Raw genomic sequence first — 72,089 nt, 5'->3', positions numbered from 1 at the left:
CCTGGTTGCCACCAGGCGAGCAACTCATAAACTGAGCTGAAACTGAAACTGATGGGATCCCCGCGGACAAGCCGCCTAGCGCGCATAATGCAATGCAATGCTCACATAAATGCTGGCACACGATATGTAGTGCTCCATATAAAGTCATGCTTAATGCTCATACCAAAATGTATGCACATAATCTCACAAAAAATGCTGATCATGTTATAATAATGCTGAACATGATATGATCTTCATCTATATATTAGAATACAAAGATTCAATGAACTATGATTTAGGGTATGGGTATGATTAACTTGTCATGTTCTGGCTTATGAATTCAATGTTGGAAGGTATTGAATACATTAATTGAATTAAACTTGAATTAGGACTCACTGGAAGCTAAATTAGATTTCTGGAAAAGTCATCCAGATATCAGGAAGGATATCCGGATATGATGAAAGACATCTGGATATGAAGAAGGCTCATTCAGATACACTGACATTCAAAGAAGAAGCTATTCGGATATGCTGGGATGTATTTGGATATGAACTAGGACATCCAGATATGATTATGGTCATCCGGATATCTCACTGATGCATTCGGATATAACTGGGGACTATCTGAATGAAAAATTCAACTTTTGAGGGAGGTATCCGGATATCAAGCGAGACATCCGGATATTATCTTGACCTTTCCGGATATATAAACAAACCATCCGGATATCATACTCGAAGAACTTTAGATACATCCGGATACAATACAAGGTATCTGGATATTAGAATTTAGAGTAATAGAACTTGCAATCCAAAATGGATGAGGATTAATAGAACTTGCAATCCAAAATGGATAAGGATTACTGGAACTTGCAATCCAAAATGGATAAGGATTAATAGAACTTGCAATCCAAAATGGATAAGGATTACTGGAACTTGCAATCCAAAATGGATGAGGATTAATAGAACTTGCAATCCAAAATGGATAAGGATTACTGGAACTTGCAATCCAAAATGGATGAGGATTAATAGAACTTGCAATCCAAAATGGATAAGGATTAATAGAACTTGCAATCCAAAATGGATGAGGATTAATAGAACTTGCAATCCAAAATGGATAAAGATTAATAGAACTTGCAATCCAAAATGGATAAGGATTAATAGAACTTGCAATCCAAAATGGATAAGGATTAATAAAACTTGTTCATAACTTCACTATTATACGCATATATATATACGTCTCTGCTTACTGATATAAAATCTGAGAACTCAATGAAGAACTAGAATAATCTGAAAAAAACTGATATGAACCTGTAATAGAAGGGATTACAGGAAGAATACTTGCCTGATAGAACTCTCTGATCGAACTCTGGAGCGATCCTGAAGACTCTAGCAAGCCTCTGCTATCTCTTGGCCTTTCTGTTCTTCACACGGTGTGAAGAAAAGCTAAGCTAATGGGCTCTATATATAGACATAAAGTCCTAAATCTCTTTCCTTTTATAACTTGGAAACCCTCTCCCAATTGAACTTGGAGACTCTCAAAACCTTCTCCTATTGGGATTAGGAGACTCTTAATCCAAATCCATCTCATACATGGATTCTCATTCTTCTTTAAATATATAGTCTCACTTCATTAATAATAATACAAAAATTATTATTAAAACTCTCAAATAATAATAAAACTCTAAAATTACCTTCATGCCCTTGCATTTAATTTCCACAAAATAAATGCCATTTAAATGTTATTTAAATATTATTCTCTCAATTAAAAATCTAAATTGCCACCTTGGCAAATTCCTTTAACTCCAACATTAAAAAGAAATAAATGCTATTCTTTTCCTTCAAAATCTCTAAATTGCCACATTAAATAATTAATTGGCAAAATCTCTTAATCAATACTTTAATAATTAATTAAATGATTCCTGAATAAATACTGGGCCCTCTAATGGGTCGTTACAGTGGTAGCCGCACGTTCCCTTCTTGCCTCTCCGAAAGTACCTGCAATGGAGACGGGGCTTGCTCCCCCGGTCGATCTCCGATGATTAAGTTAGTCCTTGATCCAAGATTAATTGTCCCTTTTAAACTATAGCTCTCAGAAAAAGGATAAGAAGAATCTCCCACCTTTTTCTCTCACCTTTTCTCGGGATAGGGATCATGGAGGGATCTTCGGGATCTCCCTTCCGCCTTCTTCGGAACTTTCCCGATAAAGATTTCGCGATAATATCCGTCTCCGAGGAGTTCGGGATAGCTGTTGCCTCCGTGACCTTCGGTGGGTTAGCCTGTTCCTGAGGTCTCGGAGATTTCTTTACTGAGTGCTTATCCGATTGACGTGGCGATGCTTGTCTGCCATGTATCTTTTGACCGCCACTAGGTATCCGTATCCGTTCTGGCGTAATTATGGGACCGAGGGCGTTCTCCTCATCAATATTGTTCGTCATTTGTTGGAGCAAATAACAGACAATGAATTCCTGACTACCAAAAACGATTACGGCGACACGATGCTTACTCTAGCTGCCTCTACAGGGTCGAGGGCTATCGCCCAATTGTTAGTTGAGAAATGCGAAGACTTGGTGGATATCAAGAACGGTAGAGGACATTTGGCGGTTGTTGTGGCTGCTCTCTGTGGGCACGAGGAAACAGTTCGCTATCTTTGTGATTTCACTTTCTTTGAAAGTCTTTATGTACCCAAGGAAGAGGAAGCAGATCGGTATCTTTATGATATCATTTTTGTTGAAAGTCTTCGCGAAGCCAAGGAAGAGGAAGCAGTTGGCGATTCTGATGCAAATTTTCAAGGATATTATAGCCAGCATAATGGGTTTATGCTTTTCAAAGCATGCATCACAGCTGAAATCTACGATATATGGACGTAATTAAATTACACTCTAGCAGATTATTACGGTGATCGACTTATATATATATATGCTATTTGTAAGTAGTAATCATTTTTCTCCTCATATCATCATATATATAAATACCGTATAGATATTGCTTTGGATGCATTCAAGGGAGGACCAAATCAGTGCATTGAAGAAATACGGAAGGAGAAAGGTGAAACACTGTGTTCACTAGTCCTTGCAGATTTCGGAACACCAAGAATAAATGGATTCCTACCTTGGCTATGTCACAATGTCTCCTCGCGTGAGTACTTTACTATACTTTTCTCATTAAAAAATTGAATTTATTTATGTTTCATCGGTTATTATTCATTGAGGTTGGCCTTTTGTGCAGGACTTCCAAAATGGGTCTTAGCCTACGTAACTATCGACTTCGGTAATTCAACTTATTCCAAATTTCCTTTACTTCCAGGGTTACTAGGCCACAAGCCGATAGGTAGTTAATTAACTGTGTGTTTTAATTTCTAGTTTTTCATAAAAACTATATATATCGTCTTGTATATATTGATTTTCAAACTTAGTTTTAAGAAGGGAATTAAAAAACTAAATATCTTAATCTAATTAGTTCAAGCCAATAAATAAATAAATAAAATGATCCAATTAAACCGAATACCTTCATAAAAGCTTCCGTTCAAATCATGACTTTTTATTGTTCTTCATTTAGCGTGAATTATATGAATATATTATCAAAAGTACTATCTAGCAGTAATTTTTGTATGGTACATTGAAGTTTCAATTTTTAAGACATACTAGACTCATTACCTTAAATTAGTTCATACTTAGCCAAAAAAAAAAAAGGAAAAATGTGCTTGTCACCTTGAGGTTTGACCTAAATGCAATGGTATCTTGAGGTTGTGAAAATAATAGTGACATCTGTTCATTTTAGAAACCTTTGTTGCACTGGACCTTTATCATTAATTAGCCTCAGTTATTATTATTATTTTTTATCAAAAGGTAAATATGTGTATTGATCAAAAGAGACTATACAAATACGTTGAGCATACCCAGAATGGACAATAAAAACAGACTAAAACTAAAGACCTAACAAGAGCCTCAAAATAGGATAAAACATTAGGATACAAAGAGAAAATAACTCTATATATATGTGTTTTAATCCTGTTGACGATACTATCCACCATTGGTCTTTGGCCTTAAAAAATGTGATGATTCCTAGCTGTCCAAATGTAGTAGACAGTACACGCAAGCCTAACTTTCTTCACTTAAGGCTGCCAAGATGTCCCATGAGCCCATTTTTTAAGCCATTTCAAGGCACTAGCAATTGATGACATGGACCTTCGAATACCCAACCAAGCTCTAATCTACCCCCAAATCTAAGAGCTCACTGGACATTGAAAGAAGACGTGCTGATGTGTCTCCTCGTACGTACCACACAAGCCACAACTTCTATTGATATCAAGAAAGTGCAATTTATCCTTCGTTAGCAGATTTGATTTGACACTAAGTGTAATACCCCACGTTTTCATGTAATTTAAGTGAATTTGAAATATCAAAAAATGGGCTAGTAAGGGCAACAAGTGGCCGAATCAACTAAAGGGAGTGCCCTGGAGCTTAGATGCCTAAGGAAAAAGGTTTTTCATTAATGAGCGTCTTGAGGCGAGATTTATAACACCGAAATAAATCAAATCATAGACAATTTTTGGTACAGCCGTGAGTCATCTTGAAAGACTGAATGATCATAAGGAACTTTCGAGAAGTTAACGGAACCCTAAAGAGGCTCCAACTTTGTGAATAGAATAACCCTTAAGTGGTTTCAGGATGAAATGAAAGGTTTTGCGATCAAAACATATAATGGGGCCTAAGTGCAAATTATTAATTTTGGCCGAGGGTGGTCAAAACGATGGTTTTTCTAAATCTTTGGGGAAGAAAAGAAGAGCTTGGAACTTATGGGGCTTAGTGGAATTGTTGGATAACTCAGGGGCTTTAAGGAAATGGCTAAAATGTAAAAGAAAGAAGCTGGGGGCTAAAGTGTAATTTTCAAAAATGCTATACGCACAACATGACCAAATTGTCGCTGCATGTGGAGGCCAAATCCGGTGATGGCACAGCCAGATCTTACCAGGGCATGGCCACCATTGTCCTAGGAAGCTTGTGGGCGACGCAATAGCCTGTGATTGACCGAGGAATGGTTAAATTTTTCCTATAAATAGACGAGGGTTTTTGCTAAAAATGAAAGACAAATTGCTAAAGTTTGAATGTGATTTGAGGGAAACCAATAAGGGGCTTTTGTTCCTTCAGTCAAGAGGGTAAGTTCTGGAAAGTTTGGGACGATTTAGAGTAGAATCAAGTGGGTACTAACCTTCGCCAAAAAATATGAAGGTCGCTATAGTTGGATCTTTAAACACCCGATGAAGGCATCTTCAGCCATTGTTTCGAGCATCCAAGGGTGTATTCGTGATTGGAACAAAGAGTAGGCCGAGGTCGAAGGGAAAAATCGGCCATCGGAGGAGGTTCCAGTTCATCGGGGGTGAGGGAAAGATAGGAGAAGACAAGGTGCGTGCATCACACACGCGGGTTCCGTGCAGCACACGTGACAATGCGTGAGGTCCAAATAATTTCCAAATTTTTTTAAATATTTTTAGAAAAATATTCTATGATTTATGGTGGTGGAAAAGTTGGAAAAATACTTGAGTAAGTATTTATTTTGGAATTTTTTAAGAGAAAATAGGGAGAAAAATTATGAAAAAATTAGAAAAAATAGATATAGATATTCCTTTGAATAAATATGATGACTAGGGATCATAGAGGCTCGAGGTTGAGCAATAGTGCGCCTGGCACGAGAATCGAGTCCGAACACAAATTTGGAGGAATCCCGAATTTAGTTCAAGGTTAGACTTCGACACCTATACTTTTATTTTGTGTGAGGCTCCTAAAGTCCAAAGTATATTTTTCTTCTAAAGACTCCTATTGCATGAAATCATGTTACATATATGAAATGTGTTTTCCTGAAAATATATGTTTTTGGCTTTCAACTGTTGCATTTATAAAATTCGTGTGGCCATATTGTTGTACCTATTTGTTGCTACCTAAAGGCAAAAGTCTGGATATCCCCAAAGAGGCGCTATGCGTGCACCATCTAGAAAGCTCTTGTGGGAAAGACCATGAGTATAAGGGACAACAGATGTGGTGATTGCATGAGTTCTATGAGGTCGAGCTAAGGTGGCATGGTTGGGGACCTCCTGAGAGGCGTTATGCATACATCATTGAGAAAGCTCTAGTTTCAGGAAGCTGACATGTTCATGAGGCATTTCGAAATAGTCCTCGTTGTTTCCTCATATGTCCTGTACATATTCATGCATTTATATAAACTATTTTGTAGTTCTTACTATTTTGGAGTTACAGCCCTAGCAAAGAAAAGTAGATGCTTTAGAAAGGTATCTATAACTAAATCCACCGGTGTTTCGAGGAAGACCGACAGACGACCCTGCTATTAGTGAATACTGGTTGGACCAAACCTAAAAGATACTACAAAGGTTGAGAATGTTGAATGAGGACAAGGTCGAGTGTTCAACCTATATGATGGAAGAAGAAGCGGCCCAGTGGTGGATGATTGTGGAACTGTCGACACCAAACTTAGCAGGATTTCAGGGGTTAACGACAGACAGAGAATTGGGGGAGGTGCCCCAGATGTCATGGGAACGATTTAAGAAACTCTTTAACGGGAAATTTTTTTCCCACTTGCTAGAAATTGGCTAGAGCTTAAGAGTCTACATTAAGGGTTGAATGTTTGTGGCCTAATATGAAGTTGAATTTTTGCGATTAATCAAGTATATGCCACTATATGGAATGGATGATGTGGAGAAATGATGAAAATTCTTGCAAGACTTGTGAATTGAATTCTAGCAGCTGATGAGCCTAGTCCACGTGAAGTCTTATGTGGACATAGTTTTTAAAGCTATGATGGCCAAGGAGAATATGATGCTAATAGCAGAACTGAAAGCCATGATGGCTCAAAGTAGAGGGTAGACAGAGAAATCAAACCTGAACTCGGGACCTTAGGATGGGAGAATTCTAAAAAAGGCAAGGCATGCTTTAGATGAAAAAGAGGCACCCAAGAAAAAAGGTGCGATGGACAAAGCATTGTTTATTACTCTTTTGAACAACCTGAGCATATTTCCAAGAATTGCTCGAATGACGTGGTCCGAGAGGATAAGGCCATAGCAACAGCACCAGGGGGCATGATCTGTTACAACTGCAACCAACAAGGGCACATCTCAAGGAATTACCCAAAGAAGAAAGAGTAATAGTTGAGGATCAAAGAAAGGAAGGGGACTCGGCAGAGGTGGATCTATAATTTGACTAAGGAGGATATAGAGGCGAATCCTGCTGTTATCCAAGGTACTCTCTTCATTTTGGATACTCTTGTGCATGCATTGATAGATCTAGAGTCTACTCATTCTTTTATGTCGCATGCATTAGCTGGGAGTTTGAGAGTAGAAACTGAGTTTATAGGGTGTTTGATGATGATTGCGACACTTATGGGAAGAAGTATGAAGTCCTTAGAAATGGTAAGAGGATGCGAAGTTAGTTTGAGTAATGTTCGGTTTTAGGCTGATTTAATTATGTTAAAAGTATATCACTTTGACATAATCATATGGATGGACTTCCTGTCCAAATATGATGCTAATATAGATTGGAAAAGGAAAATAATGACCATAAGGAAACCTGAATGAGAGTGGGTCAAATTTCTAGGGCAAGGCGACCCCAAGGTTGGAGAAATGATTTTGGCAATGAAGGTGGTGAAGTTGTTGAGTCGAGGAGCTCATGGATATATAGCTTATCCTCAGCTGGAAAAGAAAGAGGTATCGAAACTCAATGAGGTACGAGTGGTATAAGAATATGAGAATGTGTTTCCGAAAGAATTACCAAGACTACCTCCACCTCAGGAGATTGAGTTCTCAATTGAGTTAGTACTAGGAACCCAACCAAAAACAATCCCGCCGTACTGGATGGCTCTGACGGAGATGAAAGAATTCAAGAATTAGCTACTGGAGCTAGCTAATAAGAGGTTCATTAGGCCAAGCATGTCGCTATGGAGCACTCTAGTGCTATTTATAAAGAAGAAAGACTAGAGTCTAAGGATGTGCATTGACTATCGTCAACTGAATAAGGCCACAGTAAAGAATAAGAATCCATTTCCAAGGATAGATGAGCTGTTTGATCAGCTGCAGGGAGCAAATGTGCTCTCGAAGATTGATTTGAGATCTGTATATTATCAGTTGAGAATTAAGCCAGATGATGTTCCAAAGATGGCATTTCGGTCAAGGTATGGCCATTTTGAGTATTTCGTAATGTCGTTCAGATTAACGAACTTTCTAGCAGAATTTATGGATCTTATGAATAGGGTGTTCGGACCTTACTTGGATTGATTTGTGATCGTGTTTATAAATGATACATTGGTGTATTCCTCGAATGAGAATGAGCATGAGGAGCACTTGAGAATAGTGTTAGGAACTCTTAGGAAACATCAATTGTATGCCGAGTTCTCAAAGTGGGAGTTTTGGATATCCCAGGTTTCTTTTCTTGGGCATGTGAGATCTCGGTCGAAGGAATCTCAGTGGGTCCAGCCAAGATTGAGGCTATTCGTGGATGGAAGCAGTCGACGTGCATGACCAAGGTGTGAAGTTTTTTAGGATTAGTAGGGTACTATCGAAGATTCGTGGAGGGATTTTTCGAAGATAGTTACAGCCACGATGAAACTCATATGGAAAGAGGTCAGGTTCAAATGGACTGTCAAGTGCACGGAAAGCTTCTAGGAGCTCAAGGGTAGATTAACCTTGGCACTTGTTTTGGCAATGCCTAGTGGGCCTAGTGGGCCTAGTGGGTATGTTGTATACATCGATGCCTCGAAGGTTGGTTTGGGTTGTGTGTTGATATAGCATGGTCAGGTGATTGTGTATGGATCACGCCAATTAAAGAGGTACGAAGCAAACTACCCAACGCATGACTTGGAGCTGGCAGAGGTAGTATATGCTCTGAAGCTATGGAGGCAGTACCTATACAGAGAGACGTTTGAAGTGTTCACGAACCACAAAAGTCTGAGGTATATGTTCTAACAGAAGGAGCTGAACATTAGGTAACGACGATGGATGGAGCTCCTAAAGGATTACGACTGTACCTTTTTGTATCACTTGGGGTGTGCTAATGTGGTGGTTGACACTTTGAGTAAGACTGTGCTTATTGTTTTGGTCGGGATGATGGCCCATGAGTGGCAATTGTTGGAGGCTTTTAGCCTGATGACGTTGAGTATAATGTCGAAGGGATCGTTTATCCTAGAAGCTGGCCTGATAGTTCGGTTGAATTTGGAGACTGAGATATGAGAGGTTAGTGGGGGTGATTAGCCTATATGTCTATGGGTAGACGAGTATGGCTAGTGAAAGAGTTTGGATTTTGAGATGGGGAATGACATTCTCAGGTTTAGGGGTAGAGTTTATGTGTCGAACCTTCGGGAATTGAGGCAAAAGATTCTGGATGAAGCCCACAAAGCTAAGTATACCGTGCACCCAAGAGACATGAAGATGTATCGAGATCTTCGGGAAATCTATTGGTAGTTGAGGATGAAGTCCAACATGGCTAGGAGGGTAGCACAGTGTGATGTATGCCAAAGAGTAAAAATTGAGCACCAAAAACCCGCAGGGTTGATGAGACCTTTGGAAATTTTCAAGTGGAAATGGGAACATATCATGATGGATTTCGTGATAGGATTTCCAAAGAGTAGAAAGGGCTATGACGCCATTTAGGTGGTGGTAAACAAGTTAGCAAAATCAGCACATTTTTTGCCTACGAGGATGGACCAATCGGTGCAAAAATTTGCAAAGTAGTACGTAAAGGAAATAGTACGACTCCATGGTGCGTCGGTAAGCATAGTCTTAAATTGGGACCCGAGGTTTACCTCGAGATTTTTGGAGAGTTTGCAAGAATGCATGGGGACTCAGTTGAAATTGAGTACGGCTTATCACTCGCAGAATGACAGGCAATCAAAGAGGACTATTCAAACACTTGAAGATATGTTGAGGTCACGTGTCCTTAATTTTGGAGGAAATTGGGAGGAGCATCTGCCATTGGTAGAATTTACGTATAATACTAGTTACCACAACAACATCGAGATGGCTCTCTATGAGCCTCTATATGGAAGAAAGTGTCGGCCGCCTATCTATTAGAATGAAGTAGGGGAACGACAGATGTTAGGACCCAAACTTGTGTAGCAGACTACAGATAAGATTTAAATAATACAAGAGAGGATCCGAGTTATGTAAAGCTGAAAAAAATTGTATGTTGATCAAAGAAAAAGGATCTAGAATTTGAGGTAGGAGATCTGGTGTATCTCAAAGTGTCACCCCAACATTTGGTGACGCATGGAAGCAGTAAAGGAAAGCTGAAGCCAAGGTATATAGGACCATATCCAATTGTGGAAAGAGTCGGACCTTTGGCCTATCAATTGGAGTTTTCACCTAACCTGATCGGGATTCATAATATGTTCCATGTCTCCCAACTTTAAAGGCATGTGCTAGATTCAACCCTTAGAGTTTGGGGGAGACAATTGAGCTAAGGAATGATTTGACTTACTTGGAGTCTCCTGGAGCAATTCTGGATCGTCGAACTCAAGGGTTGCGGAATGAAGAGATCTCGTTAGTGAAGGTTCAGTGGGGAAAACACTTGGATGATGAGGCAACATGAGAACTTGAAGAAATAATTAGGAGGAAATATCCTTATTTGTTCAAGAAAATGGAAATGGGATAGGAAATTTTTACATTTTCTTCTAGAAATTATATTCGAGAGTTATAATAAATGAGTGAAATACTTTATTTTCTTCTAGAAATTTCTTTAGGGGGGTGTAACGCCCCACTTTTCCAAATACACTACAATATGGAATATAAGCAAACATCACCTATGGGTGTTATGGAAACCCTTACCAATGGAAGCATTGGATCGAACCTAAAAGCTTAACCAAATCAGGTGGCGCGTGAGCTGTATGCGCCGCCCTTCCAACTTTGATCCCTTATGGTTTTTCGGCCCGTTCTCCCTCGTCCGGACTCCGATTTGACCTCCGTTTGAAGCCAAGTGCTCCTTATTCAATTATCTATCAAACCATGGAAAGAAATTAAAATTAACTTACTGTTTTGATACTGTTTGGCTCCTTTTACGGTGATAGTCCAAATTTTCCGACGAAGTGGTTCTTCAATTTATTTTTAGGCAGAACGTTTCCTCTCAAACTCACTTCCTTATTGCTCTTGATTAATGGTGATATTGTCCCTTCTAAGGGCTTGGTATTTATATGCATTTATGGCCAATCCAAGAGTGCCATGTGTCACTTAGATAAGGTTGTAATCATTGCTTTCGTAGGATCGCGCCACGTGTCCCTAGAGATTTGTGCCACTTCTCCCCCTTGCGACATGTGTCCTTTGAAACATGTGCCACCACATGTTAATTAGGTTTTTCAAGATTCCTCATAATTACTCATGATTATGTCTCCTAACTAAGTTAGCTTATTTGGTTTATTTAACTAACTAGTCGCAAGATATTCTTAAACTTCTTCCAAATAACTCTTTAGCCCAAAACTTCTTTGCACTTATATCCCTTGAGCCCTAGAACTCCTTAAACTTTTCCAAAATACCTTAGATGATGCCCCCTTGTGATAGTTTCCATGGTTTTTCAGAAAACCCTTCATTCGTTTCTCGGCAATTATCCCAGAACTTCATATTTATCCTTCGATTTCCAAGGAAATGTTTTATTTCTTGAACAACAATGCCTAGGAAAACTTGGGGTATTACATCCTCCCCCCCCCCCTTAAAAAAAAGATTTTGTCCCCGAAATTCCATCTCATTCTTCAAGACTATGGTGTCCCCATAACACCTTCCTCAAGAGATATCATCCCACTCCTGAAGACTCACATTATGATGGATAACGCACTTGGTTGGGCGTGCCTCACCGAGCATTGTTGCCCCAACTTTTGGCCTTAGGCATTTAAATTCGTCTTTGAAATCAAAGTGTCTCATCTGAAAATTGATATCAGGGTTTCGACTCATTCCCAATTGTCAACCCATGACTACACATTCGAGTATCCTAGAATATCTTTCCAGATCTGTTCGTCAGGTGAGAGTGAATCGCCAAGCTAACGACGTAAACAGATATTCCCTTAGGAATTGCTTTTACGAATGAATGGATGATAAGTCTCCACCAGCATAGATCCTTAGGCTACTAGAACAGGCTATCAAAGCAGGCTCGTCCCTACACTAGCCACTACGTTCACCCTCCCGAGGTGGTACTGGATCACACAATCCTTAAAAACTCTATCCATCGTCGCTACCCCGTATTCAAATCCCTCTGAAAGAACAAACACCTTAGGCAATCATGAAGACCTTGACCTTTTCACATAGGGCTTCCAAAGCATGCCCACCATTACATTATATTTGAGTTACAAGGGCAGAATTCAGGATAATCAAACTAGAGCCACTTGCTCACAATTGTTAGGGTGTACAATAATTTGCATACTAAATCTAAGGCTAGGTCAGTAACCAAAATAAAATTTCCCCTCCCCTAAGGCCAAGTATGGGAACCGCAATCCTATTGCTTGTTATTACGAGAAAACACATTTCCTAAGCAAGCTTATAACATGACACATGCCCACATCGGGGGAAAACATTCCATTCACAGTTACAACCTACCTCGACCCATGTATGCAATCTCAATTCCCATCACCCCTTTCCAAAGCCCTAAATTCCCAAGCCCACACAACATATTGCATAATAGTCATACCCCTAATACTGCCACTTCCTCATCCTCGAATCTTTCTAGAAGAACAAGTTAGATATAAGTCCACAAATGCAACCACAACTTTATATTTTGAATCCTCTTATTCGTTAAATTCGTAAGGGTTGGTTAACTCAAACGTCATCACCAGACACAATAATTCATAGCAAGTTCTAAAGCAACCTTGCCACGCCTTCCTTTTGCTCCTCAATTACATTTCTTAAAATCACAATCCATAACCAAAGTTACAATTAACACACATTGACTAACAATATTCCTTAACTCACAACTACCCAAGTTACTATTCGACATCCCTTATTCTGCCAAAATATAGGTTTACACGTCATATCACCATTCCCTAGGTGATGTGCTAATGCATGTGAATGGTTAGACCTGGGTTTGACTAACACTCACACTAATGCATCAAAGAGAAATCGATGTACCTTGAATGACCGTTGGATTGGTATTAGCACCTTCTCCTGTCAAACTGAACACACGACCCCGCTGCGGTTCTCAGCCTCCCTGGTTCGTCCAAGATTGATTGTCTTCTCTTCTTTGTGGGCAGTCCTTAGAGATATGGTCTGTCCGCTGGCAATTAAATCACACGGGTCCTTTGGGGCAATCCCGAGACATGTGGTCCTTTCCTCCACAAGTATAACATTTTTGATTCCCTCGATCACAAGGTTTCCCGGGATGGAACTTTTGACATCTGGGACAGTTCTCTTTGTGTTTGAAATTTTCTCCTCGAACCCCAAGATCATGCTTTTTCCCATGTTTCTTGTCCTTAGGTTCCCGAAATTCTGTTTTCAAGGTGTTCATTCGGTGGAGGTTGCTTTCCACAGTTAGGGCTTGTAGGACCACTTCAACATATGTGCGGGCTCCCAAAGAGCTCAATGCCAGCTGAATTTCCAACTTCAGTCCACTAAGAAATTTCTGGGCCTTTGCCTCATCCAAATTGTAAATGGGCATATACTTGATCAACCGAGTAAAACTATCTTCATACTGGGTGACGGACATGTCCCCAGTCTGTTTTAGGTTCATAAATTCCCGGCCTTTTTCCAACTTCTTACATAAGGGAAAATATTTAGTATTGAAAAGTTCCTTAAATTGCACCCATGTAACACCAGGCGTACCTTTCCCTTCAGGATCTTGCTGGGTCCTTTGCATGGTTTTCCACCATTGATCAACCTCATCCTGAAGCATGAATGTAGCACAACCAACCTTGTTCGCTTCCTCGCATCTAATGAAATCAAGGATCTTTTCAATCTGTTCCAACCAATACTCACTTTCACAGGGGTCGGTTCCTGCCCTTCCTCGAAATATAAGCGGGTTTTACCGCTGGAACTTGTCACTAACATCAGAGTTTCGGGGATTAACCAGACCTGCTAGTCGTGTCCCCTGTATGAGAGTGACCATACTCCCTAGGACTCATTCCATCTGGTCCATACGGTTACTTCCTCTTTGGTTTCCTTCTAGCGGTGGATTCTCTGGGGATGTTTCTATCCTTTCGTAATGGTGGTCCGGCATCTCCTCTTCTTGGGTGTTGTTCCTGTGCCCAAAGTTTCGGGTTCGACGAGTGTTTACCTTCTGCAGATAATCACACTCTAAAATTATGAGTTTAACATGCAAACTTTTATAGTAAAACAATCCTAAAATAGTCATAACCAATTAAGATGAAAACTCAAGGTTAATAAATTCTCAACTTTCCTGACTCACGCGGATCTAGCTGACTACTAATACAACAAATCCCACATACCCACATTTAGAAACCTTCACAAGGATTTCATGAACTAAGTGCCTACTAGACCTTTATCGCGTTCATATCCTTGACTCAGAAAATTTCCAAATTCCAAATCTCTGTGGAACGTTAAATTAGAAAGATAGTCTCTCACCACCTACAACCATTTAATAATTCTAATGAACCTCAATTTAAGTATTTACTTGTACCATTCTCTAACCTACTGATCCCACTCACCCATCAAATCCTCTATGTTCTTCAAACTATCATCTACTTTTTTTTTTTTCTTCACCATAAAGCCTTCATGGTTAGTTCTTCTAATATGGTAACAAATACAACTCGTAGAAAACTTTCACTATTACATATGTACATAGCCACTTCTAGTGCACCACTTAATTTGCACATGCCTAAACACTATCTTGTTTCTTTTGTACATATCCACAAGTCTGCATCCTCAAACAAAATTTGTTCCATAGGATAAAGTTACTCTTCCTTGTTTTCTGATCCTGGGGGTGGCGTAAGATCTCGTTCTTCAGGTTCCTCTTCACAACTCTGGTTTGTCGTTTCCCCCCACAGGGTCTAGGTATGCCTCTACCTCGCGTAGGTGGGTAATAAAAGTTACAAAATCATCATAGGGTCCCAAAATGCGAAGATCATTTCCAGCGTCCTGCCATTCCGGGGTTAGTAGGGAAATCAAATAGAATATTTGTAAGTCCACCATATAGGGATTCATCACATGGGTCGGAAACTGTTGTATAGTAGGGGTAACTAAATTCAGAAAATCTCCTAACTTCTCCCTCGGATGCATATATGGTCCTCCTAGTAACGTGGTCCATCCTCCCATGATGACACGCTGAAATTGGTTTTCTTCTATCTGCAGATCCATTCCTATCACAAACAAAGATATCTTCCAAAATTAGTCATATCATAACCCAAAATAACTCATATCACTATTGCATCTTCAAAGTTAATTAACTCAAACCCAAACCAAACTATTTATTCTAGCTCTGATACCAACTGTAACGCCCCACCTTTCCAAATACACTACAATATGGAATATAAGAAGACATCACCTATGGGCATTACGGAAACCCTTACCAACGGAAGCATTGGATCGAACCTGAAAGCTTAACCAAAGCCAAATAAAAGGGTTTCTACTAGATTTCCTTTACAAGTATAATAAAATCTCACGACATCTAATACTCTAAAAGTGACTCAACACATAAATCATAGGTACAGCTGTAGGACACCCACATACGCACACCTCTTACAATCTTGAGTACCCTAGCTATTATTACAATACATCATTGTGGTACAATTACATGGGTACGTAATAACTAAAAAAAAAAACCTAAAGCTAGCCAAGCATCATCTCCTTGCTCATGCTTGAACTAGAACCTGAAACACCTGGCACTTCCAACATACCTGGAACGACATAAACCAAAGTTAGATATTACATCTAGGTGAGTGAATCAAACAATAAAGTACATGCGTGTAGATGCAATAAGGTTATTATGAAATCCACCCCTGTGGTAGCAATGCCAAGGTGTTGCAATCATCTCCGCGGTCATCATAGTCACTCCTTGGCTCACTGTAAGAGCACGAGATCACCCATGATGTCCCAACAACTAGCCACAATCACCACAACGAACATGATATATGACAAAGTAGAAGGAAATGCATAAACAAGGGAAAATATGACATGTAAGCCACAAAGGCATGATATGCAAGCCAACACCCACACCCAATGAAGCCAAAATGATAGGGATATAGTAAAAGGATGCAAGAAACACTCACCTTGTTGGTTCAGAAGCGTTAAGGTACTGTTCATAGGGTTCAGGAATGCTTTTCTGCAAAAATAACATACTTTCGTAACTCAAACCTAAAATATTTTTACATAGGGTCTTAGGGATAAATTTAAGGGCCAAGACTACAAAATTTGGGGCCAGGGGGGCCTCTCATGCTACCTCACGCACTGGAGGAAGGACCCTAACGCGTTGTACTCGCAGTAGTCAGGTGGCACGTGAGCTGCACGCACCGCCCCTCCAGCTTTGACCTCTTGTGGTTTTTCGGACCGTTCTCCCTCGTCCAAACTCCGATTTGACCTCCGTTTGAAGAAACGCCCTCCTTTTTCAATTCTCTATCGAACTATGGAAAGAAATTAAAATTAACTTACTATTTCAATGCTTTTTGGCTCATTTTACGGTGGCGGTCCAAATTTTTCGACGAAGCGTTTCTTCACTCTATTTTTCGACAGAAATTTTCCTCTCAAACTCACTTCCTTTTTGCGCTTGATTAATGGTGAGATTGTCCCTTCTAAGGGCTTGGTATTTATAGGAATTTATGGCCAATCCAAGAGTGCCATGTGTCACTTAGATAAGGTTGTAATCATTGCTTTCGTAGGATCGCACCACGTGTCCCTAGAGATTTGTGCCACTTCTTTGCCTTACGACATGTGTCCTTTGAAACATGTGCCACCACATGTTAATTAGGTTTTTCAAGATTTCTCATAATTACTCATGATTATGTCTCCTAACTAAGTTAGCTTTTTTGGTTCCTTTAACTAACTAGTCATAAGATATTTTTAAACTTCTTCCAAATAACTCTTTAGACCAAAACTTCTTTGCACTTATATCCCTTGAGCCCTAGAACTTCTTAAACTTCTCCAAAATACCTTAGATGATGCCCCATTGTGATAGTTTCCATGATTTTTCGGAAAACCCTTCATTCGTTCCTCGACGATTATTCCGGAACTTCACATTTATCCTTCGATTTCCAAGGAAATGTTTTATTTCTTGAACAACAATGCCTAGGAAAACTTGGGGTATTATAGGGGGGAATGTAATACCTTATGTTTTCATGAGGTTACCACATAATTTAAGTGAGTTTGAAATACCGAAAAATGGGTTTGTAAGGGCAACAAGTGATCGAATTAGTTACAAAGAGTGCCTTAGAGCTTAGATACCTAAGGAAAAAAGGTATGTTATTGACAAGCATCTCAAGGCGAGATTTATGATGCTGAAAGAAAGCAAATCAGAGACGATTTTTGGTATAGTTGTGAGTCAGCCTAAAAGAATGAATGATCGTAGTCAATGGAACCTTGAGTAGGCTCTAACTTGTGAATAGAACAACTCTTAAGTGGTTTCGGGATGAAACAAAAAGGTTTGTGATCAAAACATATATTCAGGCTTAAGTACAAATTATTAATTTTGGCTAAGGGTGGTCAAAATGATAGTTTTTTTATATCTTCGGGGATGAGAGGAAGAGCTTGGAACTTATGGGGCTTAGTGGAATTGTTGAATAACTCAAGGGATTCAAGGAAAGGGCCAAAATGGAAAAGAAAGAAACTGGGGGCTAAAGTGTAATTTTTGAAAATGTTGTACGCATAGCATGATTGAACTGTCGTTGCATGCGATGGCCAAATCCGATGATGGGACTGCTAGATCTTTCCAGCGCATGGCCACCATCATCCTAGGAAGCTTGTGGGTGACACAATAGCCTGTGATTGGCGGAGGAATGGCCGAATTTCACCTATAAATAAGCGAGGGTTTCGGCTAAAAATGAAGCACAAATTGCTTGAGTTTGAGGGTGATTTGAGAGAAACTAATAAGGGGTTTTTGTTCCTTGAGCCAAGAGGGTAAATTCTGGAAAGTTTGGGATGATTCGGGGTAGAATCAAGTGGGTATTAAGCTTCACTAAGAAACACAAAGGTCGTCGGAGACAGATCTTTAAACGCCCGATCGAGACATCTCCGGCCATTCTTTCGAGCATTCAATGGTGTATTCTTGATCGGAACAAATAGTAGGCCAAGGTTGGAGGAAAAATTGACCATCAGATGAGGTTCTAAGTTGTCGGCGATGAGGGGAAGATTGGAGAAGACAAGGCGCATGCATCACACAAGCGAGTTCCACGAGCAGCACATACGCTAGCTTGTTAGGGCGCGTGAGGTTCAAGTCATTTTTGAAATTTTTTGAATATTTTTAGAAATATATTCTGTGATTTATGGTTGTGAAAAAATTGAAAAAATACTTAAGGAAGTATTCATTTTGTAATTTTTGAGGAGAAAATAAGGAGAAATATTATGAAAAAATTAGGAAAAATAGATATTGATATTCCTTTGAATAAATATAATGGCTAGGGATCATTGAGGCTCAAGGTTGAGTAATAGTATGTTTGTCACGATAATCGAGGTCGAGCATAAATTTCAAGAAATCCCAAATTTAGTTCAAGGTGGGACTCCGACACCCATAGTTCTATTTTGTGTGAGGCTTCTAAACTCCAAAGTATATTTTTCTCTTCAAGAGACTCTTATTGCATGAAATTAAGTTGCATATATGAAATATGTTTTCCTACAAATATATGCTATTGGCTTTCAACTGTTGCATTTATAAAATTCGTGTTGTCATATTGTTATACCTATCTATTTCTCCCCAAAGGCAAAAGTCTGGATATCTCCCGAGAGGTGTTATGTGTGCTCCATCGAGAAAGCTGTCGTGGGGAAGACCGTGAGTCTAAGGGACAACGGATGTAGTGATTACATGAATTCTATGAGGTTGGGCCGAGGTGGCATGGTTAGGGACCTGACAAGAGGCGCTATGCATGCACCATTGAGAAAGCTCTCATTGGAAGAGGCTGACGTGATCATGAGGCACTTTGGAGTAGTCCTCGTTGTTTCTTCATACGTTTTGCACCTATTCATGCATTTATATAAACTGTTTGGAGTTCTCACTAGAAGAATTATCTTCTAATTGGACTATCCCTGGAATATTCAAATGTTCCAGGTTCGACAAGCGATTCTAAGGGAAAAGAGATAGTTGAAGAATAAGCCTTTTTTTTCCGTATGTAGCATGTTTTAGTATGTTCTTAAGTTATATATGAAACCTTCGTATGTATTTGGTTATGTTTAAGACGTTCAATTATCGCTTTCGAGGGACGATATCCATGTAATATGTTTTATAGACGTCTTGAATGGTTTCTCAAATGATAAATAAAGCGTTATGGTTATGTATAATATCACGTTCGATCTAGCTTCTGCATTTGTAATTATAACACCTGTCTTACCTATTTGATCGTTGTGTTTGATAGGCTGAGAAGGTGAAATTGGGAGTTTTAAGAATTGAAAGTTGTATATCAGTGGATGTGGTGTAAAAAAAAAAAAAAAAATCCTAAAATCTGAAGTTATAACATGCTCGAAAAATTTTTGGGTGTTACACTAAGCCATAACACAAAAGCATCCGTAGGCATTATCGCTGAGTTCCAAATGTCCCCTGCCCTTATCATCTTGATCCTAGTTGGCCTAGAAAGGTCATAAGCCTTGGATAAACATAAAGTGTCCTCAAGTTCCCAACTAGAGAGAAGCTGAATAGCAGTTGCCACTAATCTCTCAGAGCTGCAAAGGGAGTCTTTGATAGATAGGATTCTTTTTGCAAAGGGAGTCTTTGATAGATAGGATTCTTTTCATCAGTAGGGAATCATCATTTCTTGATGATCTCTTCCAAATTGACCCTTCACAAAGATAAACGTGATTGACCCAATGAAATCAAAGGGAATCCATTTTTGGTGAAAGTTCCATAAAGTTTTGATAAGGAGGGCAATGTTCCAGCTTTTTAGATCCTTGAACCCAAGGCCTCCTTTTTTCTTAGAAAAATAAACCTCCTTCCACGCCACCAAGGCATATTGAAAATTCCAAAGAAAGGAACGACATAATCTAGTAATCTTATTAATAACAACAGCTGGAACTGATAAGATCAACAGCCAAAAGCATTCTGCCCCTTGTAAGATAGCTCTAACCAATTCCACTCTACCTTTATAGGACATAGGAACACTTTTCCACCAATTAATATACGCTGCGATTTTATCAATAAGAGGAACAAAGTGATTAATTTTAAGGTTCTCGGTAGCAAACGGAATCCTCAAATAGCGAAAAGGCATCTGGCCATGCGAGAAATTGGTTACCCTCAGTTATTTTTGTTATATTTTATTTTGCTACAAAAGTCACCCACTAAGGGGTAAAAGTGTAAGGGTGTGAAATCTCAAGTCAATGAACAAAGTCCATCCTCTACCTATAGTTAAATTGGTTAAAATAACTACTCCTACAAGCTGAACCCAGAAACATATATAGGCCACACAAAACATGAAAAGAGCAATAGTACATAAGAACATGGCCATCTAAGACCAACAAAGGGCAACTTAAAACCCTAAGACCATTTGCAACCCTCGACCAAAATGAATAGCAATTGTCGTTGCCATAATATTCCTTAATAGGTCATTGATGACCGCTTACAAAAAAAATGGCAATTAGATTTTGGGGCTAAAAACTTTGTTGGCTGAAAGAAACATCTGCCTCAACTTGTCAAACTACCATTAAACATAGCAGGCACACTCAGCCCGTCTTTAAACATTTTTACAATATCCATAGAAAGCCAAAACCTTTACACCAGTGGTGGATAACCACCCTTACTTTTGTTTCACAACCAACAAATTCACGTCCCCCTAACAATGAGAGATGCAAAAGGATAATTGGGAATAAGGATGAGACCGATAACAAACAATGGTATAAGGGAGATGTCAAGTTGATGTGGATTACAACCAAAAAATGGAGTAAAAAATACATCTATGCAAAATAAAGCTCGATAAGAAGGAAATGTATATGAAGGAGAAGACTAAATGGGTGGTCAATCACTCATACCATGAGTAATGCCTTAGCTGAATGACCATCCAACAACCAACAAGAAGAAGAGGATTAGATGATGGTGCTGGTGATAAAATGATTAACAACAGTAACAAGGACAAAAGCAAGTGATGTAACACCCCAGATTTCTTGAGCGTGTTATAACTTAGGATTTCGGGAATATAAAAATTTTTCATATCACAATCGCTGTCATACATCACACAATATCCCAAAAACCCTAATTTTCACCTTCTCAACTTAACAAACCCTGTAATCGAATGTCTAAGACAGGTGTTAAAATTTCAAATGCGGAAGCTAGATTGAACCTGATATGGTTCACAACCATAACACTTTATTTATCATAAATAAAATCGTTCAAGACGTCTACAAAATGTATTACATGGAAATCATCTCTCGCAAGGGATAATTGAATGTCTTAAACATATCCAAATCCTACATAGGTTCGCACATGAACATAGATATGATAAACATGCTACAGGCAATAAATTAAGCTTATTGCTCAGCTACCTCCTTTCCCTTAGAGATACTCGTCGAACTTGGAACGTTTGAATATTCCAAGGATATAGTCCAATTAGAAGATGAATCTTCTAGTGAGAAACTCCAAAAAATAGTTTATATCAATGCATGATCAAGTATAAAACGTATGAGGAAAATAACGAGAACTACTCCGACGTATCTCATGAACATGTCAACCTCCTCCAACTAGAGCTTTTCAATGGCGCACGCATAGCGCCTCTCAGGAGGTCCCTAACCATGTCACCTTGGCCCGACCTCATAGAACTCAAGCAAGCACCACATTCGTTGTCCCTTAGGCTCACGGTCTTCCCTACGAGAGCTTTCTCGATGGCACAGGCATAGCGCCTCTCGGGGGATATCCGACTTTTGCCCTCGGCCAACAACAAATAGGTACAACAGTATGGCCACACGAATTTTATAAATGCAGCAGTTAAAAAGCCAATAGCATATATTTTTCAGAAAAATACATTTCATATATGCAACATGATTTCACGAAGAGAATAACAAGAGTTTACGTATAAGAACTTCATGAAACACATCTCATGCAATAGAAGTTTCTCATAAGAGAATAAAAAATAAGATTTGGAGTATAGGAGTCTCACTTTGTTGGTTTATCTCTTGGATTGTATGATTTCACTACAAACGGCCTAGGTTTCTGCAGAAAACACACATCTTAGTAAACCTAACCTCAAATATTTTTATATAGGGTTAAGGGCCATTAAATTAGGGGTAAAACTAGAAAAGTTGAAGAAAAATGTGGCTCTCACTAGCCCTCATGCTCCTTAGAAAGGTGGGCCACACGCCATCACACACAGCCTTTTTCCGGCGCGTGTAACTCACGCGCTGCACAGCAGTTTCGGACAACTTCGCCTCGGCTTGGTTTTTCGGCCATAACTTCCTCATTTTAACTCCGATTCGACTCCCGTTTGAACCTACGCGACCTTCTCTTTCCCCTCTACAAGATTATCAAAAAAGGGACTTACTTGGATTTTTTTATGATTGATTTTGGTAAATTCCAACGAAGACCCGCAACTTCGATGAGGCTCGTTCTCTGCCGCTTTCTTCTCGCCTTCTTGCAGAACTTTCACCCCTCTCTCTAGAGAAAGCTTCTTCACTTAGAGTGCCTCACTCCTTTAAACTCCCTTGAATGATTTGAGAACAACGCATGGTGCCTATTTATAGATTACTTGAACTAATCACCTTATGCCATTTGTCACAATTTAAGACATGGACTCCAAAGACTCAAAGATATAATTGAATGGCTTTTAAAATCCAAAGATAGAATGAATTTAACTTTTGAAATCCAAGCTAATACCCCAAACTTCTCCCAAATGACATTTTGGCCCTTATTTCAAGTCCTCAACTTTAATATTTTACCACATAAGCTCCTAATTTTATCCTTATTTCGTTTGGATAATTCTTTAATTACAATTACCCTCAAACATCAAATTTATCGAGATACTTAAAATCTGAAAATTAATAACTCAAAATTACTGGATATGTACGATTTCCGAGTAGCCCTTACCATCATTCGATCTTTTTAGGTTACAACTTAGCTTTAACTAAAAATCGTCTCTTATTTTATTTCTTTCAGTGTCATAAATCTCACCTTGAGATGCTCGTCAAAGATATACCTTTGTCCTTAAGTATCTGAGCTCTAAGGCACTCCCTACGGCTGATTCGGTCACTTATTTCAAGCATATTTTTTGATATTTTAAACTCACTTAAAATCCGTGGCAACTTCACGAAAATATAGGGTATTACATTTTGCCCCCCTTAAATGAATTTTGTCCCCGAAATTTGAAACGTACTCGAAATTATAATTATCGCATTCTAGAATACAATTTCTAGAAGAAAATATAAAAATTTCCTCCTCTATTTCCATTTCCTAGAACAAATGAGGATATTTCTTCCTAATTGTTTCCTCAAGTTCCCATGTTGCCTCATCATCTGAGTGCTTTCCCCACTGAACCTTCACTAACGGGATCTCTTTATTCTGCAACACTTGAGTTCGGTAATCTAAAATTGCTCCATGTGACTCCGGGTACGTTAAGTCATTCCTTAGATCAATTGTCTCCACTTGAACTCCGAGAGTTGGATCTGGCACATGCCTTCGAAGTTGGGAGACGTGGAACACATTATGAATCTTGGATAAGCTAGGCGGAAGCTCCAATCGATAGGCTAAAGGTTCGACTCTTTCCATAATCGGATATGGTCCTATATATCTTGGCTTCAGCTTTCCTTTACCGCTTCCACGCATCACCAAATGCTGGGGTGACACCTTGAGATACACTAGATCCCCTACCTTGAACTCTAGATCCCTTCTTTTTTGATCAGCATAGGATTTTTGTCGGCTTTGCGTAGCTCGCATCCTCTCTTGGATTATTCATATCTTATCGGTAGTCTGTTGCACAAGCTCGGGCCCCAACATCTGACGTTCCCTTACTTTAGTCCAACAGATAAGCGACTTACACTTTCTTCCATACAAAGCCTCATAAGGAGCCATCCCGATGCTGCCATGGTAACTATTGTACCAATGGCAGATGCTCCTCCCAATTTCCTCCAAAATCAAGGGCATATGATCTTAACATATCTTCAAGCATTTGAATAATCCTCTCCGATTGCCCATCAGTCTGGGGGTGATAGGCGTACTCAATTTCAGCTGGGTCCCTATGCATTCTTGCAAACTCTCCCAAAATCTCGAGGTGAACCTCGGGTCTCGATATGAAACTATACTTATCAGCGCATTATGGAGTCGTACGATTTCCTTAACATATTGCTCTTTGAATTTTCGTACCGGTTGATTCATCCTCATAGGCAGGAAATGCGCTGAATTTGTCAACCTGTCTACCACCACCCAAATGGAATCATAACCCCTTCGACTCTTTGAAAATATTATCACGAAATCCATAGTGATATGTTCCCATTTTTATTCAGGAACTTCCAAAGGTCTCATCAACCCTGTGGGTTTCTGGTGCTCAATCTTTACCCTTTGGCATATATCACATTGTGCCACCCTCCTAGCCACGCTAGCCTTCATCCCAGGCCACCAGTAGATTTCTTAAAGATTTTGATACATCTTCGTGGCTACCGGGTGCACGGTATACTTAGCTCTGTTGCCTTCATCCAAAATTTTTTGCCTTAACTCCCGAAGGTTTGGCACGTACACTCTACCCCGAAACTTGAGAATGCTATTTCGCATTTCAAAATTCGAACTCTTGGGTTGGCCTTGCTCGTCTACCTATAGACGTATACGCTGGTCACTCCCACTAGCCTCCCGTATCTCGGTCTCCAGATCCAGTTGAATCGCCAGGCCAGCTACTAGGACAAAAGATCCCTTCGGCACTACACTCACCATAATCAGGCTAAAAGCCTTAATCAGCAGCCACTCTTGGGCTATCAACCCGGCCATAATAGTAGGCACAGTCCTACTCAAAGCGTCAACCACCACATTGGCACGCCCCGGGTGATACAAGATGGTGCAGTCGTAGTCCTTCAGGAACTCCATCCATTGTCACTCCCTCATGTTCAACTTTTTCTGTGAGAACACATACCTTAGACTTTTGTGGTCCGTGAATACATCAAATGTCTCTCCATATAGGTAGTGCCTCCATAGCTTTAGAGCATATATCACCGCTGCTAACTCCAAGTCATGCATTGGGTAGTTCACTTCGTGCCTTTTCAACTAGCGTGATCCATATGCGATCACTCGACCATGCTGCATCAGTACACAGCCCAAACCAACCTTCGAGGCATCGGTGTATACAACAGATCCATCGGGCTCACTAGGCATTGCCAGCACAGGTGTCGAGGTCAGTTTGTCCTTAAGCTCTTGAAAGCTGTCCTCGCACTTGGCAGTCCATTCAAACTTGACCTCCTTCCGTATGAGCTTTGTTATAGGTGCAGCTATCTTCGAAAACCCTTCCATGAATCTTTGATAGTAGCCTGCCAATCCCAAAAAGCTTCGCCCTTCGGTCACACACGTCAGCTGCTTCCATCCTCGAACAACCTCAATCTTGGTTGGATCCACTGAGATTCCTTTGGCTGAGATCACATGCCCAAGAAACGCCACTTGGGATAGCCAGAACTCGCACTTCAAGAACTTGGCATACAATTGGTGTTTTCTAAGGGTTCCTAGCACTATTCTCAAGTACTCCTCATGGTCACTCTCATTTGAAGAATACACCAATATATCATCTATGAAGACGATCACAAACCGATCCAGGTAGTGTTTGAACACCCTATTCATAAGATCCATAAATGCTGCTAGAGCGTTAGTTAATTCGAATGGCATTACAAAATACTCGAAATGGCCATACCTTGACCGAGATATCGTCTTCGAAACATCATCTGGTTTAAATCTCAGCTGATAATATCCAGATCTCAAATCGATCTTCGAAAACACCTCACTCCCTGCAGTTGATCAAATAATTCGTCTATCCTTGGGAGCGGATACTCGTTCTTTACCGTGGCCTTATTTAGCTGACGGTATTCAATGCACATCCTTAGACTCCTGTCTTTCTTCTTTACAAATAACACTAGTGCGCCCCATGGCAACGTGCTTGGCCTAATGAGCCCCTTATCAGTCAACTCCTGTAGCTGACTCTTCAATTCTTTCATCTCCGTCGAATCCATTTGGTATGGTGGAATTGATATCAGTTGGGTTCTTGGCACTAACTTAATTGAGAACTCGATTTCCCGAGGTGGAGGTAGTCCCGGTAATTCTTCCGAAAACACGTCATCATATTCTCGTACCGCTCACACCTCATTGAGTTTCGGTACCTCTCTTTCTTCTAACTGAGCATAAGCTATGAATCCATGAGCTCCTTGGCTCAACAACTTTGCTGCCTTCATTGCCAAAATCATCTTTACGAGCTCGGGGTCACCTTGTCCCCAAAATTTGACCCACCCTCCCTTGGGTTTTCTTATGGTCATTATCTTCTTAAAACAAGAAGTTCATCCCTAAGATTACGTCGAAGTCATATACTTCTAGCATAATCAGATCATCCTGGAATCGAACATTACTGAGGCTAATTTCGCATCCCCTCACCATTTTTGAGAACTTCATACTTTTTCCCATAGGTGTTGAAATCACCATAAGACACCCCATAGACTCGGTTTCTACTATCAAACTCTTATCTAAAGCATGCGATATAAAAGAATGAGTAGAATCTGGATCTATCAATGCATGCACAGGAGTATCCAAAATGAAGAGAGTACCTTGGATAACTGTAAGATTCGCCTCTACGTCCTCCTTGGTCAAATTATAGACTCGCCCCTGTCTGTTCCCCTTTCCTTCTTCAATCTTTAACTGCTGCTCTTTCTTCTTCAGGTAATTCCTCGAGATGTGCCTATGCTGGTTGCAATTGTAGCAAATCACACTCATTGGTGTTACTGCTATGGCTTTACCTTCTTAGACCATTCCCTTCGAGCAATTTCTGGAAGTATGCCTAGGCTGTCCACAGGTGTAACAAACAATGCTTTGGCTATCGCACCTCTTGCCCGGGTGCCTCTTCTTGCATTTAAAGCATGCCTTGCCCTTTTTCACGATCTTTCCATCTCGAAGTCCCAAAGTCGAGTGGGATTTCTCTGATTGTCCTCCACTTTGAATCTTCATGGCTTTTAATTCTGCCACTCGCGTCATATTCTCCTTGGCCGTCATAGCTTTGAAAACTATATCCGTATAAGACTCCACATGGACCAAGCTCATCAGCTGTTGAAATTTGATTCGCAAGCCTTGTAAGAATTTTCGTCCCTTCTCCACATCGTCCATGCCGTACAGCGGCATATACCTGATTAACCGCAAAAATTCAGCCTCGTATTGGGCTACAGACATATTTGGCCCTTGGCATAAGTTCATAAACTCTCGAGCTCTAGCCAACATCTAGCAAGTGGGAAAGAATTTCCCGTTGAACAGTTCCTTAAACCGTTACCATGACATCTGGGGTGCCTCTCCCAATTCTACGTCTGTCGTTAACCCCTGAGATCCTATCCGGTTAGGTATTGCTTGTTGTATAGACCTCCACCATTGGAACACTTCATCTTCCCGCATATAGGTCGCACACTCGACCTTGTCCTAATTTAAGATTCTCAATCTTTGTAGGATCTTCTCGGTCTAGTCCAACCAGTATTCACTGATTGTAGGTTCATCTGCCGATTTTCCTCGAAACATTGGCGGGTTTTGTCTTTGATACCTCTCCAAGGCATTTACTCTTCTTTGCTCAGGCTGCAACTCCAAAATTCGCCCAGCCATACCTTCTAGGATTCTCTCGATCATATCAATCCAGCCTTCACAGAGGTCAGCTCGTGCATCTCTTTGACCTCTCACACCACCTCCTGGGTGCGGGTTGGTGTTGCTTTCTTCACCATTGTCTCTCTCGCGCCTGTTCCTTCTTGTATTCACCATCTAGCAAAAAGACAGGGCGATCTATTAAATCATCACGACATGGTTCAATTCAAATTGAATAAGCAACAAGACTATGCTACTAAATATTTCAAAAAAATCCTAACCTAATTCCCAAAACTTATTGTGGCTTTACTCATCTAGTCACATGCGAACTTTTTCTTAGGTTCGCTCTGATACCAACTGTAACACTCTAGATTTCTTGAGTGTGTTATAACTTAGAATTTTGAGAATATAAAAATTTTTCATATCACAATCATTGTCATACATTACACAATATCCCAAAAACCCTAATTTTCACCTTATCAGCTTAACAAACCCAATAATCGAATATCTAAGACAGGTGTTAAAATTTCAAATGCGAAAGCTAGATCGAACCTGATATGGTTCACAACCATAATACTTTATTTATCATAAATAAAATCGTTCAAGACGTCTACAAAATGTATTACATGGACATCATCTCTCACAAGTGATAACTGAACATCTTAAACATATCCAAATCCTACATAGGTTCCCACATAAACATAGATATGATAAACATGCTACAGGCAATAAATTAAGTTTATTTCTCAGCTACCTCCTTTCCCTTAGAGCTACTTGTCGAACCTGAAACGTTTGAATATTCTAGGGACATAGTCCAATTAGAAGATGAATCTTCTAGTGAGAAACTAAAAAAAAACAGTTTATATCAATGCATGATCAAGTATAAAACGTATGAGAAAAATAACAAGAACTACTTCGAAGTGCCTCGTGAACATGTCACCTCTTCCAATGAGAGCTTTCTCAATGGCGCACGCATAACGTGTAACGCCCTGCTTTTTCGAGCGTTAAATAACTAATGAATTTCGGAAATAATTTTTTTTCAATATAAACCATTTCCCAACAATCCCGTTTTACCTTCTCAACACACTAAATAAGAATCAATAAGCTAAGATAGGTAAACATCATAATTGCGAAAACTTAAAATCGAAACCTAATATGGTACATACCTGAATTCACCTTATATTATATCATAAAGAATCCGTACCATATATTACATCATCTTCTCAAATATAAAATACATGGAGATTCCATAAACATTCTAACAAGACTAATAATCAATAAAGCATAAGCTAAAATATATCCGAATCAGCTCGCTGAGTCCATTGGCCACGCCATCACGTGCCGTCTCATCTCAACCTGCTCTTTGCTTAAGCTGTAAGTCCAAACTGGAACGTTGAATGTTCTAGGGCATAACCCATTGGAAGATGAAACTTCTAGTGATGGTCCAAAATATATATACGAATGCATGATGCATAACATGATCAACTTATGCCCTTAATATAACTTCCCAGGCTCACCAGCCCGGCACAGAATCCTAGGCAAATCCTGAACCTCTATAGGATAAGGCTAACGTTATTCCATCATTGCCCTAGGGGAATTACTGCTACACTCTTGGGGCGAGATTCTATTCCCACGCACAAATATCAATGTGACAATAATATTGTGCCATGCAATTATCACGACTTTCCATGTAATATGACAAAATGAATATTGCATTCATAAGTAGCATGCATATATAATAATCATATCGTAAATATAAGTTCTTCTGAGAAAATCACTTACAAAACCATGTTTATGATAAAATTACTCACCTTTGCCCAAAGATTTAAGACACCTCAAAAAGCGCGTATCACCTCGATATTCGTGCCCTACCTCAATTTTCGTGTCAACTCTCAAAAGTTGCACCCATCACATCATCTTGATCACCTCAATCATGGAGAACATATTTAATCACTATATATTTCAATATTCCTCTTTTCTCCTATTTTCCTTCATTTTCTTCCATTTTTCCTTCTAAAAATCCCAATAAATACCATCAAGACTATTTTCTCGAATCTAATTCCATAACAATTCATAATAGACTATGAAATTCAAGGGAAAAATACTGAAATTACCCGGATGTTGTGTTTTCACCCAAAACGAGGCTCTTTGGTGCAAAAACCGAGACATCAGGAACCTGAACTTCAAAACTTTTTGCACGGACCCCCATAAAATAATTTTTTGAATTTTTTTGAAATTGTTTTCCAAATTTTTCGAAGGCCCCACGTGCCTGCACGCACCTAGGGCAAGTGGCACGCGTGAAGCACCAGCGCGTGACCAACACACGCTGGTCGTCTTCTCTGGACATCTTTTTTCGGTGACGGCCGATTACTCTACCCCTCGATTTGAAATTCTCCAGAAACGATCCTCAGGCCATGGGTAACAAAAGCCCTATCCTTTGGCGGCTCAATTCGTTCAATACGACCCTTGATTTGAAGCCTCAATTCTTGTCCCCATTCGGCTATTGCGGAACCCCTATTTATAGTGGTTTTTGAGCCTTCAAAAGTTGGAGCTCGATCAACCCAAGTCCCACAAAGTCTCTACCTCCCTTAGATGGCCTTAAGACCCACTGAAAGCACTCCATTTTTGCCGTTTTAGTGGACAAACTTTCGACCACTTTTGGCCTAAAGTTGGCCCGATTTTGACGCCATTTTGGCCACTTCTTGGCTAAAAGACTTGTCTTGCCCTTGCCCCGAGGCCCCAAGCCACTTCCTCGTGTCTCCCATGGCCAATTTCGACGATTGGAAGGTTGGTCGGCCATGGATGCTTTGGAGGTTTTCTTGAATTTGCACTTTGACCCCTCAACTTTGGTTTTCTCACTTTGACCCATTTTCACACAACCCCTCAACTTTACATAATTGCATTTAAGTTTCTCAAGTCTTAAAACATCAATTTGACCCTCGAAGATTCCAATAAATTATTGTTTTGACCTCCCTCTGGTAATTTTAGAGAACTGCACTTAGGCTCGAATATCTGTTTTGGCCTTAAACCCTTTCGTTTCTTCCTGAAACAACTAAAAGGTTGTTCCTTATGAAAAACCGAAGCCCCCTCAAGCTTCCGTTAACTTCCCGGAAATCGTCTATAATAATTCGGTATTGCAGCCTAATTGGTAGTTGTATTTTAGCTGTACCGAAAATCGTTCCCGATCTTATTTCTTTTGGCACCATAAATCCTATCGCGGGGTGCTTGTTAATGCCACATCATTTTCCTTTGGCATCTTGGCTCCAGGAGACTCCTGGTAGTTGATTCGAACATCTATACGGTAATAAATTTCTGTTATACCCTTCATTTATCCTTAAATTCCATTTTTGCCCCCAAGATAATTTACCTTTAAGTCCTTTAGAATTTCTCGGGTATTACATTCACCCCTCCTTAAAGAAATTTTGGCCTCAAAATTTTCATCTAATCATTAAGGTAACTAAGACAATACATAGCTCATTACCTGAATACCTCAAATCAAATGTCCATTTAGTCCTTGACAAATACTTTCGTTTGCATTCCTTACACGTCCGATGCCTACAAGCATGCCCTGTCATTTACATAATTTCCTATTATGTCTCTTTACAGACGACCACACATCTTCCAACATCCTAGGCACGCACATCCTACCCCGAAACTTTTAAGAATGCCATCTTACATCTCAAAAATCATAACCCTTGGGCTGACCACAATCATTAATTATAGACAATAACACCCATCAATCACACATGCTTTTTATATCTCGATCACTAGATCCAGCTAAATTGTTAGGCCAGTGATAAAGATAAACGATCCATTTGGCACTACGCTCATAGTCAGCAAGCCAACAAGCCTCTAACATCTGACACTCATAGCTATCCACCCAGGTCATGCGTTGCCACCTCACGGCCATGCCCTGAGTCTTATTATAGGCACAACTATTCCGAAGTGTCCTATCATGATCTTCTGACAATAGCTTGCCAAAACATCTTATTTTGAAACATCTTAGCATTCTATTTCGAAATCTAATTCCCAAAAGTTTTATTTCAAACCCCACGTTGCTCCATGTTTCAAAATATAGGGTCAGGACTATAAATACCTGAAAAGCCCTGAATTCAAATTTCACGTGTCCGGATAATTTTTTTCTTCTTTCCAAAATCTCCGGAATAATAAAACACTTTTTTCCTCATAAAGAAAATTTATTTTTCTTCTCCTCTTTTTTTTTTTCCTTTTCATTTCTTTTCTTTTCTTTCCTTTTTTCTTTTCCGTTTTTTTTTTTCTTTTTCTTCCTTATTTCTTCTTCTTCTTCTTCCTTCCTTCCTCTGCCGACCCTGCGCGCGAATAGCCACAGGCCACCGCTGCCTTCCAGCGTCACTGCAACCTCTATCAACCGCTGTTGTCCACTTTGCAACCACCTCCAGAGCCTGCTCCGCCATCTGCCGTGAGCCACCATGCGGCTTCTTCGCGCCCTCAGTAGCCGATCGCCATCTCTGACGGCCCAAACGGTCATTTGTCGGCCAGATCCGGCCACCGCCACCACTACTAGCTACCTCGCACAGCCACCAACCACTGTCCAGCTTCCCTCGGCCACCACTGCGATCGTCACTGTCCCTACTATTGCTGCCAGATTTTAGTCGATTTGACCCAACTCAGCCCGACCCGACCCGACTCGATCCGATTCAGGTTTAACCCATACCTGATTTGACCCATACCTGATTCGACCCATTAGATCTGATCCGTATCTGATTTGTTTAGATTTAGCCAGATCCAGATCTATCATGCGAGGCCGATCTCGATGTGGGGCTTGCCTAGTCTTAAATAGAGGATGCACTCCACAATACATCTTTGCCCCTTACTTCCGTCGTGAGGATGGTACTACTCGCTTTGCTGCCATCCGTGATGTTTTTACTGTCAGAAATGCCGTTAACATCCTAGGCTACCCGTCAGTGACCGATTTTGGGCTGTTGATACACTCTTCTTTGAAGCTCAAGCCCAGTTTCAGGACCCCTTCTATGGTTGTGTATCCCACATTCTTACCCTTCAGTAGCAAGTTAGTGATTTTCAAGCTTATCGAGCTTATTTGCAAGATTTACTCTTTGTTACCTATCCTGCATATTCTAAACTTGTCCCAGATTGGTCTCTCCTACAACCCGATCAAAATCCAAACTGGAGCTCTAATCTTCCTACTATCCCAGAGGACGTCTCACTCCCAAGTTTCCTAGATGCTACTCTTCTGTCTTACCCTGCCGAAGCCAACAGTAGCCAGATGCCACCCCCAGATGACATCAATGAGCTGGGACCTGTCGTGTTTGGTAACCATCATCGTCATTGAGCATCGACCACATTATTAGTTTTATGGTTTGCCCTTTTGTTTTTCCTTTGAGTAATTGTATGGCTTGATCTCCTGTAACTATTTTGAACACATGGAATGAATATTATGCTTTTGGGTACTTTAATGTTTCATTCCTTTGTCTTACCCTCAATTTCATATTGATCATAAAATATCTGTCTCTTACAACTATTTAATAATTCATCAAATCGAGATAAAAATTATCGGTTCTTAATTATTACTTGATAATTCACATCCTTAATCAAGTCACACATAGCTAAGCATCCAATAACCTTAAGCTATCATTGGCAATTTCATTATTAAGAAATAATCTTATTAAATCTTTCGAGAATATATCTTGATATTTTTCATTTTTTCCACTGACAGCAAGTGCCTATACCTCATATCAATAGGCTTCTTATTTTCATAACTTACTGACATCATTTTAATGATTGTCTATCTATACATCTCTCAATTCACCTACCAGGGCTAGACTAACCATCTTAGCCATGTGAGAGTTCCATTATCTAAAATTTGAAAATCTTGGATCGCTTAATCGATTTAGGTTTGCAGCTTCCCCTACTGTGACCCTGTCATCCTGACACATCTACCATCACTTGATTTCCTCGATCCCGTCATCCAATCCTTATTGGATTTCTTCATGAAACTCTAAAGTTCCATCATGAATCCTTAGATCCTCAATTAGTTCTTTTAAGAAATTCCTCAAGAATCTCAAATCATTTTATCTCCAAAAAATCTCAAATCAGATTACGATATCTGATTTTAATCACTTATTGTGAACTCAATTTCTTTCTAACTATGGCTCTTAATCTACCATTTATCATGGCGCTTTTGAGTTCTCTTCGTCGGATCGACCACTGACAACTTTACTTGATTCCGCAGGTCCATTTGGCACCCTGAACTGTAGTCACAACTCCTGTTGACTTGGTCTCATCATCATTCTTTTTTTTCGGTTGATACGACCTATCAATTCTTTCCTTTTTGGTACCCAATCTCTACCTTGAGTTGAGGCTTCCATCTCACAACTCATCGTCAAGGTCTTAGACTAGCCATGCTCTACTACCTGAAATCTCATTTACCGAGAATCCACTAACTCTCGTATTTTGTTCTTCAGACCTAGTTGACTATTGGCACAAGACCAATAAATTAGTTCTTCCTAGGCACTACACTTACCGTCAGCCAGCACACAAGTTGTCATCATCACCCCGATCACATAGCAGGCTTACTCCTACATCATACGTTGACCCTCACATGGGTACGTCCCGGGTGAAAAACGGCATGGTCTCGTCGTAATTCTCCCAGAACTATCATTCCTTGTCGCTGCCATGAGTCCAACTCCTTCTGCAAGAACATTCATTCTAGGCCCTCGAGCCTCCCACTACTCATCGTGTTACCAATCCCAAAGATGACCATGAACCTCTATGCAATTTCTTCAATAGGAAACACGGTCCACATTTAATCCATCTTACTTTAGGTTGATTCCCTAGGCTTCCAGCCTCTATTAACAATAACTAGCAGCACACCTCGCATCCTAGACCATTGGAACTTGGAATTCTCTACATGGTACAAACCTTACTGTGTTGCCCCAGGTTTTCAGCATCTGATTGTCTCCTTGGCAGTTCACTAAGCAACTTAGACCCTGGGTCCCAGACCCATACCGCGGGACAGTTTACAAGCTTCCCCGGTATGTTGATCATAAGCTCATTACAAGTCTTTTGCATTGGTCCCTAAATCCAGATCTGTCACTGTGAACACCCAACCAGTAGTGTCGTCACGCTGATAGGGTTTCTTATCCCGTTTCTGCGAGTCTCATCGGTTGCACCACCGTTACCTCATCAATTGACGCAACTATTATGCGCCATTTATTCGACCATTTTTGGCCCCTCACTTGACCCAATACATATCTTATTTTCGAGATACTAAATGATTTTCAAAAATCCTTATCATTTGATCCTTAACTCATCAGCTAGGCCATGTCACATCAGACTAATTATCCATGATTCGATTATCCTTGACAACCACAGTTATCCTATCTTTCGTCGTAAGGATTTCAATTAATGACCTCAAATCATCAGTCTCTAATTCTTTCGAATCCATAATCATGGTTACTGAGTCAACCTTACACTCGAATCATATCATCGGATCCTAACTTTAATAACTAAATCATTCTGCTGGTACTACCTCCAATCAGTCTTCCACTATTCACCGAGAATAGTAGTCATATACTAGAATAGTGTTTGTACGTGAATAGTATACCAGGTAAATTCCCAGGAAAGAGAGTTGGGTCACAATCGGTCACACTTAAATACCAAGTCTTTCCTTAGCTAGAACTTTCCTAAACATGCACATCCACTACACCATACTTAAATCTAGTACCATTTAAGACTTCAAGTTGCTCTTCCCTAATCTCCAATAGGGTTCAGCTCTGATGCCAACTATAACACCCCACTTTTCGAAGCGTTAAATAACTTAGGAATTTCATAAATATTTTTTTTTCAATATAAACCATTTCCAAACAATCCCGTTTTGCCTTCTCAACACACTAAATAAGAATCGATAAGCTAAGACAAGTAAACATCATAATTGCGGAAGCTTAAAATCGAAACCTGATATGGTATATACTTGAATTCACCTTATATTATATCATGAAGAATCTGTACCATGTATTACATCATCTTCTCAAATATAAAATACATGGAGATTCCATAAACATTCTAACAAGACTAATCATTAATAAAGCATAAGCTAAAACATATCCGAATCAGCTTACTGAGTCCATTGGCCACGCCATCACGTGTCGTCTCATCTTAACCTGCTATTTGCCTAAGCTGCAAGTCTATACTGGAACGTTGAATATTCCAGGGGCATAACCCATTGAAAGATGAAACTTCTAGTGAGGGTCCGAAATATATATATACTAATGCATGATGCATAATATGATCAACTTGTGCCCTTAATGTAACTTCCTAGGCCCACCAGCTTGACAGGGCATCCTAGGCAAATCTCGAACCTCTACAGGATAAGCCTAACGTTATTCCATCATTGCCCTAGGGGAATTACACTCTGGGGCGACATCCCATTCCCATGCACAAATATCAATGTGACAATAATATCGTGCTATGTAATTATCACGACTTCCAATGTAATATGACAAAATGAATATTGCATTCATAAGTAACATGCATATATAACAATCATATCGTAAATATAAGTTCTTGTGAGAAAATCACTCACAAAACCATGTTTAGGATAAAATTACTCACCTTTGCCCAAAGATTTAAGACACCTCAAAAAGCGCGTATCACCTCGATATACGTGCCCTACCTCAATTTTTGTGTCAACTCTCAAAAGTTACACCCATCACATCATCTCGATCACCTAAATCATGGAGAACATATTTAATCACTAAATATCTCAATATTCTTTTTTTCTCCTATTTTCCTTCATTTTCTTCCATTTTTCCTTCTAAAAATCCCAATAAATAGCATTGAGACTATTTTCTCGAATCTAATTCCACAATAATTCATAATAGACTATGAAATTCAAGGAAAAAATACTGAACTTGCCTGGATGTTGCACTTTCAGACAAAGCGAGGCTCTTTGATGTAAAAATTGAGACATCGGGAACCTGAACTTCAAAGATTTTTGAACGGACCCTCGTAAAATAATTTTCTGGATTTTGTTGGAATTGTTTCCAAATTTTTCGGAGGCTCGCATGCGCCCGCACGCACCTAGGGCGAGTTGCGTGCGTGAAGTACCAGCGTGTGACCGGCACGCGCCGATCGTCTTCTCTGGCCATCTTTTTCTGGCGATGGCCGATTGCTCCACCCCTTGAAAGCCCTCCTTAAGTTGATCAAGATGGCATGCTTTGGGGGCTGAAATGAGCTCGGGAAAGGCCTCAACTGGGCGGCCAAAGCTTCGGATCGACCGCTTGCCTCCAAACTCCGGCAACCTTAAAAACCCTCCCAAACCTTAACCAAAATGGCTGAAATTCTCCAGAAACGATCCTCAGGCAATGGGCAACAAAAGCCCTTCCCTTTGGTGGCTCAATTCGTTCAATACGACCCTCGACTTGAAGCCTAAATTCTTCTTCCCATTCAGCCATTGCGGAACCCCTATTAATAGTCTTTTTCGAGCCTTCAAAAGCTGGAGCTCGATCAACCCAAGTCCCACAAAGCCTCTACCTCCCTTAGATGGCCACAAAACCCACCAAAAGCACTCCATTTTTTCTGTTTCACTGGCCAAACTTTCGGCCACTTTTGTTTGAAAGTTGGCCCAATTTTGATGCTATTTTGGCCACTTCTTGGCTAAAGGACTTGTCTTGCCCTTTCTTTGAGGCCCCCAACCACTTCCCTGTGTCTCCCATGGCCGATTTCGACGATTGGAAGGTTGGCCGACCATGGATGCTTTGGAGGTTTTCTTGAATTTGCACTTTGACCCCTCAACTTTGGTTTTCTCACTTTGACCCATTTTCACACAGCCCCTCAACTTTATATAATTGCATTTAAGTTCCTCAAGTCCTAAAACATCAATTTGACCATCGAAAATTCCCATAAATTATCGTTTTGACCTCCCTCTGGTAATTTCAGAAAACTGCACTTAGGCCCGAATCTCCGTTTTGGCCTTAAACCCTTTCGTTTCTTCTTGAAACAACTAAAAGGTTGTTCCTTATGAAAAATCGAAGCCCCCTCAAGATTCCATTAACTTCCCGAAAATCGTCTATAATAATTTGGTATTGCAGCCAAATTGGTAGCTGTATTGAAAATCGTTCCCGATCTCATTTCTTTTGGCACCATAAATCCTATCGCGGGGTGCTTGTTAATGCCACATCATTTTCCTTTGGCATCTCAGCTCCAGGACACTTTCGGCAGTTGATTCGATCATCTAGACGGTAATAAATTTTCGTTATACCCTTCATTTATCTTTAAATTCCATTTTTGCCCCCAAGATAATTTACCTTTAAGTCATTTTGAATTTCTCAGGTATTACATAGTGCCTCTCCAGAGGTCCCTAACCATGTCACCTTGGCCCGACATCATAGAACTCAAGCAAGCACCACATTTGTTGTCCCTTTGGCTCACGGTCTTCCCCACGAGAGCTTTCTCGATGGCACATGCATAGCACCTCTCGGCGGATTTTCAACTTTTGCCCTTGGCCAATAACAAATAGGTACAAAAATATGGCCACACGAACTTTATAAATGCAGCATTTAAAAAGCCAATAGCATATATTTTTTAGAAAAATACATTTCATATATGAAACATGATTTCACGTGAGAGAATAATAAGAGTTTACATATAAGAACTTCAAGAAACACTTCTCATGCAATAGAAGTCTCTCATAAGAGAATAAAAAAATAAGATTTAGAGTATAGGAGTCTCACCTTGTTGGTTTATCTCTTGGACGGTACGATTTCACTACAAACGGTCTAGGTTTCTGCAGAAAACACACATTTTTGTAAACCTAACCTCAAATATTTTTACATAGGGTTGAGGGGCATTAAAGTAGGGGAAAAATTAGAAAAGTTAAAGAAAAATGGGGCTCTCACACGTCCTCACATACCTTGGAGAGGCGGGCCACGCGCTCTCACGCGCAGCCTTTTTCGGCGCATCTAATTCACTCGCTGGCAAGTATTTTCGGATAGCTTCGCCTCGACTTGGTTTTTGGGCCATAGCTTTCTCATTTTAACTCCGATTCGACCCTTGTTTGAACCTACGCGACCCTCTCTTTCCCTTATATAGGATTGTAAAAAAAAATGGGACTTACCTTGCTTTTTTTTCTGACTGATTTTAGCTAATTTCGGTGAAGACCCGCAACTTCGACGATGCTAGTTCTCTGCTGCTTCTCTACCGCTTTCTTCCCGCCTTCTTGCGGAACTTCCACCCCTCTCTCTAGAGAAATCTTCTCCACTTAGAGTGCCTCACTCCTCTAAACTCTCTTGAATGATTTGAGAACAACCCATGGTGCCTATTTATAGATTACTTAAACCAATCACCTTATGCCACTTGTCACAATCTAAGCCATGGACTCCAAAGACTCAAAGATATAATTGAATGGATTTTGAAATCCAAAACTAGAATGAATTTAACTTTTGAAATCCAAGCTAATACCTCAAACTTCTCCCAAATGACATTTTGGCCCTTATTTCAAGTCCTCAACTTTAATATTTTACTACATAAGCTCATAATTTTATTCTTATTTCGTTTGGATAATTCTCTAATTACAATTACACCCTCAAATATCAAATTTATCGATATACTTAAAATCTCAAAATTACTGGATATGTACGATTTTCGGGAAACCCTTACCATCATTCGGTCTTTTTAGGCTACAACTTAGATTTAACCGAAAATTGTCTCTTATTTTATTTCTTTCAGTGTCATAAATCTCACATTGAAATGCTCGTCAAAGATATACCTTTGTCCTTAGGTATCTGAGCTCCAGGGTACTCCCTGCGGCTGATTCGGTCACTTATTTCAAGCATATTTTTTGGTATTTTAAACTCACTTAAAATCCGTGGCAACTTCCCGAAAATATGGGGTATTATAAGTGAACCCTAAAAAATGAAAATACCATTGGGACCCCTAGAGACACAAGCTCTCTAGGACTTAGTAATTATAATTTTTAAATGACTATTTATGATGCCCTCGTCTTCCTAGTCTTCTTCCCATTTGTCTCTTTCTTTCTATTACTTACCCACATTCTCTTTTCTCTTCTTCTGTAGCTATAATTAGGGTCGCAAATGAGCTAACTTGTTCATGACAAGCTTTGTGTTCAACTCGATAAAAGCTTGTTTTAATTCGTTTGTTAAGGTAAATGACTCGAGTTTAAGCCTAATTTTGAAGCTTGATTTATAAATGAGCCGAGCTTGAGGTTAATAAAGCTCGACTCGTTAGCTCGCGACCTACCTCGATTAGAGGCTCGTGAGCAAGCTTGACAAAAAGTTTGTCATTAGCTCTTGAGTAGGCGCGTTTATAAATATATTAATAAATTTGTTTATAAATATATTAATAAATTTATTCATAATTTTATAAATATATTATTTTATGGTTAGATAAAATATGAAGAAATGCATTGGAGGTATTATATGATGGTAAAATCCATTAAAACTGAAAGGAAAATTCTATAGGACAGCTATAAGTCTAGTTTTATTGTATGTCTTAGAATGTTGAGCAGTTAAATACCAGCAAGAGTAAAAGATGAGCGTAGCGGATATGAGAATGCTCAGATGGATGTGTGGCCATATAAGAAAAGATAAAAGTAGAAATGAGGTAGGAGTAGTGTCAATCGAGGAGAAGATAAGAGAGATTAGACTAAGATGGTTTGGTCATGTGAGAAGAAGACCAACAGATGCTCCTGTGAGGAGAGTTGATGAAATTGAACAATTAGTCAAAAAAAGAGGTAGAGGCAGATCTAAGAAGACTTTAGGAGAGACATTAAAATTTGATATAAAATGTATGAGTCTAAATGAAGATATGACAAAAGACAGAAATACATAGAAGTCTAGAATTCATGTAGCCGTCACTACATAGTGGGATAAAGGCTGGATATGTTGTTCTTGTTGTTCATTAAAAATATATTTTATAAATATATTATTTAATATAAACACATATACATGTCATTATATCATATTAAAGTGGTATTTATTTATTAGATTTAGTGGGGGCAGTCTCCAAGAAACCCTTGCTTGTTCCTTCCTCTACCCTATCGCATATTTGGCCCCTTCACCACCTTTCCTCTTCTTTTCTAGTAGGCAGCAGTGGCTTTGTCTTTGCATTCGCCTTGTTCATTTCGATTTTTCCTCACTGTTGGCTTATCCTCTTATTCTCTTTTCGGCACAGGCAAGGATGATCAACAATATGTTTGTTCACTGTTATTTAATCAAAAGTTAATTTTGTTCTTCTTCCATTATAAATTAGCAAACTAAAATCTTCTTCATTTTCTTATTCTGTGTTATAGATTGTCACACATATAGATAGATAGATATAGAAAAAGACCCAGATCTGGGTTCGGTCACTACCATTTTCACCATTTATGTTGAAATATATATGTAGAGAGAGAGAAAGAGAGAGAGAGAGAACTAAAGGAAATTGAACCCAAATAATTTGTGTTCAATTGCCCTAGATATGTGTTTAAGCCTTCGTTGAGCTTCCTAACGAGCCAAACATAGTTCATCGAGCCGAGCTTTAAGGCTCGAGCCGAGCTCGAGCTTGAGCCCATACCCTTACTCATCGAGTCAAACCTAATCTCAACGAAACTCAATTCAGCCTAACACAATTGCAACCCTAGCTACAGTGGATGTGGCAATTGATGATTCCTGATATAACTTCATCTTTACTTCCCGCCCACTAGATCTCATTACTCTACCAATCCCATAATCACTCGAATCCTCGATACCTTGGGTTCCACTTGCCCTTTCTCTTCTCCAACCGAGAGTGCTAGGATCCAACCCACCTTGATTGGGGAACTACTACAGTAGTTTTTCTCATATAAATTATAATTATTTTTTTTATATATTTATATAATATTTTCATAGAAAGTATATTTAGATATATGTAATTAGTTTATAATTAAATATTCTAGAAAATAGTTTTATAATTAAAATATAAATTTTGTAAATTATAAATATATTTTTAGGGTTTAATATATATATTTCTATGCTATATTTTCAATATTTATAATAGATGTTAAAATATATATTTTTAATTTTAGAATTATATTTTCAATATTATTTATCAAATGAATTTTTTATATATTTAGTTTAGTGATAGAAAATATAGAAAAAGAAGATAGAGGATATGAGAGAACCTTGGCTAAAATGATTAATTTACCTTGGGTTTGAATAAGAGAGGTCGATTCTACTATTTCTAAAACATGAGAAATACTTTTTGAAATTGGGTCAGACCTCAAGTGTGGTTATTGCAATTTCCTCAAAATACACCCTCAGTTCACATTGATGTGGTATTTCAGGGAGCAATTAGTAGTTTATGAAACACTAATATCAAAAGTTGTTCTCGTCTTTGTTTCAATGACAGCGCAATGGGGTTCTGTTAAAAAGTATAAGAGTCATCAACTAGCTCGTAAATTGTTGCGTGTAATATGCAAGGAATTATCAAGTTCAAATCTGTATGATATTCGGAGCATACTGGGGGATCCAACATTTACAGCTGTTTTACAAGAGAATGTGGATTTTGTTAAAATAGTTTTTGAAGAATGCCCTGAGGTAATTTTGTTGGAGTTCAAAGGATTATCCATTATTAGTCATGCGATCTCAAAGGGGCTTGAGAAAATCTGTACTTTTGTTTTTAAAAGGAATGAAATGAACCTTTTACCAACCATGCCTCCCGATGGCAAAGGTAACACCCTCCTTCATCAAGCTGCAAAGTTGTCACCGTCCCCTAAGCTTAGCCAGTTTCTTGGTCCAGCTCTACAAATGCAGAGAGAGAGACAGCGATTTAAGGTTTGTCTCATAATTTTATGTTATTATGACGGAACTTCTTTTCTAGTTCTTTTCCTTCTTGTTTGTTTTTTTTATTTTTTATTTTTCCTTATAAGAGATAAAGTATCATTGTTCGTTTAAACTATGAGAAGAAAGGAAAATGCTCATAAAGTAAAAAACACAACATTGAAAGATTTTTTCTTTTCATGATAACAAATGTTTCAAGACATATTCCACCATTTTATTTGCCTTACATACTATTAGTGTTGTATTTCAAATATTTTTATTATTTTTATTTTTCAAAATATGCTATTATAAAGATGCTTAAAAAAAGATGAAAGAACTCATCCTAACTTTTGGTCCGTTGACATTTTTATTTGTTTTGAAAAGGAATGTTAAAAAAAAAAACCATTTATGTTGGTGTGTGTGTGTGTGTGTGTGTGAGAGAGAGAGAGAGAGAGAGAGAGAGAGAGCAATGTATTTAACTAATTATTGTTTGCACATAAAGTATGAAATATTTGTTAATTAATGTATTTAATTTCGAGATGTATCCTTGATGTGTAGGAAGTGGAAAAGCTAACACCTATGTTCAGAAAATTAAGGAATAAAGATAAAAAAACTCCAGAAGATTTATTCAAAGAAACACACAAGGACCTCAAGAAAGAAGCACGAGACTGGTTGAAGGACATAGCACAATCTTGTTCAGTAGTGGCGACGTTAATTGTGACCATCATGTTTACTGCAGCATTTACTGTGCCAGGTGGCGAAAACGACGATACAGGCCTTCCTAGGAAATTGGGATCAAAATACTTCACCATTTACATAATTTCAGATGCACTCTCATTGCTCTTCTCTTGTACTTCGGCTATGATATTCCTAGGAATTCATACGTCGCTTTTCAGAGAAGACGATTTCCTGTTCAAGTTGCCCCTCGCCTTGATGTTTGGCCTACTCACTCTTTTCCTATCAATTGCAACAATGATGATGGCTTTTGGTATTGCCCTTTTCATAATGTTGCGGGAGCATTTTATGTGGATCTCCATACCCATGCTTACGTTAGGAAGTATTCCAGTTAGCATTTATGCTATACTACACGTTCGAATATTCATTCACGTCTTCCGTTCGACATTTCGAAGCTACGTAAATTGATTTGCTATTGATCAGAGTTGTAAAACAAAATAATGGATTGATTTTCTTTTCCCTCTTTCTTTCTACAACGTTACATACTGTCTTTTTTGTTGTTATTACTATTTTCTTTTTCTCTTGTCTTGATTCTATATTTTCTTTTCTGATATCCTTGTCTTATGTACACAAATCATGCTTCTTACAATGTGTGTGTATATGTATTTTGGCATATCTTCACTTTTCCAAATACATTATCTAAGGTGTAGAGTATCATCCTTTTGGACTGGTCAATAAAATTAGTGCTAATATATATATATATATATATATTATAGCTACCAATAAGTCGTAAATTTCACATAATCCAAATTACATTTTTTCCCTTCGATGTTTCCTTGAGAAAAAATTGCCAAGTAACAATAAATAAATAAAGGGTCATGTAATATCCCAAGTCGAAATAAATAAATATGTCATTAATACGTGAAATATTGCATATTTCGTGATATTAAGAAAAGTTTAAAAAACAATTTAAATATCTTAAACAACCGAATCAATGGAAGGGAATATCCCAGAATATAAATGTCTAAAAAGAAAGGAATATCATTGACAAGCGTTTCGAGAAACAATTTTTGACTCTGAAGGAAATTAAATCGGAGACTATTTTTGGTGCAACTGCGATACATCTTAAAAAATTGAATCATCGTACGGGACTTTCAAAAAGATAATGAAATCCCGAGAGGATTTAAGTGTTGCATAAGGAACAACCTTGAAGTGAGTTTGGGGTAAAACAAAAGGATTTATAATGTGAATTGCATATGTTTTGGGCCTAAGTATAATTTTAAATTTTAGTTAGAAAAAGGTCAAAAATGATATTTTTTCAAATTTGTTGGGACAGATGAAGAGCATAGAACTTAGGGGTTCAAGTGGTAAGATATCAAAGCTTAAGGAATTCAAAAAGGGCCAAAATGGAAATTAGAAAAAAAAAAAGGGCCAAAGCATAATTTTTCAAAAAGACAGCCATGGCCATCTCTGGCTACCACTGCCATCGACGGCCAGCCTCCTACCATCATTGGGAGGGTTGTTTCAGGGGCCATGTATGACCGTGATTTGATGGAAGCATGGTGGGGCATGACTGTGGGTTGCCGAAAAATTGGGGAAGGGGTATTTGAAGCAAATTAGAGTGATTTGAGGCAATCAAAGGTCTTATCGGGACATTAAGGGCTTGGATTTGACAAGAAATGGCTTGACATGGCTAGAAATTGAGTATCAATAGAGGTTTAGTGGTGGCCAAAAACTTCAAAAATTAAACTTGAGAATTCGAGTGTTTAAGGAAGAATTTAGGGAGAAAGATAAGGGGATTTTTTTCTTGAGCAAGTGAGGATCATTTATAGAGAATTTGAGAAGTTTTGGAGTTCATTTGAGTAGGTTTTGAGCTTGGTCGGAGTTTTGAGTAGGGTGCTGGAGCCCATATAAAATCAGCCAAATTGAGGCATCTCTGGTGGTGTTTTCAGGCCAAGGGTTGTGTTATCAGGGTTGACTTGAAGAGGGCTTCAAAGTGGTGAAAAAAAACAAAAAAATCGATGATCGAAGCATCGCCGACGACCGGAGAATCAAAGAAGACGACGACGCATGGACTTCAAGTGCTGGCCAAATTGCTTCAAACACGTGGTAAGGTAATTAATTTTGAATTACTTTTAAAAAAAATTCTAAAATTATTTTAGGAATATCTTTGGAAAAATATTTGATGAAAATAGGTGGTAAATATTTATGGTGGAATTTTAAGGGGAAAGGGGATTTATGAAAAATAGGAGAAAATAAGGAAAAATTGGAAAAAAGATTAGGAAAATTAAAAATATTGATTTTCCTTGGGATAAATCATTTTCCATGGTGATTTGGCAATAGGACTTGAGGATTTGCGTGATAATCGGGTTTGACACGTATTTCGAGGTTATCGCTATTCAAAAGTAAGTGGTTCTACCATAAACCCGATTTTATGTAAATGGTTTATCATGTTGGCACGCCTTCTTATGCTATACATCATGTAAATTGCATTCATATGTCATGATGATGAAATATGCATATGTTTACGATGATATTATTGATCATGCATCGCATATGTTTGAGAGTACTGACAGACATCACTACTCTACATGGGTGCCCCTATACACCTCGGCCTGGTAAGGAGGTTGTAAAAATGGGGAGTAGCAATAAAGTGTGGTTGGCAATGAAAGGAATGAGGAAATTTTGCATTTACATCCATGCATAAATTACGAATTTTATACCCTTACTTAGATGATTCATTATCTAACTTAGACCATGTCCCTAGAATATTTAAATGTTCCAAATGGAGACGTAGTAGAGGCAGGCATGGAAGAAGCATATAATGGCACTTAGCAAGAGCATGTTGTTTGGTTTTATGATTACGCATCTATGTATTTAAGTCTACTATTTTGAATTTGGAACGTTTTGAAAATTATTGATGTATGAATGAATTTGTGATTAATGTTAAAAGTTAAGTTCGATTCTTGCTTTCGCTATTGATGAAATACCTAATTAGTGTATATGATGTATGATGAATCTCATGCTAGATAGGTAGATGAGAAATTTTGGGAGTTTGTATTATGTTGAGATTTTTTTAAAAAAAAATTATAGCCTAAAATTTCCTAAGTTATAATACACATGTGAAAATGGGGGTGTTACAGTTGGTATCAGAGCAAACTAAGTAGAAAACCTAATGAGATATGATTCATTGAACACTAGTGACCTGATGATGGCTTTAGGAGATTAGAATCATGGAATTTGAGGTTTTCACAGAAAGAATTGCTAATGGAATTCTATGATGAAATGTCAAGATGGCTGGAAATTTTCCTGAACTAGTTTTAGTAGACCATTGGGCTAATTGAACTGACTTAAGGGAGCTAGACCCCAATGAGAATATTTATGAGATCTTGGAAAAAATGGAAGATATCATCGAAGATATACCACCTAGCTACCGCAAATGGCCTAACCTAGCCCAATTTCAAATAGATTTTTTGATTAGCATCCTTGAGGGAGAGTTGAAAACATTTGCCGAACTAGTTTGATAGAACGAAGACTTCAACCTATTTTTCTATTTTTGTGAGAGGATTCGTCACCTATTAGACGAATTATACAAAGAAGTAATCAAAGAAGAACCCATGGAGGAATCAGAAGAGAAAGATCCCAATGAAGACGAAGAAGAAGAAAATGTAGTCGAAATTGAGATTGAAAATAATCCCCCTGAGTTCGAGTATATCAGTTACAATGATGAAATGGACTTAGAGGAATCACAAAATAACCCCGAGGGACCTGCCTTAGAGTCTGAAGATGAAGCTGATGCATGGATTTGGAGGTCCACTAGTCCTAAGTAAAAGGACACCTAGTAGTTTGTAGTAGCTTTTGTTAAATGTTGTATCAAATAGTGTTGTACTCTTGGTATTTTGAGAACCTATAAGAAATATGCTTCACCATTTAAATTAATGATGAGTTATTTAAGTTAAATTTTTGGTGGATGAAAGAAATTTACATGTTTTCAAATGGTAAACACTCGTCGAACTTTTACAATAGAACCTATGACGCCAAACCATCAAAGAGATGATGCTAAAGGACGTGCTAATGATGTTCCCGGAAGTAGCTCAAGTCGGGAGGAAGAAAGAGTGAATGGTAGTCAGTTGGAGCAAATTGAAAGAATTGTGGGGAGCACGGTGGGGGTTATGCAAGGAATGCAACCCCAAGGAGGACGTATATCTAGTATGCTAGATTTATATCACCGATAAAACCCGTCTTCTTTCCAAGGAAAGTTTGGAGCTAACCCTAGTGAAGGGGAGTTTTGGATTGAGCAAACTGAGAAATTGCTCGACTACCATTACTGTTGTGAAGACGAGAAAGTTAATTATGCAACTTTTATGTTGCAAGATGAAGTAGAAAGATGGTGGAAAGGAATAAAGAGGATGATATGGTCGCTCAAGCACAAGCTGTCATACCATACATTAGCTAGGAATGATTCAAGGAGCTATTCAACGACAAGTATTTCCTGCTTAGCCTGAGGATGGCAAAAGAAAGGGAATTCATGGAATTGAAATAGATCGGAGATATGACTGTAGCATAATACGAAGATACCTTCACCTGACTAATCAAGTATATGCCGATATACGAGATGGATGAAAGAATTAAGGCACAAAAATTTTTGGGAGGATTGAAACTAAGGATCCAAAAGGCCCTTAGTAATGTGAGTACTCGATCTTATGCCGAAGTAGTGCTACAACCAATGACCACTAAGGCTAATCTTAATCGGATTGATTCCATCCAAGGAGCAAGCTACAAGCCTCCAACTCTAGGCTAGGTGCAAGAAAGAAGTTGGATCCTAAGAAATCTCAGTTTAAGCCTAGTAAGTCTTGTTTGAAATATGGCAAATAGCACTCTAGAAGGCCATGCAGACAAGGGATGAATAGTTGCTACAACTGCGGGGAAGAAGAACATCTCAACTGGAATTTTCCCAAGAAGGGACCCATTTGCTACAACTACAATAAGCCAGAACATTTGTTAAGGGATTGTCCAAAGCCAAAGAAGACAGGATAGCCTCAGGGGCCAGTGGGAAATCCGAGAGTCCAACAGGGGAGAGTATTCAACCTGACATGGCAGGACACGATAGAGGACTTGGCTTTCATTCTAGGTACCATCTTTACCTCTGATTTTCCTATGCATGTCTTGATAGACTCAGGAGCTAGTCCTTCATTCATTTCTCATGCATTAACTAAAGTGCTAGGGGAAGAACTTGAATACCTTAAACTAATTAGTTTAGGCCAATAAATAAATAAAAAAAATGATCCAATTAAATTGAATGCCTTCTTAAAAGCTTCCATTCAAATCATGATTTTTTTTTATTATTCTTCATTTAGAGTGAATTATATGAATATATTATCAAAAGTACAATCTAGCAGTAATTTTTGTATGGTGCATTCAAGTTTCAAGGCATACTAGACTCATTACCTTAAATTAGTTCATACTTAGCCAAAAAAAAAAAAAAGAAAGAAAGGAAAAATGTGCTTGTAACCTTGAGGTTTGACCTAAATGCAATGGTACATTGAGGTTGTGAAAATAATAGTGACATCTCTTGATTTTAGAAACCTTTGTTGCACTGGACCGTTATCATTCATTATCCTTAGTTATTTTTATCATATTTTATTTTGCTAGAGAAGTCACCCATTAAGGGGCAAAAACGTAAGGTTATAAAATCTCAAGTCAATGAACAAAGTCCATCCTCTAGCCATTGTCAGATAGGTTAAAATAATCCACCAACAAACTAAACCCAGAAACATATATAGGTCACAAAAAACATAAAAAAAAAATTAATAGTACACAAGAGCATGACCATCAAAGACCAACAAAGGGCAACTTAAAACCCTAAGACCAATTGCAACCTATTGGTAAAAATGGGGAGAGATTTGATAAATCACAGAAACTTTTCTTAATACTTTTTTCCACCACATAATAGAATATAATCAGAAATATAAGTGACATAATTTTAACGTGAAAAACCTCCAATATTGAGGGAAAAATCATGGTGCAAGCTCCGAGAAATATTCCACTATAATAAGGATAATTACACAATATCCTCATACTCTATTTTCTTTCAAGTGATACAAAAATATAGTGGTACACTATCAAAGACCCTCACTTTGAAGCGTTTGGATTTCTTATCTCTCTTCTACCTTGAAGCTTGTTCTTGCTTCTTGGATCTTCAATTTGGATGAATAAACATTATGGAGATGAGGGTATTTATACTTGAAGCTTACCCCCCTCATTCTTCTCATTCTCTCTAAAAAATTCAATAGCCCAAAGATTTTAAGACAAACTTGTTGCTTCAAATTTGTGGGTGCCTAACATTTTGACAATTTAGGCACAATTGGGCTGGATCCTAAAAACCTCCTGCTGCAATTTTTGGTGGCTGCCTAATTTAGGCCGGATCCTAACAATTCTCCCCCTCCAGTCTATGAGAGAGGAGAATAATGGTGGAAACAACTAAACGAAGTCCATGATGCCTCTTCTTGGTGATTTGCTTCTCTTGATCCGCATCCTCCTCCATGTGGTGAGCAACTTTGTCCTGCGTATCCACATGCATGACTTGCCTCCCCTCAGAAAATTAGACATTTAGCTAAGCATCTACTTTCTGCATCTGTTTCAGCCACCTCTTGTTATTTCGAAGGCTGTTGACCCCTGGCCAACTCAAACGGACTCCATCCCGTAGCTTTACCTTCATCTCGACCCATGCTACCAAGCATGTCACTTCAGTGTATCGTCGGTGCTATTTGGCTCTTTCCCCAAAAGTCCATGCCAAGTATAACCCCCTAGTCATCCCAATGCACCACACTAAAAAACAATGTCCCTTCCAATTGGAGACCGCCACCAACAAGGCCTTTCCTTATAAACTTTGGCTGTGAAGTTCACTCTTTTTATGTGGTTCCGACATGGCTCCACCTAAAGCCCTTAGTGCTTGCATCCCTCTACTCACCAAAACCTCCTTCATTAATAAGAAGGATGTACTCTAAACTAGGGTACCTAGAAGAAGGTCGTCACTCTCTCTTTGATCTTTTGAGAGCTGGTGAAGGGGGCTACTCCCCCTACTCAACAACCTCACCATCATTTCCTACATCATTTGTAGGGTCATCATCTGCCCTCAACTAGCCATCAATTTGATTATCACCTTGAATATCATTATTAATTGGATTAAGCAAGTTCAACATAAGAACGAGATCTAGATCAATCAAGCCTTTATTGCCACTAGACATTTTCATCCTAGCTTTTTCAATATCATCAATGGTTTAACCTTTAATGAATATTACATCGCAACTCCGAACGAGTTTCTTCTTGTAATGACCTGTTAGAGGGTCTAGAATTTAATTAGAATTATTTAAAAGTAAATTTACCAATTAATTATTGAATGTGGCAATTTAGAGATTTTTAATTGAGAAATAGCATTTAATGGCATTTAGTTATTTAAGATTTAAGTATAAAGACATGATGGTCATTTAAGAAGTTGTTATTAGAATTTAATTTCTAATTAGTGATATTATGAGCTAGCTTATCCTCACGTGAGTAGAAGTCTAAGAGGTCTCCAAGTTATAATAGGAGATTGAGATGAGCTTTTAGGGTTGTTCTCCATTATATATATTTGTAGTGCTTAGTTTTTCTTCAATGTGAAGAACAGAGAATTGGATAAGCTTTAGCAGTGATATTGGCATAGGAGATTTCCATCGAAGTCATAGAAGTCGATCAGAGAGATTGAAAGGTAAGTATCTTCCCTGTAATCCCTTCCATTATAGGTTCTTATGAGTATGTTTTCAGATTATTCAATAGCTTCGTTCAGTTTCAATTTGCATCAATAAATAGATACATTTATATATCTATATATATGTATACATATAATAGTGAAGATATGAGCAAGTATCTATCCCAATAAACCATTCTTACTTGATCATGTTTCAGTAATAATCTCAGTTTCAGTAACTCTTTATTTGAGTTTTCATATTAGACATTATGTTTATATATATATATATACATGTAGTATATCAATGTGCAATGAGTTTTGATAAGCTATGCATAATTTTCTCGCAAGCGTTTCCTTTCCGAATATGATTGTCAATTCATCTTGATATTATTCTATATCAATTGGAATTGTTCTTCTAAAATTTCTTTCGGAATGGTGTAGTAATATTAAGCTTCAATTCAAGATGTAGTCTCTATTACTGTAAGTTTATTCTTATGATGTTTCCGACATTCGAATGAGTTTTGTGTCATTCGAATGAGTTTTGTTGTTATTCGAATGAGTTCTTAGTGTTATCGAATCATTCGAATGAGTTTTATGGTCTTTGTTATCACAAGCTTTATTTCGTATGAGTTTTCCGACATTCGAATGAGCCTTGTGTCATTCGAATGAGTTTTTATGGCATCCGAATGAGTTCTCATTATTGTCGTATCATTCGAATGTGTTCTTAAGGTTTTCAGTGTGTCATTCAAATGAGTCCTTTAAAGATCCGAGTATGCCTTTGTTTTACATCATCTAGCATTCGAATGAGTTTCCCTGTCATTCGAATGACCCGTGTGTATTCCATTCACTCATTCAAATGGGGTACTGATGTATTATGCCCGTTTAAATGCTTTAATCCCTTCAAATTCATTCGAATGAATTTTGGAGATATTCGAATGGCAGTAGGGTGCAAGTCACTCACACCAAATTTTCCATACACTGCATTCCTTTTGGCAACCAATAATAGAAAACCTCCAAAGTTAAGCATTCCCAGGTGGGAGTAGCATACCCAGGATAGGTGACCCCTCGGGAAGCTTTCATGTTGCACCCTTTGAATAAATAATTAATTAAGTAAAGGAATAAATATCAATAAATTTGGTATTTTAAGGAAAAATATGAGTAATATTTGGACTTCAATAATAGTAATAACAACTTGTGCATTTTATACTTTTGTTATGACATGTTCAACATTATTTCATGAGACTATGTGCATACATCTTGTTATGAGCATTGAGCATGACTTTATATGGAGCACTACATATCGTGTGCCAGCATTTATATGATCATTGCATTATGCGCGCCAGGCAGCTTGTTTGTGGGGATCCCATCAGTATCAGTTTCAGTTACAACTTAGTTTATGACTTGCCCGCCTAGTGACAACTAGGGGCTTAGGGGCATATTGCCTACAGTATGTGCTTATAGTTTTTATATTTGTAGGATTCAGATCAGTCAGGTATGTATTATAGTTATGTGGACCTATGAGTTAAAGTTGCATACTTGCATTTATTTCACAACTTATGTGCCTTACACCTTGTAAATGCAATCTTACATTGATTCTTATATTTCTCAGAAGGATAGTTATTATCTTTAGAATCAATGATTACGGAGTGAGATAAGTCTAGTTCATGGAATTTTTATGTCCATCTTGAGGATATTTGGGTAATGGGATCAACGGTCAGCCCATACACATCATGTAAGATATGATGATAAAGGTATCAACCTATAATTTGGCAAAAGAAGGGATGCCAAGTAGTAACTTAGGAAGTTGTGAGTTAATTGTAACTTTGAGTATGATTTGTGGCTTTAAGAAATGTAATTAAGAGTGGAAAGAAAGATGTAACAAGATTACTCTAGATCATGTTACGAATTATTATGACTATCTGGTGATGATATTTGGGATTAACACACCTGTAACCCTTGTGAGTTGATGATTGAGGTGTTCAAATCATACTTATATGAGTTTGTGATTGTATTTTTGGATCGATATTTGACTTGTTCTCCTCGAGAAAATTCAAGCATGAGAAAGTGTCGGTACCAGACTGTGGGTGGTATGTTTTCCCTGATATAGGCATGTGGTGTGTTGTGAGCTTGCTTAGGAAATGTCTTTTCCAGTAATAGCAAGCAATGGGATTGTGGTTCCCATACTTGACCTTTGGGGAAGGGAAATTTTGTTTTGGTTACCGACCTGACCTCCGGTTTGGTATGCAGATTGTTGTACACCCTAGAAATTATGAGCAATTGGCTCTGATTTGATTATCCTAAACTCTGCCCTTGTTGATGTGGATATTGATGCGATAGTGATCATGCTATGGTAGCGCTATGTGAAAAGTTCGAGGTCTTCATGATTGCTTGAGGTGTCTGTTCTTTCAGAGGGATTCGAATGCAAGGTAACGACGGTGGATAGAGTTTTTGAAGGGTTGTGGTTGTGTGATCCAGTACCATCTCGGGAAGATAAACATGGTGGCTAACGAGCCTGCTCTAATAGCCTGTTCTGGGTGAACGTGGTGGCTAATGCGGGAATGAGCCTGTTGACCCGAGAGTGGGGACTGGTGAGGCTTTTAGCCTGTGGCATTGGATGTGATTCCTGATGGAACATCTATTTAAGTCGCTAGCCTGGTAATTCACTCTTATCTAATGAACAAATCTGAAAAGCTATTCTAGAAGACTCGAAGGTATGGTCATGAGTTGACAATTGGGAAATGGTAGAAAACCTTGAAACTGATTTTCGAACGAAACATTTTGATTTTTGAGTTAAAAATATGTGCCTTAGGCCAAGAGTTAAGGCAAATCATATTGGTTGGGACATGCCAAGAAAGTGTTTTGGAAACACTATGATTTTGAGGAATTTTCTTGGGAAAATAGATTTTGAGTGAGCTAAGAAGGAAATTTCGAGAACGAAATTCTTTTAAGGGGGGGAGGATGTAATAACCCGAAACTTGATATAAAGGTTGGATGTTGTGATGGAAATTATAGTAGCAAAATGAGTGGTATTTTGATTCAGGGCATTAATGTAATAAAGGAGATGATTGCAATAATGATTCCTTATCCTAGAAGACATGAGTTGGAGAGATAGGATTGGTTGATAATTTTCCCTAAAGTCTTAAAGTGTTATAATTACAATGATGAATTCGTATCCAAGAAGGCATGAGTTGGAAAGTTAGGATTGGAGAATTTTTCCCTAAAGTCCTAAAGTCTTATGATGGTAATAATTGGATTCACCCTAAAAGTCAAAAGTAATATATCTTGTAAGATTAGTATTGGCTTGCAAAAGAAGAGGATAAAAGAGCTTATCTTAAAGGCCACGTGAGGGTTTGGATTGGAAGAAATGGAGGCTTGCTTTGAAAGATAGAATCAAATAAGGAAATTTCAAAGTTTGTAATGATTGATTTTTATCCTAAAAGTCTAAACTTGGAGGATTAGGATTGGATAGGATTTTCTTGCAAAGGAAGAATATGATAAGGCTTATCTTGAAGGTGTATTTGGTGGCCTAGGATTGGAAGAAGTAGAGGCTTACATTGGAAGATTGGAAGAAATTTCAAAGTGTAATAATTAAAGTAGGGATTGAAAGACAATCAAAATAATACTCAATGGAAGTTCTATATAACTAAAACCAACTCACTAAATGGAAAACACAAAATAATTCTTTAGGTTTTAAATGTAAAAATCTAATGCACTAGGGTTTATGAATCCACAGTAGTTCTTTAATTGATTTAATCTTTCAGTGATCGGGTTTTATAATTCTTGCTTGAAGCTGAAAATCAATGATCCTAAGTTAATCAAAAGCCTCTCTCGATGGTCGATTGAATCTATGCTTACATATGAGATTAATTATCTCTAATTAATCTACAAATATACAAACATGCATTTATCCACAATGATCATCAAAATAAGATTTCACAAGGCATAACGGTATCTCTACCTATTATTGAACCTTATGTCGTTTATTACCAAGTGCTAATCTATATTGAATCTCTCGAAAGCAATATAAATCACAAACAACTTCTAATGGCGGCCAAGCATCAAAACAAAATTAGTGCATAACAAACGATCAACTCGAAAGACAAGAATATAATAAAACCCAAATACTTTAAATTAAACCATCATTGAACTAGGTTTCATCAATCACCCTAGCAACAAAGTACTTAGCCTAACATAGTTTCAACCAATGAAAGAATAATAAAAACAAAGTTCATGATGTTGGAGAGAAGAAAGAATGGAAAAATACAACCAAACCGAAGATCTTCAAGAAAATCTCCCTCTTCTTCCTAGACTTGTCGTCTTCTCCTCCTCCAAAAGCCCTCAATCTATCAAGAATCCTTCCTTATATAGTGCTTTTTAGGTCTTCAAAGTCGTGCCCCTTGAGAGAGCCCATCTCCACTTGATTTGAAAGGAAACGGGCTCAAAACGGCCTTTTTACGAAGCTTAGAGCCTTACCGCGACCTTACCACGGAATGCATTCCGCGGTAAGGTTGTGAGCCACAGAATGAAAATCTTGTCATGGGCTTACCACATAATGCTTTCTGTGGTAAGGTCGTGAGCCACAGAATACTTCTTCAACCACAGCTTTATCACAGAATGCTTTCCGCGATAAGACCGTGAGCCACAGAAAACAATTCTTACCACGACCCTACCACACAATGCTTTGCGTGACAGCACCGTGAGCTGTTTCTCTTTGATTTCCAACACTTCACCAATGACGTCATTCTTCTGGCGCTTTGCGACATCATCATCCTCGACCCCGAATGGACCTTTGACCTTGCCTTTACTACCATTTTAGCTCCAAAAATGCGATATTATCATCACTTTGTGCTCCTACTGTCTTCAACACAAGCTCCACATCTACATAACCATATATAGAACCAAATCAAGTAGAAATCATGCTCATTGAATGTATAAATGCTAAGTTTATAGACCAAAAGAAGTGTATAAAAGACACTTATCACAAGTGAGTTAGCTTATTTTGTCGAATCTTGGGAAGTCATCATTAACTCTTCATTAAGAGCTTGAGAAGGGGTGACACTTTGTGAGGTTTCGGGTTTTATTTTCACGGGGTCATTTCGATATTTCTCGGATCCTTAAGTAGAGCAAAGGAAGGGCAAAGCCTAGTTCTCACCTAGGTCATTTCTCATTCAAATGTAGTCGTCCCTTCATGTTTGCCCTAGCGTGTGAATAGTAAGCTGATTATTCGTGAGTAACACCCATAGGTCGGAGCAGGCCGTTACACTCTACCTTACCCTAGCGAGACTAGCAGTAGCCAGTGGCCTGAATATCCCAACATACCTGATCATGCCACACTCCCTCGTTTACCAGAGACTCTACCTTACCCTAGCGAGACTAATGGTAGCCAGTGGCCTCTTTATGACAACGTCGATGACCTTGGACCCGACATTTTCGGCAATCATCATCAGTATTGAGTATTGGCGACATTTTGGACTCCCCCTTTTTTTTTTTTTTTTAGTAATTGTATGGCTTAATCTCTTGTAACCGTACTGAACATATGTAATGAATGTTATATATATATATATTTTTTTGGCACTCTAATGTTTCATTCATATATCTTTATCCTTAATCATTTATCAATCATAATTATTTCAGCCTCTTGCAGCTGTTTAATAATTCATCAAATGTCGTCTCTTAGTTATTATTTCTTTCAAAACCTGATAATTAATTTACGTCCTCAGTCAAGCCACACATAACTAGTCATCAGATAACCTCAAGTTATTAATGGCAATTTCAAACCTATCATTTAAGAATTAGGTTTAATAAATCTTCCAAGAGCACATTCTGGTATTTCTCTCACTTACTTTCTCACCTCTGCCATTACTTGTCTCTCTCAAGCACGCTAAAGGTTCTCATAGCTATCAAGACAACTCTATATAGTCACACTACCAGTTTGAGCAGGTAAGTACTTACCTCACCTACAGTACCCCAATCCTCACTGAATTTTTTCTTCCTAAAACTCTAAAGTTTCATCAGGATTCTTTAGATTCTCTATGGTCCTTAAAACATCATTTATTTTTTAAAAAAATTCCTTAAAAATCCCAAACCGATTTATCTTTGAAGATCCCAAATCAAATCATGTTAACTGGCTCCAATCATTTTCTATAAACAACCGAACCTCAAAAACCTCCAAGGATTCTTTTTCAAATGATACTTTAAACCTCAAATAACGATTCAGGTTCCCATGTGTTTGCACAAGGCATAACTTATTCATGTGTCCTTTCTCACCAATTTTTTGAATCCCCAAACTCACTTGGCATACTAAATTGTAGGTACAAATTTCGTCACCTAGGTCTCTCATCAATGCTGGTAATCACGTCACCACATAGGTAATGCCTATACATCAAGTTTACCATGTCTATTTCACACTTCAAATAGCTCTTACTATGCAACCCAACCATATCCTCATGGAAATTACAAACACGACCCGATCCTAGACATCGAGATTAATCTATTTCTTGAGTCTCATAATGCTCGTCTCATTTACCAACTCACAAAATGACCATGAACCTAGATGCAATAGGACACACTGATAAGTGCATAATTTCATATATTTATTTCCCTTACATATTGTCTCTTGGGTGAGATTTATGCCTTATTGTGTTGATTTATACTTATTTTTATGGTTAAGGCAATTTTAGATAGGTTAGAATAAATTGGGCTTTTACTTACAAAAATTTCAGCTTTTTAATATTTTGACCTTTTGGGCTTCTTGCAGATTTTCGAACATGTTAGAGTTCAATAACATGAATAAGGTCTTCAGAGATTTTGTAGAAGACTTCTTGAGATTTCCATAATGGTATGATTTGTCCAAATCCGAGTTCGTTTGGGCCTCCAAACATTGCTTCAATTTAGGGCTGAAAAGCTGGGCCAAATCCTAATTGGATTAGAATTCAGCACAAACATAGAATCTTTAAGAGGCCATAACTTGAGCTTCTGATGTCCAAATCGAGTGATTCAAAAGCCTAAATTCATCTAAACATTATGAACTAAAATTATTAAGAGGTTCTGAAGCCCAAAACGCTCATTATCTGACCCAAAGCGGGCTCACAAGTTACGGGAGTCAAGGAGCCCTAATTCCTTGGCTGATTTGGATTTCTTGTTGGGGGATATTTAAAGTCTTGATCCAAGCTCGAGAGGGGGGACGTCCAGGAAACAAAAGAGGCAGAGAAGCACATCCAAGAGGAGGAAGAAGCATCATTTTCATATTTTTCTCTTCTTTTTGTGTTCTTTCTCTCATTATGTGTGGCTAAACTTTGGTTTTTTCGGTAGAAAGATATTTTGAAGCCATGTGAAGAACACTGTGAGATCTTTTCGAGTTTATTTGCAATATGATTTTATCTTTAATATTCATGTATCTTTTGGTTTTATTATTTATGATTGTGTGTTTTGATTGCATAGACAGCCGCTATTCAATTCTTGATGCATGATCAATTGCTAGCTTGAATACCAAATCCGTAATTGTTTGAGCTTTCTTGCATAAGTAGAAACTAGGGTTGATGATTATGGACAAGTTTTCATTCAATTCCTAGGGAGTACATGTGTTGAATTAAATAAACCGAGCTTGTGTGTTTATTGTTCAGATTTGGTCTCGTTTCCACAAAGTTTAATACTTCCATTGAATTAAATTCTAGAGAGCTTGTTCTAGGGTTGTTTGAAGGTAAGAGTTAATTGAGGAGCTTGTTTTAATTAACTAAGAAGTAAGGGAAACATTGAATGAACAGAGCTTGTTGTTCTTTCTAAGGCCAAGTATTCAAGGAAAATTAGTGACTTTGGTATCAATGATCAGTGTTATAACCATTGGTGGATAAATCCCTTCTACCGGAAGCGTTTCTATTGATTACTTTAATTTCTTTTACATTCTGATTTGTCTTATTAATTTAGAATAATATTTTATTTTTAATTGTTTAAATTTCATAATACAAACCCCCCAATCGTTTCTTCTATTTATTCTAATTTTTTAAAGGAATAGATCTAACCAATCCCTGTGGATACGACCTTACTCATCACTATCACAATTCATATTTTTAAGAGTAAGAATTTATTATTTGTTGGATTCGACACCCATCAAATTTTTGGCACCGTTGCTGGGGATTGGTGTCAAGTAGATTTATTCTTTTTGTTTTTTTTTTTATTTTTATTTTTTTTAGTGATTTTTTTGTTTGTTTGTTTGTAAGTCTTATGTGTTTTCAGGTTTATGACCAGATCTTCTCATGAAGGTGAATTGTAATTTGACTTGGAAATTGATAGAACTATCCATAGGTTGAGAAGAGAAGCTAAGCAAGTTTCAACAGAACAGGCTTCGGGAATAGCATCAGGCATCAATATAGCTTCGAACACTCTTTCCATTCCATCTAGCGATTCAAAAGAAGAAGAAGTCATGGCCATTAATGACAGGACATTAAAGGAGTTGGCTGCTCCTGATTTGAACCAACAGTTTTTATGTATTGAGTACCCTAATTTAGATGCTGCTTTTGAATTAAAATCAGGACTCATACATTTGTTGCCTACTTTTCGTGGTCTTGCAGGTGAGGATCCTCATAAGCATTTGAAAGAATTTCACGTGGTGTGTTCAAGCCTAAAACAACAAGGAGTGATTGAAGAACAAATTAAATTGCGTGCTTTTCCATTCTCACTGGCTGATGCAACAAAGGATTGGTTGTTTTACTTACCTCCAGGTTCTGTAACTACATGGACAGGGATGGTCAGATTGTTTCTTGATAAATTTTTTCCTGCTTCACGAGCTGCTAGCATCAGAAGGGAGATATGCGGAATAAGACAGAAAGATATAGAAACTCTTCACGAGTATTGGGAAAGATTTAAACAATTGTGTGCCAGCTGTCCTCAACATAGAATTTCTGAACAACTTCTCATTTAGTATTTCTATGAAGGGTTACTACCTATAGAGAGGAAAATGATGGATGCAGCTAGTGAAGGTGCTATAGTGAACAAAACCCCTAGTGCCACTAAAGATTTGATTTCCATCATGGCTGCTAGCTCACAACAGTTTGGATTCAGACAAGACACCCCTTTGAGAAGGGTGAATGAGGTAAGTATATCTTCCCTTAAAAATCAAATATCCAATCTAACTTCTCTTGTTCAACAATTGGCTATAGAAAATTTGCAACAAGTTAAAGCTTGTGGAATTTGTGCTGCTACTAGTCATCCAACGGATATGTGTCCTACACTTCAAGAAGATTCTCTAGAGCATGCCAATGCAGTTGGAGGATTCCCAGGCCCACCACAAAAGAAGTATGATCCTTATTCAAATACCTACAATCCAGGGTGGAGGGATCATCCCAACTTCAGTTATGGAGCAAGACCACAATTCCAACATTACCAGCCTAGACCACATATTCCACCACAACAACCTTCCTCAAGTTCAGGTATGTCTCTAGAAGAAATTGTTAAATCACTTGCAACTAACACACAACAATTTCAACAGGAGACAAGAACAAGCATCAAGCAATTGGAGAATCAAATTAGTCAACTAGCAACATCAATGAGCAGGCTTGAAGCTTAAGGTTCTAGGAAATTGCTTTCCCAAACAATTGTAAATCCTCGAGAAAATGTAACTGCCATTACGTTGCGAAGTGGAAAAGAAATTGACATTCCTGTTCAAAATCCTACAGATTTAGCTAAGAAGACTCAAAAAGAGGAGGCAAAAAATGAGGCGATAATCTCTTCTAAGGTAATCTCTCAAACAATTGTGCATAATTCTAATAAACCTAATCCTCTTCCTTTTCCTAGCAGATTATCTAAATCTAAAAAGAAAGATCAAGAAAAGGATATCTTGGAGATTTTTTGAAAGGTAGAAGTGAACATTCCTTTATTGGATGCCATTAAGCAAGTCCCAAGGTACGCAAAATTTCTCAAGGAATTGTGCACCAACAAGAGGAAGTTGAAAGGTAATGAGAAGGTAAGTATGGGAGAGAATGTGTCATCCATCCTTCAAAAGAAATTGCCTCCCAAATGCAAGGACCCAGGTATGTTCACTATCCCTTGCAAAGTAGGTAATGTCAGGATTGAGAAAGCAATGTTAGATCTAGGAGCTTCAATAAATGTCATGCCTCTTTCTATTTATTCATCTTTGAATATTGGTCCATTGAAAGAAACAGGTGTGATTATTCAACTTGCTGATAGATCTAATGTGTATCCTGAGGGAGTTCTTGAGGATGTTTTAGTGCAAGTTAATGAATTGGTTTTTCCTGTTGATTTTTATGTGCTTAACATGGAAGAAGATGACTCATCTAATCCAGCACCAATCTTATTAGGGAGACCATTTCTAAAAACAGCAAGGACAAAGATTGGTGTTCATGATGGTACCCTTACCATGGAGTTCGATAGAGAGATTGTGAAATTTAATATATTTGATAACATAAGGTACCCTAATGATGTTCAATCTGCATTTTCTATTGACGTGGTTAATGTTTTTGCACAGGAGAATTTTGAGTTGAGACATGAGGGCAAGACGAAGGTAAAGACAAAGGATAAGAAAAAGGACAAGACAAAGGCATTTCAAGACAAAATGGTTGCTAGAAAGCAATTTGTGTTTGGACAAAAAGTTTTACTTTACAATTCAAGACTCAAATTAATGCCTGGTAAGTTACATTCTCATTGGATTGGTCCTTTTGAAGTTACTAACGTATTTTCTTATGGTGCAGTTGAGGTAAGAAGCTTAGGAACTAATAAGGTGTTCAAGGTCAATGGGCATAGGCTTAAGCCATTTCATGAAGGTTTTCAGGAGCAAACTGCGGATGAAGTGCAATTGAGAGATCCAACTTAAACTGATTGAGAAGTGGCAACGTTGGGCTAAAGACGTTAAACAAAGGCGTTGCTTAGGAGGCAACCCAAGATGATCAGATTTGCTTTCTCTATCCCTTTTCTTTTTCTTTTCATATGCATTAATTTTTTTTTTCTATGCCATTTTCTTGCATTTAGCCTTACATTGGGGACAATGTAAGTTTTAAGTGTGGGGGAGTGATTGCATTTAGAGAGTTTAGAGAGTGCATTTTGAACATGTTAATTTTTTTTTTATTATTGTTATTATTATTATTTTTTTAAGGATGTCTAGGATGTTTTCCCAATGATATTCAAGGATTCACATGTTATAAACTTAGATTGACTTGAGGTGAGAATGTTATAACATGATTGAACAAAATACTTGCATACTTAGGCTAGAATTGACTCGAGTTTGATTTTGAAGAGTATTAACTTGTGTTGGTAGACCAAAAAACCATTATTGGGTGAGCCTTTGAGCCTTTGAGATTGAAACATACATGGCAATCTTGTGTTTTCTTTTGGAGTGATGTTCATTCATGTAAGATTGCTATAAAACTTGCTTTTAATACTAGTCAAAGTTGCATATTCATGTGCATGCATAAAGATGAAAATGGCATATAGGATTTATAACCACTTGACTTAAAAAGCCAACCTTACAAAATTGACTTTAGTATACCTATTTTGAGCTTATTGTCCTTTTCTTTGTTCAACAACCCTTGTTAATAAGCCGTAAACCATTTTCATTTATTATCCTTATTTTGTTTACCCACCTTTGGACTAGTAGAGCATTTGAAATTATTCGATGGGTATTGAAAAGGACGATGAATTGAATGAGTGTGGAGATGCTATTGTTGATTTGTTATGGCTGTATTATTGATGAAGTGGAATGTATTTGGGGAATGCTTGTGATATTATGTCCTTGTAGCAAAAAAAAAAAATTATTGGGGGTTGACAGTATGCTCCTGCATCATCCTTCATGTCAAATGGTGGTTCAAAATATGAGTATGCATATGCACCCTAAGCAATGCTTAGAGAAAAAAAATATGTTGAAAAAAAAAGAAAAAAAAAAGAAGAAGAAAAAAAGGTGCAAGGACATAATATATGATATTTTTTAAAGAAATGAATAAGGAAGGAAGAAACAAAGAGTGTTTGATTATTGGTTGAGGTGTTGGGTCCTTCATGCCTAATTAACCCAGCTTGTTTCTAAATGCTCTATTAGTTTCTTAGGTCTTAACCTTTTTCCCTTTTATATCCTACCTTTACCTTAGCCCCATTACAACCTTATTAAAGACCATTGGATTTGTGTATGACATGTGACATCAGCAACAAAGATTGGATGAACAAGCAAGTTTATGATAGTAATTGAGCATGAATTAAATGTTGAGTGAATTTTTCCAACCCTTAAACACTTGAGTGAAGTATGAGTGACGTGTGAGGGTCTACCATATTTATTAATTGCTTTTTGAATGAAAATCTCTTGTTTATTTTAATCTGAGTTTGTTGAGTGTTTTTAGTTCATGACTTGTTATAGTGTTTGATACTTCTGGTTGTCTTTAATTATGATATGTGATGTTTTTGATGTCATTGGGGGAATTAGTGTGATTGTGTCATGTCGTCTAATTTTGCTTGAGGGCAAGCAAAAGCTAAGTGTGGGGGAATTTGATGAGTGCATAATTCCATATATTTATTTCCCTTACATATGGTCTCTTGGGTGAGCTTTATGCCTTATTGTGTTGATTTATACTTATTTTTATGGTTAAGGCAATTTTAGATAGGTTAGAATAAATTGGGCTTTTACTTACAAAAATTTCAGCTTTTTAATATTTTAACCTTTCGGGATTCTTACAGATTTTCGAACATGTTAGAGTTCAAGAACATAAATAAGGTCTTCAGAGATTTTGTAGAGGACTTCTTGATATTTCCATAATGGTATTGTTTGTCCAAATCCGAGTTCATTTGGGCCTCCAAACATTGCTTCAAGTTAGGGCCGAAAAGCTGGGCCAAATCCTAATTGGATTAGAATTCAACACAAACATAGAATCTTTAAAAGGCCATAACTTGAGCTTCTGATGTCCAAATCGAGTGATTAAAAAGCCTAAATTCATCTAAACATTATGAAATACAATTATTAAGAGGAAAAAAGCCCAAAATGCTCATTATCTGACCCAAAGCAGGCTCACAAGTTACGGGAGTCAAGGAGCCCTAATTCCTTGGCTGATTTGGATTCCTTATTGGGGGATATTTAAAGTCTTGATCCAAGCTCGAGAGGGGGGACGTCCAGGAAACAAAAGAGGTAGAGAATCACATCCAAGAGGAGGAAGAAGCATCATTTTCATATTTTTCTCTTCTTTTTGTGTTCTTTCTCTCATTATGTGTGGCTAAACTTTGGTTTTTCGGTAGAAAGATATTTTGAAGCCATGTGAAGAACACTGTGAGATCTTTTTGAGTTTATTTGCAATCTGATTTTATCTTGAATATTCATGTATCTTCTGGTTTTATTATTTATGATTGTGTGTTTTGATTGCATAGATGGCCGCTATTCAATTCTTGATGCATGATCAATTGCTAGCTTGAATACCAAATCCGTAATTGTTTGGGCTTTCTTGCATAAGTAGCAACTAGGGTTGATGATTATGGACAAGTTTTCATTCAATTCCTAGGGAGTACATGTGTTGAATTAAATAAACCGAGCTTGTGTGTTTATTGTTCAGATTTGGTCTCATTTCCACAAATTTTAATGCTTCCATTGAATTAAATTCTAGAGAGCTAGTTTTAGGGTTGTTTGAAGGTAAGGGTTAATTAAAGAGCTTGTTTTAATTAACTAAGACGTAAGGGAAACATTGAATGAACAAAGCTTATTGTTCTTTTTAAGGCCAAGTATTCAAGGAAAATTAGTGACTTTTGTATCAATGATCAGTGTTATAACCATTGGTGGATAAATCCCTTCTACCGGAAGCGTTTCTATTGATTATTTTAATTTCTTTTACATTCTGATTTGTCTTATTAATTTAGAATAATATTTTATTTTTAATTGTTTAAATTTCAGAATACAAACCCCCCAATCATTTCTTCTATTTATTCTAATTTTTCAAAGGAATAGATCTAACCAATGCCTGTGGATACGACCTTACTCATCACTATCACAATTCATATTTTTAAGAGCAAGAATTTATTATTTGTTGGATTCGACACCCATCACACACCATCCTCATTCAAGACATCACACGCTTCTTTCTCTTTAGATCATGTCTCCACAAATACTATCCATCTTATTCTTGGTCGATTCCCTAGGCTTCTAGCATTTTTTCTACCAGCTAGTGGCACACCTCGCACTCTAGTTCATTGAATCTTGGACCCCATCATCTTAGTCAATGTTATTTTCTTATTCTTAGAATAGAAGTCTGGAATCATATCTATTTGCTTTGACCCAAATCCTGGGGTTCTTGATCTACACATATTATTTCCGATACTCCAAATGATTCTCAAAAATTCTTATCATTCGATCCTAACTCAACAATTAGGTTATGTCACATCAAACCGATCATCCATGATTCAATCATTCTTGATAACTACTAGTTATCGCAATAAGTTTAACTAATGACCTCAAATCAACTGTAACATCCCAGATTTTCAACTCAAATATGATGTAATACCTAAGGTTATTAGGTTCTAATACTGAAGGAAATAGGTCCTTTCAAGGGATTATAGAAGCCTTGAGTCAAAGGTTTAGTTTCTGAACCAGTGGTAAAATCGTAAATACTGAAGTTCGGGTAAAAGTGTAATTTACCTAAAATTTTAGGGTGCTAAGTGTAATTTATCCATTTTTTAGGGACCAAAAAGTGCAATTAAAAATGGCCCGGGGACCAAGTTGCAAGGGTCTAAGTGTAAATTATCCGAAAAGTTTGGGCCAAGGTGTAGTTCTTGAAACCTTAAAAATATCTCTTCAAGGTATCATGGATTTCAAATTCAAATCAAATGGAGCTTTGGATTCCAAACTCTATTAAATTCAATTAAGAGACGAGTGGTGCATTTGGGTTGGATGCACATGGGAGAAATGATGAAGCCTTATCTTCAACGACACATGGCAATCAACCATTGGCCACTTGAGAAATGATGAAGCCTTATCTTCAATGACACATGGCAATCAACCATTGGCCACTTGGGAGATAAGATAAGGTCACATGATGGCTCATAATAACCCTTTGAGGTGGCATTGCATGATTGGCTAAGGAAAAGCTTACTTAGCTTCCATGTTTGCAAAAGTCTCCAAACCTTATCCCTAAGGATATGTGGCAAGCATTCATTGGCCACTTGGAGATAGGATTTGAAGTGTAATGATGAGAAATGTGGAAAATGCAATTAACCGTGTGGGATGTAGTTGTAATGATGGGAAATGTAGAAAATGTAATTTACCATGTGGGATGTAATGATGGAGAATTTTGAAAATCTAATTAAACATGTGGAGGCACAAATCCCTAGGGACACATGGCATATTTTAATTGGATGCTCATGGATGAAATGATGATGCGACACGTGGCGGGATTTGGTTCGTCGAAGTTTCCTATAAATAAGGGCTTTGGGGTTATTCATTTTGGGCACCAAGTAAGGAGGAAAAGGAAGATAGTTTGAGAGAGGAAATGCTATCGAAAAGAAGGGAGAAAGTCGAGGGAGAATAAGCTTTGACAAAATTTTTGGGTCTTTCTCGAAGTTCATGTCAAGCAGTAAGAAACATTGCGAGAAAACCCATTCCGCTCGTTGTAAACCATGCTTCCTAAGGTAACCGATCAATGTGAGTGATTCCTGCATGTTTTGTGACACTTTGAGCATTTGTTGCTTCACTTGTGTGTGGATGTTGGCTTGCATATCATGCCTTTGTGGCTTACATGTCATATTTTCCCTTAGCTATGCATATTCCATCTGCTTTGTCATATATCATGTTTGTGTTGGTGACTGTGGCTAGTTGTTGGGCCATCATGGAAGAACTTTCCTAGACATGCACTTCCACTACACCACACTTAAATCCAGTAACTTTTGAGACTTCGATTAACCATCCCCGAATCTCTAAATAAAGATTTCTAAATCTAAGTTTTTCTAAATCTCGAGTTCATGGATTCCTGATGATCGTTCCTAAGTTTTCTTATAGTTCGCTCTGATACCAATTGTAACGCCCCATTTTCTGAGCACGTTATAACTCAAGACAATTTTGGGATAATTTTTTTTAAAAAAAAAACTATTGCTAAATTATATCACTCTTTAAATATATCCCAAAAGCTCTATTCATTTATCTCCAAGGAGAATCATCATAAATATCAAATGTGGAAGCTAGAATCGAACCTAACATCATAACATTAATCATAATTCAGCGCTTACATCACGAGAACATAAATTTCTCTACATATCTTAATACATAACATAAGTTCTCAACTATCATTAATCTTAAATAGGGTTCTACATCATCATTCCTCAAAACATTTAGAATTCGAAGTAGCAGAATTTAAATACATGAGCTACATAACATACATTGAACTGATCATACAACTAATCATGCACCTTGCTAAGTGCCATTTCATACCTCATTCATCCTCGTTTCTGCTACAATCTCCATCTGGAATGTTTGTATATTCCAGGAGCAAAGCCCAAGTTAGATGATGAATCATCTAAGGGAAACAAAACATTTAATACTCGTGTATATATGCAATGCACATAACATCATAACTCTCATGTTTGGGTCGACTGCACCTTAAGATTACCTGCCATTTTTCCAGTCTCCCTGCCAAACCAGGGTGTATGGGTGCACCCTTGACAAAGTAACGGAACCAGTACCTAATCCCAAACCCATGCAACATATGATCGTGAATCTCATCATGCTCAAATGCATATTTCATAAATCAAAACATGTAAAATGCAATCTACATGACAAACTCATAACAAGGCATGACAACATGATAAGATCATAACATTTGGTACAGTTGAGAAATACCACTTACTTTCTTAAGCTGAATGGGCTACCTTGATACTCACGCGCCTGCCTTGAAATACGTACTTCACCTCGATTTGAGTGCCAACCTCAAAATTCGCACAAGTCAGTTCAACTTAAGCCTCAAAACACCCTAATCACCATATTTATTTAAATCTAAGAACATCAAAGGAAAATTACTAGGCTTACCTCATACCCTCGTTTGCATGCAAAACGAGGCTGGTCGATATGAAAACCGAGACAACGAGAAAGCCAAATCCAAATCTTTTTGCACAAACCCCCATAAAATATTTTTTTTGATTTTTCCAAATTTTTTTGCAGAATTTTTGGACCACTCACTCGCCTGCACGCGCCTAGGGCAACTGGTGGCGCGTGAAGACTAGCACGTGTGGCTTACACGCTGGTCGTCTTCCCCGGCGACGATACACCGAAAAAATTTGATTTTGATGCCATCTTCTTGCTCTTCTTCAGTCGATCCAGATGACCTATCTTGTGCCTCAAAAGGATCATTGGAAGGGCCTCAACCGGCCGTTCGAATCCTTGGCCAGATCGCCCGTCTTGTAACTCCGGCGAAGCTCGAAACCCCCTCAAAACTCAACCAAAATGATTCTAATTTTCCAAAAACCATCCTTAGGCTATGGGCAACAAAAGCCCCTTATTCTCCTTGCCTAATTTGTTCAATAAAGCCCTCGATTTTAAGCTCCAACTCTCCTTATTTTTGGCCTTCATGTATGCCTATTTATAGGCATCTTCAATGCTTCAAATGCCCAATATCAGCAAGCCCATGAGCCTTAGAGAATATACCCGCCCTAAATCGACCTTCAAGCAGCCACAATAGACAAAAGTTTCCACTTACAGGTGCGCGATGATCAGCCAATTTTTTGGTTGGTTTTTTCTTCAAATTGGGCCACCATGGTGGCTGTTGTCGGCCATGATTTGACCCAAATGCGTCTCCAACCATTGCTCGTGGGTTCCCCGTGGCCAATTTGGCGAAATGGAATGGCTAGTCAGCCATTGTTGCTTTGGAAGTTTCTTAAAATTGCACTTTGGCCCCTCACTTAGCCCCTTAATTTTCCATCATTGCACTTAATACCCTCAAGTCCTAAAACATTCATTTGACCCCCAAAAATTTTGAAAAAATGACATTTCGACCTCTCTCCGATAATTTCAAAAAAAATTACACTTAGGCCCGAATCTTCGTTTTGGCTTTAAACCCCTCCGTTTCTTCCTGAAACCACTGAAAGGCTGTTACTTATGAAAAATCGAAGTCCCCTCAAGCTTCCATTGACTTCCCAAAAGTCGTTTACGACAATTCAGTTTTTGCAGCCTAAAGGGCAACTGTATTTTAGCTATATCGAAAGTCGTTCTGAATGCAATTTCTTCTAATACCATAAATCATGCCTTGAAATGTTCGCCAAACTGTATCATTTTCCTCAGATATCTCGGCTCCTAGGCACTCCCTGTAGTCGATTTGGTACTTATAATTGCTATCAAGTCAATTTTTCGATATTCTAAACTTACTTAAATTACGTGGTAACTCCGTGAAAATATGGGTTCTTACAGCTACAAAAAAATTGGCAATTAGCGGCAGTTTTTTTTTTTTTTTTTTTTGGCATTTTGCGACGGTTTTGAAAACCACCACAAATACAATCGTTGCAGAGCATTTAGCAACGATTTTCAGCAACCGTTGGGTTAACAGTCGCAAATTATATTTCAGTTTGAGAACTATCGTGAAATAATAAATTTTGCTACGATTTTTAAAATATTTAGCGACAGTTTTAGAACCATCGCAAAAATTTCCAAAAACATTGAATTTTAGCGACGGTTCTAAAACTATAGCTATTTCTCGTGCACACGCGTGCCTAGCCGCCCTGCATGCCATGTAGCAATGCTAGAAATTTTATTCCAACTACCATTACCCTTCACCAGTTTCGAACCCAGGACCTCCCATACGGCAGTTTTTAAAATCACGACAAAAAACTATTTCAAAAATGAATTTTTTTGTAAAGTTGCGCACTTCTTGGATTTTTCAAATTTTTAGTTTTCACTTTTTTAAGACATCCCACAACAAATTGGTCCCTTCACACACTAGAATTTTGATTATCAAATTGTATTGAAACACACTCACTGAAGACAAACAATTATAATAATCAAGGTATATCATCTCATACATTGTTGGTCATGGTCCATTAATAAGTAAACTAGAGTTGCATATTCATAGGCTTCAAATCAAATCACTATAACACCCCATCTCGCCTGGCGTGTCACTATAAGGGTATTTTCGAGAATCTTTTTTTTTTCCAAGTTCATCACGCGCGGTGATTTCAAGAACAATCTTCACATGCAGATAATGAATCCCGAGAACCCCAGTCTTGCCCGTTTAACTAACAAAATCAATAATCTTAAAACGAGACATATTATAACGCAGTGGATATATTAACATTAATATCATGGGCTACCAAGAGTTCCATACAAGGCGTTTCTATACCAGACTACGTACTACAAACTACCAAATGATTCCATCATTATCTTACAACTATTTATACATAAACTGAATTGAAGGATCATGAACGAGGATCAAAAGCATGCAACGGAAGCGTTTTAAAAATAAAACGATCCTCGTATTGGTTAGAGTCTAGGAGACTTACTTTTTCGGCGGATTACCGGACGGAATGGAGCGATGGGTGCTTTTTCGTGTGGAGGAGACGACGGCTGCCCTGCTAGCCTTCGGCTCCGTCGCATCAGAACACAAACGCCCCCTTTCGATCTTCCGGAGTATGACTCGAACTCGTGGCCTCTCTTCGGTGAAGAAGAATGAAAAACGACTTCGGATTAAAAAACAACTAAAGAGAGATATATATAGGGAGAACCCTAGGGTTAAAAACCCTAGTGGGCCAAACCCTAATGGGCCAAATCTTTTAATTAATTTCCTAATTGGGTTAGCCCAATTAATTAATTAAAACCCTTATGAACTATTATTTTATTTTAGCCCAATGGACCATTCTAAATAAAATAATTCTCTCTTAATGTAATTCATCCAACAAGCCAAATGTATTAAAAATACATGAGTTACATCGAGCTACCCCGGGGACCAAAAGACAAATTATTCACGGCTACTAAAATGACCAAAATATCCCTGCTACCTAGTAGCTATATTTTGTCATTCTAAGTGTTCCAACTATCACCATATGGTAACACTGACCCCACGAATAATTTTGCATATGCCATGTCTTTGACCTACTAGTGTAATGACGAAAATACCCCTCTGTGTAACACCCATCATTTAGAAAGGAATAATGTACTAACACCTTTCTAAATGACTTCTACCATCCTTAGATCACTAGTCCAATAATCCGTGACTACTCGAATGTACTTGCTTATCATTGGGAGCTACCCAGAAGCACACACTCATAAGTCACGTTCCCAGGGCCCTGGATTATTCGATTATTCTTGGACAATCACAAGGGGGTGAATCACAGAAACTATCTTGTATTAGTCTGTCTTAGCTAATTAGAAACCATACTCCCAACTCAAAAGGATATTGATCTTTGATAGACCTCACCTGCAATGAATCTAAGAATATAGCTCTAGATTCACTAGACCACCAACTAATACTCAAGTATTAGAGTACTCGTCCACGTAGTAGCAGTGATAGACTAGCTCCATGATAATTAGCACTTTGTCATTAGCTTCTATCACAGGTCCACTCTACGCATTCCAAATGCGCTTGTACAATTAGAGTAAACGGACTGTTTACTGGCTAAGGCAAGCCATCCTCCATTAGGATCTATTGCACAATGATCTTATCATGATAGAATGCCCAGTTCTATCAAAAGATCAAGAGTTATATTTTCTTGCTTATTAAGTACCCATGATTCATGCCTAACTGTGAAGAACGACCCATCACATGAATCACTTACTTAATAGCATGGACACCTTTCCAACAATTAAATGCAAATAATATATGTGCCATAAACTGAATAAAAGAAACATCATTACCATAAATTAAACAAAACGTGTCTTTAGGGCATACATTTCCAACATGAATTACATACGAAAACCTCCAGAAAGATACAATGACTATCAAACTAAACACCATTGGCCCTCAACTGGCCACTTCTTTGCCTTCGTAGCAGTCCCTTGCTGGAACATTGAATGTTCCAGGAGGATAACCCAGGTTAGATGATAAAACATCTAAGTGATAGCATAAACAGTTTACATAATGCATGAAAGACATACGAGTATGGCATATACAGATAAAACGAAAACATGCAAACATGTCTAACT

General features: G+C 38.1%; 3 protein-coding genes across 3 annotated transcripts; 1 reads left to right on the top strand and 2 right to left on the bottom strand.

Annotated features, from left to right (window-relative positions):
* Positions 1-13,237: 13,237 nt before the first annotated feature.
* Positions 13,238-24,260, bottom strand: LOC127804418 (uncharacterized). Its single transcript, XM_052341279.1, has 3 exons — positions 24,117-24,260; positions 16,173-16,225; positions 13,238-13,877 (listed from the first exon to the last, which is right to left on the bottom strand). The coding sequence occupies exons 1-3, from the start codon at positions 24,258-24,260 to the stop codon at positions 13,238-13,240; spliced, it is 837 nt and encodes a 278-aa protein (XP_052197239.1).
* A 1,007-nt stretch (positions 24,261-25,267) lies between these two features.
* On the bottom strand, positions 25,268-32,244 carry LOC127804417 (uncharacterized mitochondrial protein AtMg00860-like). The gene is made up of 2 exons (XM_052341277.1): positions 32,139-32,244; positions 25,268-25,626 (listed from the first exon to the last, which is right to left on the bottom strand). The coding sequence occupies exons 1-2, from the start codon at positions 32,242-32,244 to the stop codon at positions 25,268-25,270; spliced, it is 465 nt and encodes a 154-aa protein (XP_052197237.1).
* Positions 32,245-42,114: 9,870 nt separating this feature from the next.
* Positions 42,115-43,746, top strand: LOC127804416 (ankyrin repeat-containing protein ITN1-like). The gene is made up of 2 exons (XM_052341276.1): positions 42,115-42,618; positions 43,162-43,746. The coding sequence occupies exons 1-2, from the start codon at positions 42,115-42,117 to the stop codon at positions 43,744-43,746; spliced, it is 1,089 nt and encodes a 362-aa protein (XP_052197236.1).
* Positions 43,747-72,089: the final 28,343 nt, after the last annotated feature.

Source organism: Diospyros lotus, chromosome 6 (assembly GCF_014633365.1).
Source record: "Diospyros lotus cultivar Yz01 chromosome 6, ASM1463336v1, whole genome shotgun sequence".
Taxonomy (NCBI): domain Eukaryota; kingdom Viridiplantae; phylum Streptophyta; class Magnoliopsida; order Ericales; family Ebenaceae; genus Diospyros; species Diospyros lotus.
The sequence above is the reverse complement of the archived record's forward strand: the minus strand, read 5'-3'. Positions and strand labels throughout refer to the sequence as shown.

Excerpts from the sequence above, each read along its gene's own strand:
- LOC127804416 (XM_052341276.1), top strand. The coding sequence starts at position 42,115 with ATGTGGTATTTCAGGGAGCAATTAGTAGTTTATGAAACACTAATATCA. Across the intron at positions 42,619-43,161 it reads GAGAGAGACAGCGATTTAAG|GAAGTGGAAAAGCTAACACC; the intron begins GTTTGTCTCATA and ends CTTGATGTGTAG.
- LOC127804418 (XM_052341279.1), bottom strand. The coding sequence starts at position 24,260 with ATGCATAGGGACCCAGCTGAAATTGAGTACGCCTATCACCCCCAGACT. Across the intron at positions 16,226-24,116 it reads GGGAGGAGCATCTGCCATTG|AAAAGCATTCCTGAACCCTA; the intron begins GTACAATAGTTA and ends TTATTTTTGCAG. Across the intron at positions 13,878-16,172 it reads AACGCTTCTGAACCAACAAG|ATGCGAGGAAGCGAACAAGG; the intron begins GTGAGTGTTTCT and ends TGATTTCATTAG.
- LOC127804417 (XM_052341277.1), bottom strand. The coding sequence starts at position 32,244 with ATGGCGGAGCAGGCTCTGGAGGTGGTTGCAAAGTGGACAACAGCGGTT. Across the intron at positions 25,627-32,138 it reads TGTGGCTATTCGCGCGCAGG|CCAAAGGAATCTCAGTGGAT; the intron begins GTCGGCAGAGGA and ends ATGTGATCTCAG.